The following is a 71,204-nucleotide window of genomic DNA, read 5'->3' on the forward strand; positions in this document are numbered from 1 at the left end:
TCTTGTATTCTACTGTTTGTGGTTGTGCATCTGTAATTCTCAATAAGTGGTATCAGAGTTAGTGGATTGTCGCTAGAGATGTGTGAAGACCTAAGGAGGAGAAGATAAGTGTTAGGAGAACATGAAAAGTTTCGATGTATTGAAGTTTTTGATTGGATTAGCGATAAATAAAAAAATCTAAGATAAGTGCCAGGAGAACATGAAAAGCTTCAAAGTATTGGAGTTTTCGACTGTATTAGCGAATAAAAAAAAAATATAATTTCCCTTCTAGCCTTGGATGGCGAGAACAAAGTTTTGTTAAGTTTTCTTTGAATTTTTTTTCTTGTTTCATGCAATGATTACATTATAGATTTAAAACAAAAAGAAATTGCAAAGTTCGAGGAATTTTGAGTGGGTAGAACGTGGGACGAAGAATTGTAAAGAAAGAAAGAAAAAATTCAGTGGAATAAAAGACGACGAAAAAAAGAAAGAAAGGAAGAGAGCCATTTTTTGTTGTTTATTATCGAATCAGTATCATACAAGTTGTTTCCACAGAATTTTGTGTGAGGGTGTTTTATATGATGTTATGTGTTCTTGAAGTTCTTAGGCATTCTAGACTTGGTGCAAGTGATGGATTGAGGAGATTTCACTCCGTTAGTATTGATTTTGTAGATTCATATAGAGATCAACGGACATATTTTTTAGGTTGATGACGGGTATAAAGGGCACAAATTAGATGGCGGTGAAGAGTTCTAATTTTTCCATAGAAAATTTTAATAGTCATAACGATTTCACTTTGTGGCAAAAATGGGTGAATAACATTCTTTTTCGGGAAATGACTATTAAGGCTTTCACGAAACAATCAGAAAAGTCAAAGGTGATGAAGGTAGATGAGTGACAATAGTTGTATCTAGCAAATAGTACTATCCAATTGTATCTTGAGGATAATGTTCTTCGTGAAGTCATCGGGTTGACAGATCCAAAGGAAGTTTAGGCAAAGCTGGAGAATAGGTACAAGTCCAAGTTGTTGACAAATCGGTTGTTTTTTAACGAAACAGTTATATGGGTTTTGGTTGTCAGATGGAGAAAATTTTGACAAGCACTTGGATGAGTTCAACAGGATTTTGACTGAGTTGTCGGCTCTTGATGAGGAGTTCAAAGAGGAAGATACGACGTTACTCTTGTTGGCATCATTGCCTCTGTTATTTGATCACATTGTAATCACATTACTTTTTTGTAAGAATATTTTGAAACTTGACGATACTATTACTGTGTTGCTATTGAAGTAAAACACGACAAATAATTAGCTGTGATAGGGAGTCATATGAAAGTAGTCCCTTGGTTGTAAGGGGTGGTCATAGTAGAGGAAGATCAAATGGGGAGAATGGAGAGGTCTAGCAAATCAAGGGGTCGTTAAAAGTCTGTTGGTTGCAATGTAGTTTGTTATTATGCAAAGAGGAAGGTCATATGAAGAAGAATTGTCCAAGGTGTCAGGAGGATAGGAAAAGGAAAGACAAGGAGAGTGATGAATCATCAAACATGGTAATTGGAATAGAAATCTAATTGGGTCATAAAATAGGGTTAAAACGAAATCGATCCGTGGATTTCATGGAGAGACTAGAATGAATGGGAATTCATTCTAGAGATAAGAAAATAGTAAATCATGCTTAGAAAACAACCTAAGAATATATCTAAAAGAGATTAAAAATCAAACAACTTAGATTAGAATAAGATCATGGTCATCATCTAGATTAAACACCGAAATCACACCATATTGTCTACGAAGAGAATAGAGAAAATGAAAATTCACCTAAGACTATGAGGATATGAGATTAGGTCATACAATAGCATAAGACCTTCCTCACAATCACGAAATTGGGTAGAAACATAAGAGAAAGAAAGATCTCGAGAGAAACATATCGATTACTAACCTTGTAGAAGAGGATTTGATGAAGAAACTTCGACGGATGTTTGGGGATCTTCCTTGGCTTCGAAGAGGAGGTTCTAAGGTTTTTCCCAAGTTCTTCAGAGGCTTTAGAACATTATGGGATGAATTAGAACAAAAAAACACTTAAATAGTGCTTCAAAAACCTAATTTTCAAGGAATTGACTAAACTGCCCTTGGCTTGGTTGCTTGGAGTGACCAAGCTTTTACACTCATCCCTAAGTGAAAGCAAAATACATAACTAGGCTTCAAATAAAATTGTCAGTTCAAAGAAAAAAAAGAACATGAAACCATACACAAATGAAATAGCATAGCCTCTAAGAATGTTATTTGGATTAAAAGAGTGATTTCTGTATTCTACCCAAAAAAAATTAATAGATTTTTATCGCAATTTAAATGTGCATTGAATTCTTTTTTTTTGGTAGGAATGTGTATTGAATTCTAAGAGAAGTATGTATTCGGAAAGACTCATTCTAGTACTTCCCCTCCCCCCACCCCCACTCTCCACATTATTCTAGTCTTTTTTTTTCTTATTCTAAAGAATGAAATCATCAGATGGTCAACTTTCACCAATACCTTGGGCATACCAGAAGCAAACCTTCCAATCAAATATTTGGGCATCCCTCTAGGCTCCAAATCTCTGTGAGCTACTGATTGTGATGTTCTACTCAACAAGATTGAAACCAGAATACATTCTTGGAGCTCAAGAGCTCTCTCTTATGCTGGACGATTGACATTGATAAAATCTGTCCTTATGGGCATCATTTCGTATTGGATAAATATCCTTGTTGTACTTGTTAGTGTCTTGGATAAGATTGAGATGCGAATGTCAAGATTTCTTTGGAATGGTAATGCACACACAAATAAATACAAGGTGGCTTGGGCTAATGTTTGCTTACCGTATGATGAGGGAGGGCTTGGCATAAGGCGTTTGAGGGAAATGAATGTTGTTGGTCTAATGAGACACCTATGGAAGCTTGCCTGTGGGGAACCTTCATGTTGGATGAATTTTATTCGAATTCGGTGGTTGGGAAATCACTCGGTTTGGTCTCTACCTAAACCTAACCGGTGTTCATTATCTCTTAGTCATATTCTAGACACCAAGAAATCAACAGCTAGTCTCATTCGATGCCTTATCAAGGATGGGAAGACCACAAACTTATGGGACGATCCCGGGTTAAAAGGAGGGGTTTTGCAAAAGGAGGGCATGATGATCGCTCAAGCACTTGGTAGTCATACATTTGACAAGGTGCACAAGCTTTTATTAAATTCAGCTTCATGGCAATTAACAACGTCTGACCCATATATCTTGGAGCGGTGGGATGAAATAAACGATACCCACATTTATTCTTGCCTTCCCTGTGATTCAGTAGTTTGGATGCCTAGCACAAATGGTATTTTTTCACTTCGCACTGCATGGGATAGCCTGCGTAAGAGGTTTGATAAAGTTGCTTGGTCGGCGGTGGCCTGGGCAAAACGAAATCACCCTCGTTTTGCATTTATCACTTGGTTGGCATGTCTAGAACGCCTCTCAACAAGAAGCCAGTTGCGTAATTGGGGCGTAGTGACAGAGACAACTTGTGTACTTTGTAATAGATGTGAAGAGAACTTAGATCATATCTTCTTCTATTGTACCTACTCTAGTGAAATATGGTGTCATATCTTAGAGCTAAATGGGTATACCAGGTTGCCATTGGCTTCTTGGAAGGATGAACTCATATGGATCACCACACATTTTGCAGGTCCGACAGCAAGAGCTGCAGTCCGTTGTTTCTCTATGACAACAACTATATATAGAATTTGGGAGGAAAGGAACAATCGAATATTCAGTGGTACTACTACAGAAGCTCAGGTGGTATTGGGAAAAATTAAGAAGGATACCCGCTTGTGATTCACACACCCTCCACTCAAACTTACTGAAACTCAAGAAGATAGGAATTTTTTTGCTCAATGGCACATTGGGGTGACTTTTCAACTTCCAAAGGCAGTTTGTCATAGATGGCCCAAGCCAGAAGGTAATTGGGTGGCTATAAATTGTGATGGTTCTAGTTGAGAAGACATTGGTGGGTACGGAGCTATTGCCCGAAATCGTCATGGTAAGGTTATTTTTGCTTTGGCAGGTGGTAGTAATGAGAAAAATATTACTTGATTGGAATTATATGCGATCAAGCGTGGCATAGAGACTGCTCGTGAAATGGGTTTGACGATGATAGAGATTCGATCTGATTCCATGGTGGCCATCCAATCTATTTAGAGACATTTTTCTACATCTTGGAGGGTTGTTGATTTGATCATGCAGATTAGGGAGCTAAGGGGTGGTTTTTTGATATGTAATTTTGATCATCATGTTCGGGAGATTAACGTTTGTGCGGACTTCCTGGTAGGTTTCCTTAATACCTCCCAAGAAATCCATCTAGCTGCAGATGCTCTTCCGTTAGCTCTTTTTGCTTTTGTTCGGGATGATGCTAATGATAAGAAATTATTCAGAATGTAATTTTCTTTCTTTTCTTTTCTCTTTATTTAATCAAAGCTCCCTTTCTCCAAAAAAATCATCAGATGGTCATCTTTTGTAGTTATCCGATGATGATGTTATCTTTGTAATTAGTTCAAAGTAAAATTCCATCCAGAACCAATTTGTAAGAACAAATTGTAATTACTTCAAAGTAGAATTCCATCCAAAATAAATTTGAACATGCTTATCAAACGCTCAAAATTGTTCAAAAAATATTTTTTAAGCATAGAAACACCAAAATATAGTTTTGCAGAAGACAATGCTTCAGGCATTGAAAAGTTGTCAAATGCATCCTAAGTAAATTGTATCAAAGAGTTAATAATACTTACAAATAAACGAGAAATTATACAAACAATGGTACGGCGAAGGCAAGCGATGATTAACATGTATGTAAGCAGCGGTGAGAGCTAGAGATTATTGATGCTCATAAATGGGGATTTTGCTTCAGTGTTGCGCAATTAATGTGCAGCATTGCAAATTGTGAGGATCAATTAAATCTCGACCATTCGTTTTGGTTTTTTTCACACTTTTTGAACTACACTGAAACCAAAAAAAAAAAAATAAATAAAAATAAAATAAAAGTGGTTGACATTCACCACTTTAGAAGCAAAATCCTCGCAAATGGTGGAATCAGTGTAGATTCCTTAAAAGGATGGACGGCTTAGATGATCAATCAACTCTCGGCATGCCAGTAGCTAAAACGATACCTTGGGAGCTCTTGCAATCTGGTTCCCCTAATCAAACTTTTGCTCTGTGTTTCTGTTTTGACTTGCTTTTTTTCCTCCAGATGCAGGGTAAGAACACTGCTAAACGAGGTCGATGCACCTGCTTTTGTATCGGCGGGTGCTCATAATTGCCAAGTGAACTAAAGCAAAGAAAACCAGTAAAACAACCATGTTAGCAATAATAGTTGTATTAAGAATGTATATAAATGAGGAGGCAATTGGAGCAGATTCTAGTCCTATACTTACCTTGCTCTCGGGGCTTCATGTGGCCTCAGATACCTAAGCAAGAAAAATCAATTAAGAGAATACAACATCAGTTACAGGATTTGGGAAGCAGAAAATGTAGAAAGAACTCTGTAGTCTGTAGTTAGTAGTTACCATGGGAGGTCTTCTTGTCTCCGATGAAGGACTCCTGTTGGGATCCTTTCTAACCTGGGCTCAGACTTGTTTATTGTTGTTATGATTGAGGGTATGTGTTTGATCTTATCCCAGTCCACCTTGTGTGGCTCAAGCCTGGAATTGAAGCTTGAAGGCATATTAATGTCAAGTACCTTGAGGGTGGTTACCCCCATCAATCCATCAGGGATCTTGTTCAACTTTGAGCATGAGTGGATGGTCAACCTTTCAAGTCTCTGCATCCCCCCTGTGATCTCCCACTCCAACATTTTACGCAGACCTACAAGTTCCAAGTCTTCAAGTCTTTGGAAACCCCCAGTGGAGCAAACCATTTTGTCACCCACATATGAATCATCTAATAATGTAAGACATCTCAAATGTGGTAGCCTCTCTAGCAACGGCATAGGATCTCGCAGCAATAGGGAATAAGCCAGAGTTAAGTTAGCCAAGTGTGGTGGGAACTCATGGATATCAGGCAATTTCTCTAACCTTCCCTTCAAAGACAACTTATGAAGATGCTGATAGCTTGACAGCACCAACCCTTGGAATGTTTGGCAACCCTTGTCCAAATACAGAGAATCCAGACACCCAGGCAATCCAATCAAATCCTCTTTGTTCATGTAATTACCATACAACTTCAGTTTCCTAAGACTCTTCAGGTTTTTCACGAGTTTCCACTCATCAAATTTCATATTGTATGTATTCAACTGAGAAAGGGTTTGGAGGGCACTTACAGAGATACCATCATCGGCAACATCATTTTCCTGCTCTGGAAATTCTTTAGTGAAATCATCGTCTTCTTGTTCTTGAATATCTGTCGTGACATCATCATTTTCCTGTTCTATAATTTCTGTAGAGACATTATCGGCTACATCATCATTTTCCTGTTGTACAGTCTTTGCAGAGACATCATTTGCCTTCTTTTCTTCCAGGTGAATTTCGGAATCAATTCCCACGTACAGATGTCTTAATCTTCTCAGCTTCCAGATAGTAGCTGGTACTTCAAGTATTGATCCGCGTCCATCCAAGGTCTGTAGATTGATGAGGTTGCATATACTGGATGGAAGACTTTGTTTGACAGCACCTCTTAAGCCTAGGAACTTCAATTTCACGAGTTCTCCAATTTCACGAGGAAGTTTTGATCCAAGTCCCGGGAGATCCAGAATTACCAAGAATTTAAAAGCTCTAGACAGATAACGCAAGTCCACCATATGTACACTTTGAAAGCTAATTAGAGTACGGATACGATTGTTGTTAGGATTGGGAGAGAATTTACAATGGAAGGCAAGTCTACGCGCTCTGGTTGGAATTTGAGCTGGGTTGGTTACCTTATCACAGACGTATAAGAAGTTACCTTCCTTAGCCTTTGAGATGCAGATATCTCGCAGAAGATCGTGAATGCGGCATGACTTGATCCTTCCATCAAACCTCCTAGTCACTGGTTGAATCAAGCTCCTTCCAGTTAGCTCATCCAAGCAATCTTCTGCAACATCTTCCAACGTTTCCTGACCACGAGGTTCAATGAATCCCTCTGCGACCCACAAATTGATCAATTTGTTTGTATGAATTTCATGGTCTTCTGGGAAGATACCGAAATAGAGGAAGCAAGACTTGAGATAGTCAGGTAGGTCATTGAAACTCAGGGCTAATATTTTCATACAACGATTGTCGTCTTGAGCAAGCTGCCAGTTCATGCTTTGCAGTATGGCCTTCCATGCCTGAACCCTTCTCTGTTTCCTTAACAAGAGACCTCCCATTACTACAAGCGCTAGAGGTAGCCCACCACATTTAGCTACTATATTTCTGCCCAGAGCTTCCAACTCCGGTGGATAATCAATTTCTTTACTGGGGAAGACCTTCCTTGAGAACAATTCCCAGCTCTCCTCTTCACTTAAGAAAGTTAGCTCATGAGCTGGTGTCCTCGGATCAGCATGGATGGCCACATCTCTGTTGCGAGTTGTGATGATTATTTTGCTCCCACTAACCCCATCTGGCAGAGCTCCCTGAAGCTCATCCCATGTTCTTGTTTTCCATATATCATCCAATACGATCAAGTACTTCTTCTTCATCAAGAACTTATGGAGTTCCTCTTCCAACTCTTCTCTATACATCTCCTTCAACTTCAGTTCTGGAAGCCCAGCTCCTTTGCCTATATGTTGTAGAAGGTCTTCCACTACATATTCTTGGGATATGCAGATCCAAGCAAGAAAGGTAAAATTATTTCTAACACGATTATAGAGCTTCTTAGCAAGAGTCGTTTTACCCATACCACCCATCCCAGTTATAGAAACCACGCACCTTCGTTCCTCCTGTCGCAACAGTCTTGCCTCCAATAGTTCCATGTCTTTCTTGAAACCTACAAAATCTGGTTCCTCAACTCGAGGAGAAGATCTCCTCCATTCATTCTGCCTTTGTTTCTCGTAATTGCTCCTTTCTCCTACCATGTCAATGTTGACAATGCCATAAGTTGACCTGCTCTGGGAGACCTCCTGGATTTTAAGCTTGATCTCTTGTATCTGTTTACCTACAGTATGGTAGGTTTTGGGCTTCTTGATTATGGAAACAAGATTCCTGCAGAGGTCACGCTTCCTGCTTGTGCCACCGCTGAGGTTGAAGGTGTCCACAACATCCTCAGCCATGCCAGCCAACTCTTGCACTTCTCTTATCCAATTCTTGATTCTTTCATCATCCTTTGCTTTGGCTTCTGCATCTTTTAAAAAGCATTGCATACGTTTAAGCTCTCTTTCAATCCATTCAACATCATCTTTAACTCCATACAGAAGAGATGCTTCATCCAAAAGCTGCTTACAGACAACACCATGAAGACTTTGAACCACTGCGCCTAGTGCAATTTCAGCCATAGCTAAAGCTGCAATTCAAGATCTCTGATAATAGGCCAGGGTTTAGTCGTGGATGTTCATATTTGGGAGATCAAAATGCTTGGTTCTTCGTGTGTTAGATCATAAATGGGTGCTTTAAATTATCAAAGCTGCAAATGTCAAGTAATGCTACTGTAAGAACTGCATGAAACTTGGGTTTCAACGTGTTCATGCTGCCCCAGCCATTGAAAGAAGGGTTATTATTCTAAGTGGGATGGAACGTTACTGTCTTTATTTATTTAATTTTTGTGTGTGGTATAATTGCTGTCTATTTTAATTGCTTGGTTATAAATAGATGCATTTATCTTACATAACTTCTTTAATGATTAAAAAAAAAAAAAAAATCAATATTCTAAAATTTGACCAGAATATCTTTGAATATTCTTAAACCATGTCGTTTTCCTTTTCAGATTGTAACCTTACTGCTCTTTTCTTATTTAATGTAGGTCTCTTTTTTCTCAAAAAACGAATATCTTAGGCACACACACCCCACACCCCCTTAAACCTATGCCAAATTGATAATAACTTCCCAAACGTTTCTTAAGTTTATTCACAGTTTAAATTCTGTCAAATCATGATTACATAATTTTATAATTCTTTAATTGCTAAGATGGGTGATTTCATTTATCAAAGCACAAATGTCAAGCAAATCAACTTAAAAAACTGCATGAAACTTGGCTGTCATCTGGGTTGCACTTGCATCCATGTTCATGCTGCTCCAGCCATTGTATTCTAAGTTGGATGCATGGGAAGTTGCTGTATCTATTTTAATTGCTTGGTTATAAACAGACGCATTTATCTTAAGTATCATTGAAAAAAAAAAAATCAATAAATGTAAGAATTCGATAGGAATATCTTATGAATTCCATTCGTAAATTGCTTGTCCATAAGTTGATGCATCCATTTGGAGTATCTAAATAAGAAATTAACAAACATGAAGTTTTAGGCATACCTTAAGATAACTGGTAAAAAGCACACCCACCCTTTAAAGTTATGTTAAATTGCTTATGATCATTTTTCTCAAAATGTCTCTTAAATTTGTATGTATTTTGTTAAGTCATGGATAAATAATTGTATAGTTAATTATTCTTAATCTATACTGATTATATACTGTTACCTTTAGTAAAATATAACCTCAGATTTCATCTTTTTTATTCTTCCATGAGTTCTCATTAAAATTTCACTTTTTTTCTTCCTGCATGAGTTCCCCTCTAAAGAATTAATGATTATAATGAAAAAAGAAGCAATTGCCCAATTTGCATAGTTATAGAGATGCTTGGTGTAGTTAAACAACTTAAGAAGATCTATTTACATTGTTAGCTCATGATAAGAATGATGGTTATGTAAACACGGTCAAGGGAGTTCATAGATGAAATTATTCGTATATAAAGAAGAGTGAATGTAGATATACAATAAAGTTAATGGTGAAAAGAGGGCTTTGGATGTAAGGGTTGTTCTTATTTTACTTGAGGGATTTCGAATCAGCTCCTCAGCTCCTCCCAATCGTCTCTGGAGATGAAAGAGAAAATAGGCAATCTCTCTTTTAGAGTTATCAACCTACGTAAAAAAATATTCTTATGATAAGTTCTATTCCTGGTCAGAAATATAGTGAATCATTTTACTAAAGTTTATGTGGATCCGTCACCTAAGCAGGTGTTTGGTTGCTGGATTCTATAGAATCTAGATTTGGTTTGCAATCTGGGTGCAACAAAATTTGGTTATCTAGAATCAGATTTGCAATAGAAGAACTGTTTGTCTAGTCTGAGCGTGACACTACCTAAAAAACTATTTGATTACACTGAATCCGAAACTTGAACCTATCTGAAAATTTGTTTGGTTAATGTAGATTGATTTGAGCTTCAAAAATCTAAAATAACTAAGATAACCCTGATTCTGGATTTAGCAGTATGATAGTGCAACTTTCACTAAATGCATAACTATGCATTAAAGTATAATTTTTTAATCCAGTACACTAAGTTATAAAATTTTATTTTATAAAATACATCAAAATATATTACTTCACAAAGAAAGTTTAAAAACACTACTCATGAACCGAACTGTGAGAAATTATGATTTGGAGAGGGTTGCAACCAAAGAAAAATATAAGGGGGGAAAATTAAACACTTAGAATCTTCTAATCCATAAAATTTAAAAGTGTGAAGCAATTTGGTGGTAAGTATGAGCTAGAACATTAGAAATACACCATCTAATTGGTTTAATAGGTGAAATAAGCATGTCCAATTGGAATATGGTGTGAAAAGGCTCACCGTGCCTTTTTATTTATTTAAGTTTCAAATAAATTCCTATAAATAATACATTTTTTTTTTCTTTGTGATAAAGCTCCATTCAAAAAGAAAATAAGAATAAAAAACAAACAAGAAAACCAAGAGAGTATGAATTTAAATCAAGTAGACAATTTAACCCATTATTTCCATCCACTCAAAATCATCTCACGATGTTTGAACAAAAAAAAAAAAAAAAAAAATCATCTCATGATGAGAAAAAGAGAGAAAACTTGTATTTCCATACTGACATCTCAAAATTTTATACTTAGAATGGAAGAATTTCTTGTTCCAACAGTAAGATGGTTCTACTAGCTGAATCCCAATATTACAGTACATGCTATAGTTTACATACAAAATTACATATAAACAATATAAACAGCATAAATCTAGCAAACCCAGCAATGTGATCTTGGCAAAGATCGAAAAACCATCATCTGCGGCCGCCCCTTAGCAGAAATATGAAACAAAGCTTAGTCATGCTGCATCTATATTTGAAATTATTGCTAACACAAGTTATTAGTTCTTCTAATACTCAATACTCGAGTTACGTGTGGATCAAATAGGAAATTCCATTGTTGATCTTACTGAGCTAGAGCCAATCAGCGTAACAATACAGTTCTCTGTTTTGCTTGTTAAGAGCATGGTGACGTTAGCAAGCAAAGCTTTGCAAGTCTACCTAATAAGCCTAAAATCCAAAACAGCCAGTATAAAGTGAGAACAAAAGAGAGAGAGATCTTTAACGAACAGATCACAGCTAAGGAAAACAGTTTCAAGTCGTAGACACACACAAACCTCTTGAAGACCAAACTCAACCAAGGCTTACCACAACTAAATGGCTCAGCTACAACATCACTCTTTTGCCATTCAATCAGTAGCAGTACTGGAATATGCAAATTACATCTTAACTCCTAACAGAAAATCAAATAATAAATGATGGAAGAAATTGACATCAGCAATAAATTTCAATCAATAGCAACTAGAAGCATACCATACTACAACAGGAATTTGATTAGGGAATTAACAACAACAGAAGCGACCGAGGCAAATCGATGGTCATTTAAGCAGTAGCAGTAGCGACTATAATTTTTATACAAATCAATCTTCTGTTGGACCTACAAATAAAGCAGAATTAGAAAACTTATCTTAATTCAAATGGCATGAACAAACTTTTTTCCTAAAAGTTTTGTTATGTACATCCATCTTGATAGATGAAAATTGATGGAGTTGAAACGTGCTGGTAATGACACTTTCTTTAAGGTATTTAAACGCCCCGAATAATGCACACGGATTTGAATGCGTTTTCACCCCAAGATCAGTCAACTTCTCCATCATAGACGGTGCACACCGTAATTGATGGACTAAGGGATCCGTAAAGCTGCATCTTCTGACGACCTATTTGCTCTCCTTAGCTTGAAAAAGAAATTCCCTTCCACTGTTACTAACAGACTTAAAGGAGATGAAGTTTATCACTTGTTGTATAGTATTGATTTAACCTGCTTAAGACAAATCTTTCTATTGATCAAACTGAGAGACAAATCATGTTGCTCCATTAGCAGCACTACAATGTTAGAACAAAACAGTCTTTCTTATCATTCTTTTTTAACGTTTTCATCCTTTCCAATTCCTAAAACAAAAGTTAAGGGATTTGAAAACAAGGTACCAAAGTATTTCATGGAGAAAAAAAAAAAATCTAAATGCATAGTTCTTGTAATAATCCAAAAACATCGTTCTTATTTTCAGAGGATTTAAAAAGATTGATTGGAAAATTCAGTTGCTGGAATCAAATTTGGTTAACATGGATTTGGGCTTCAAAGATCTAAAATAACTAGTTTTACTGGGTTACGAAATTTTGGTATGAATGCAAAAAAGAACCCTTGAATAAGGAGGAAATCAAGAAAGAAATGGAAGAAGGAATTTGCCAACAGGACCTCCTCTCTCCTGTCTTTTTCCTATAACCTCGAATTGTTTCACAAACTTAGCTGCATTAAACAACTAATTACCAAATAAAATGAAAGAAAATAGATAATAAACCATCAGTTATCATGCTTTAAAGTAAAAGTTGATTTAAGTGAATATTCTAAATCTGTACAATTATCATGCTGCATTCTTTCAAAGATCAAGATTGATAAATTATTAAAGCATCCCTCCTTAAATCCAATGCATTTTCTTCTTGCTTCAAATCTTGCCTAGTTTTCCAATATCTCAAATTGTTAATATAATTTGTCTTTTCGTATTGTGTTATAGGTTCTGCTCATGTTAGTATAAAATTCTACCAAAACTATGAAACTTAATAACCTATTCTACTTTCTATAATGTAAGTACACATTTTGCACAAATAAAAAAAAAAAATGAAACTAGAAATTATAGAGGTTTATAACAAGAAATCAAGTATGAAAACTCTTCACAGTGTTCACATTATAATAATATGAGCCACCCATGTGAAAAACATGAAAACTAGAATTTTCATTTTCATCTTCATCACATGCATGAGGCCAATACCCCCGATTTTAGAAAAATGAAGCATACAAAGCCACACTGTAATCATCACGTGATACAGAAGTTGTCCGGCAAGGAGTAATTACTAATGACTGGTTATTGCAATTATTCTTGTTTGAGAATAAAAAAGCATTATGTGGCTGGGCACATATTATCTACTAGCCCTATGTCCACCCACCAGAGCAAGTGGACTAGAGGTGCAAGTTTGGCCCTGACAGTCCTGATTTGTCTTAAGTTTGTCTTGAGCCCACATAGGACTTGAGCTCAAGTTTTTGGTCCTAAAGGCGGGTTAGGACCAAAATATTTTGTCCTGACTAAAGTCAAGGGCGGGCTTGGGATTACTCTTTGGTCCGTCGGGCCTGTCCCGACCTGTCCCTGATTTTTTCCCCTGATCCTAGCCCTGCTTTTGTCTATGATATTTGAACTCAATGAATTAAGAACAATGACAAAGATAGGATCAGTCAGGGCCAGGGCCAAATATAAGGTCATGACAAACAGGATCAAGTATTGGGCAAATTAAGGATACGACCAATCAGGCTAAGGCCAGTTAGGGCTAGGACTAGGGCCAATTAGGGCCAAAGATAGGACCAATCAGAGCCGGAATAGGGTTAGCTTGGCCCTATAGGGGTTAGGATCGGGGACATGGACTTAGATTAGAATATATAGGGTTGAGCTTGAAATATAAAAATCCGACCCAGCCTGGCCTTGTTGCTGCCTTAAATGGACTCACCATCATCGTACATATTTTTGGTCAGGAAGGATGAAAATTCTTGAGGTCATGACATCACTCGATATTCTAAAACCGGCTATCCTGTTGGTTCTAATCAATGGTGATGGGAGTAAGATTCGCATCAAATTCTTAAATTTTATTTTTTTTTTTTGAGTTGAATACTGAACCAATCTAGGTTGATTCGGTTCAAATTTGATAAAATACATTCAGTTCAAATGAAACCATAGCTTTGAACCCTGAGTTTAATTCTCACCTTAAGAATTAATTTAAACACAAATATAAACAATTAAATTAGTTAACACCTTAATGGGCATGAATAAAAAATAAAAATAAAAAACCAACATAAATATTTTTATAAAAAAAAAAAAAGATCAATAAAAATCAATATACTTTATGACCACTATAAATAGTTGAAGGGAATCCCCATTCCCCAGTTTCAAACCTGATCTTCCTTCCCTTTTTAAATTGACTAGAAATCGTGTCTTTTACGTAGTCTCCTTTGTCTGTGTCCTTCTCTTTGAGTCCCGCTTATTGTCTCCATCCCTACTCTATCCCAAATAATGCAAGTTCTGTAGTCACTCAAATTACGTCTATGCTCGAATGAAAAAGTGAGATTGATATTGTGGCATCCACCTCCTCTGGTAACCTAGATTCCTTAAAAACAGGGCTAATGTTTGTGCTAGTAGTTCTCAGGGCTCATACTTGCAAATGTGCAACTTGAAATTTCTAACATTGCTTAGCAGAGGACAAGGTCGCCACTATGGCATCCCCTCTTTGATTATCCAAAAAACAGAAATTCCTTTGTAAACATGGATGGTCATTCTTTTCAGGATAGCTCAAAATGGAAACCCACTAAAATGATCCAAGATTGAATCTTGCCTGAAACAATGCAAGACGCCCAACGTTTGCCCTAGAAGTCCCTAAACAGCCTCTACACGTGCATGTGCGCTCTTGGATGGTATACTATCTTTTACAAACACCATAACAGGTTTAGGATTACGTTTTAGTAAATTTCACCGTTAGACCATCTTGAAATCCAGTCTTTAAACTCATCACCTCTATTGATCAACACCACTAGTCTATAATAAATATTGCTTGAAGCATGCAATGCATCACTGTTGAATTGGATTTGAACGCCCTTAACCTAGCTAGTAAGCTCAACTCCCTGCTACTCAGTCTCTGAGATGGAAATATTGTAGTAGAGGTGGCGGACAAGGGTGGCGTGCGAGGTGAGAGGATTGAAAGAAGCCAAGTCATCCGCTGCCATGCTTCTCTCTTCTCTCGTACATTATTCCAGTCCACTAGCACCGGGAAGACATCAATCGGAATCTTGGGCCCAAGGCTAGCTGCATCTTCATCAACAATGCTCTGCCGTTGCTTAGGACTTTTTTATATTTTATTTTCAAGAGAGATATATCTACACCTCGAAAGAATTCTATGTAATTAATTTCTCCCTGCTTCCTCTCTTTCTCCCTCTTTATTGAATTATTGAAGCCTTTCTAGCATTTCCGTTTGCATTTGCTGCTCTGTTTTGATTATGGAAGTTCGCCAAGAATACCATTAGCGGCAATTATTTCAATGCCTTGCCGGCCACCCATATACCTAAAGACCTCTACACAAAGTTGGCCGGAAAATACTTGCCGCTCATCGGATGCAAACGCCGCAGTAGGCTTGTCCATTCCAGTTAGCTGTTTCTTGATTTCACGACTTCCCACATTTATTTGATTGTTTCTTTCCATTTTTCTAATCCTTTCTAAATTGTTATTCACAGCACTAGGAATTCATGCACGTTTTAAAATTGTTGTTCAGAATTGCCCTTCCATTTTCACACTGCTACTACCTCATTGATGGTTTTCTTCTTATTTGTAGGTAGAAATGATCGTGTTCAGCCAAACAGAATAGTTTGTGTTAGATAATTTTGTGTTTAATTAGCTAAAGCATAGTAATCAAATCCTTAGTTTGTGTCCATAGAACAACATCAAAACAATTAGCTAAAGCATAATAATCAAATCCTTAGTTTGTATCCATAGAACAATATCAAAACAAGTTGCCAACTATTATTTATATATGGAGTACTCAATACTGAAATATTCATTAGGGCCGACCAGGCTTTTGGCATCACAGGCCTCTATTACGACAGTGCCTCACATAAAAAATAAAGCTTCTACTAACCCCCAAACCAGGGTTGGTAGTACATTAAAGAATCAAGCTTCCAAGGATGCCCAAATCAGGAATAGAGTTACATTACCAAAGAAGACAAAATCCAAGGTACAAATTATGGGCTGGACGCAGAGTTGAATTTGCATTAAAAAATCCTGCAGACTTGCACCTAATTGCACTTTCAAATTTGCAAAAGGTGCTACTGCTACAGTATGAGATAAACCAACCACAACAGATCAGGTCACCAGTCCAAGCTGATATTCTTCGAAATGTAAAGCTTATCAATGTATTGTATCACTGGAAGGGAGGCATCAATATACCTTCTCATTTTCTTCTCTACTGAGTGGTCTGCAGCAACAGGGAAGATATCTAAGGTTATTGACAGGCACCCAAAGAGATATAAATGGTAAAAGGTTCAAAGAGAGATGAACACCATCCAAGCAAAATAACATAGTGAAGCATGAATTAATTATTTGGAAAACTAAAACTCCAAAACTGAAATCATCAAAGTACAGTGACCACGTATGAGCTGAAGTAAAACCAGATCTGATCAACACCGATTTGATCAATATTCAATCTTGACATTATGTGCATTAGGAACTTCAGTGTTGTTCTACTGGGTCTAACTCTAACCTGGGTTATTCCACTCAAGTGCTGGGGATGTTAGATCCAAACTTAGTTCATGGCAAAAAAGAATACACATGAAAGATATGATTACCCATAATTTTGCCTTTCTGATTACACAATTGAATCCATTTGGATCTCAAGTCCAAATTCCCCCCCCCCCCCACAAGGTCTATAAATGATATTGGAGAAAACTATGGATGCCTTGTGTAGAGAATATTAATGCAGTGGCAAAAAATGGCCTATGCCCTACAACGGGTATTTGATTCTGACTGACAGCATTTACAATATGATGAAGCCAAGATTCTTAATTTCACCCTATGGGGTACAGGCTTTAAATTGATTGGGTTTTAATTGTATTCGGATGAAGTATAAAAAGCTCAAAGGGTTTTTCTTTTTGGCGGTGGGGGTGGAGGTTTTGTTGAACTAGTATTTTAATAACTTGATAGTATTGGTACTTGGTAGTGGGCCATAATAATTTAGTAATGAGTTGTTTACTTTGAAGAGATATAAATGCATCTTATATTGGAATTTCCTTTTCTTTTTTTTTTTTTTTTTTTTTTTGGGGGGGGGGGGGGTGTTGAATAAATAATTCGTTACCAAAAGGAAAGAAGGGGAGGGGAGAGAACTGTAGGAAGCAAAAAGCAAAGCCTATAGAAGTCAACAAGGCCCTAAGAAAAAGCAACACACATGCTCACTGAAGGCTGAGAACAAAAGGTCAAGCCAAGCCTAAGACTCGAAACTATTTTTTCCTTTTTTTTCCCCCTCCCTCGAAGATGGGAGCTCAGCTAAGAAATTGTTGGCAAGGGAGTAGTGTCCTACGGTAGAGCGAATACTTCTCCTATGATCCCAAAGTGGCCGAGTAGGGGTCTCAGTGTTAGAAGAACACCTAGGCTCTCTCAACCATCGAAATGGAGTCGTAATTAGGCTCCAAAGGGGGGGGGGGAAGGGACAAGCCCAGATTAGAGGAGGGGGGGGGGGTGGAGGAACAAGGGCTGGGCCAAAATTGAGAGGGTTAAGAGGAAGAAAGGGTTAGGCTCAAGGTGGGCAAAGGAGAAGAGGTGATGCAAGCCAGGTCTGGGTTAGATCTTCCAGGACCCTCTTTAATAAGAACCAGCAAATAATAGGCCATCCAAGGATTAGGATATGGTCCTATGGGTTAACAAGGAGATGTTTTGAGATCCTAGGAGCCTATGGGTATCCTAGGGGAGGGTTTGGGTATGCTATCAGATAGTTAAAAATCACTAGTTAACTTATGGTGATATTTGATTAAACTAGGGTTTGTAGGAAAAGGGATGGGATACTCTAGGGTTGATGAAAAAAGGGAGAGAATATCCTAGAGTCCTATGGATGATCTTGGGTTAACAAATTATACCCAACAAGAGGGAGGAATTGAAGTAGGAGTTACCAAACTGCTAGTGGCAGGTTTAAGATGTTAAGAAAATCAAGGAAGAACTTGAGGATTTAATAGAGGATCCAAATTCAGATGGAATGGGGATGAGAAAAGGGTAAGGAAGGCCCATGGTTAGGTTGGAAAGGGGATTGGAAATCGAATTGGATCTTGAAGTTCTTCAAGATTCTTGATCCTTTCATCTTTCTTCACTTCTTCTTTTTCCTTTTGTTTCTTTCTTTTCTATTTTCTTTTCGGGAAAAGGGGGTGGGGTGGTATCACAAGAAAGAGGGGAAGGGGGGTTGGCAGGTTTAAGATGTTAAGAATATCAAGGAAGGAAGAACTTGAGGATTTAATAGAGGATCCAAATTCAGATGGAATGGGGATGGGAAAAAGGTCAGGAAGGCCCATGGTTAGGTTGGAAAGGGGATTGGAAATTGAATTGGATCTTGAAGTTCTTCAAGATCCTTGATCCTTTCTTCTTTTTCTTTCTTTCTTCTTTGTTCACTTCTTCTTTTTCCTTTCGTTTCTTTCTTTATTTTCTATTTTCTTTTCGGGAAAGGGGGGTGGAGTGGTATCACAAGAAAGAGGGGAAGGGGGGCTGGCTTCCGTCGAAAGAAAAAAGTGGGGGTCTTTTCTTGGAATTCTGATATTCTCCTTTCTTGAAAATTCTGCTCCCTCTTTCTTGAACTTTTAGTTCAAGATTCAAAAAGGAAGTGAATAGCAGAAATTATGCAATTGGTTCTTAGCTGCCGCAGGCTAAAGCGGCTAAAGGAAAGGAAAGAAGAGGGACAGATACGGGGGGAGGTCTTAGGTGTGTCGCAGCCTCGCAGGTTGGGGAGGGGTTCGGAATGCGTACTTACTTGATAGGAAAGAAGGTGGCTGCTGCTTTCGTTGAATGTCTTGATGATGATGAAGATGCTTGCTGAAGTTCTCTAAGAATTACTCTTCAGCCCAGGCCGCAAGGGTTCCCTCCCCCATGCTAAGCCTCTGATTTATTCAATAAATCCAACTTAACTTTATAGCGATATTACATGGACACTTGCACTCAGCTTGGACTCTAATTAATTAAGAAACCTGGACTCTTAACTAATTAATTAGACTTGAACTCTAGACTAGACTAGGACTCTTATCACAACTCACCAAATAACAATCCAAATAAAAAAAAATAAAAAATGAGGTAGATCCATGACCCTTGGATTGAGGGGATTCAAAATAATTATCCAGAAGTAATCTTTTTAAATCAGATTCCAACTTGAACTCTAGACTAGGCTAGGACTCTTATCACAACTCACCAAATAACAATCCAAATAAAAAAAATAGTGATTCCAAGCAAGACCTCTATGGAGCCCTAAAAGGGCTGAAAATGATCAAAATACCAGTGAGGTATTCAGCCAGCTTCAAAGTGGGCCTTTTGGGTTTGGTTTTCAGGCCAAACCCTGATTACATCAAGATGGGGAAGAAGGATAGGGGGCTAATAGAAGAGAAGAGGAGGGCAGCATGACCAGGCCCAGCAGAAGGCCTGGGGGAAGGGGGAGATGGGATTGGCCCAAAGGAAGTGGGTAAGGAGAGAGGGTTAGGCCCAGCCTAAGCATGGGCCAGGCCAAGCCAAGTAGCGGTGGAATTAGGAGTAAGGTTGGGATTAGAGGGATAAGGTAGACAGGGGGTGGGCCACCAAACTAAGAAAAAGAGGGATAAGCGAGGGTGTGGACCACGGTTTAACCACGTCTGAAGAAAAAGAGGGCATGGGCAAGGGAAATAAGGAAGAAATGGGGGGAAAGTCTTGGGTTGTAGAGGGCATTAACATAGGAGGGGGAGGGAAGGAGGTGGGGGGAAGGCAGGCTGGACATGACAAAGGAGAAGAGAGGCCCAAGGAGGTCAACAGGAAAGCCGGAATGAGGCCGTAAGAGGCTACCAGGGGAGTAGAGTTTGCAAAGGAAAGCGAAATAGGTAGGATAGAAGAACAGGTTGAAAGAGACCGCATGATCAGCCTACTCGCACAGATGGTAAGGCAGAACCAAAAATAGAGAGGGGGATATCCTGAAGCAATGGAATTGGTGGAAGGGGGAAAGTCAAAATCAAAGAAGACGGAGACAATCAATAGCAGGTGTTACCAAGGGTTCTCCAGGAGGGAGAAGGATTCCATCGGTCCAGGGGTTGGCGGAGAGAGTTCTCAACCTGATGATAGGTTAGGTTCACACTTCCAATAGGCGATGTCTCGTGGGGATCAAAGAGGCTTGGATCAGTATGTTTATCAGCACGAACAAGTTGCAAAGTTGGCAATGGGGAGGTCTTTAATTTATCATAGCAGACCCCCTGAGTAAATGCAAAGCCTCCTCCTCCCTTTTGAATAATTAGCTTCTAATTAAATATGCTATTTTCTACTCAATTATACATATTTTAGATCCATTAAGTTCTCCAAGTTTAGAATTACAGAAGGCAATCTGGGAATCAAAAGGCTTTAAACTAAATAGAATGAAGAAGGAATATCTAGTGTGTAACTTTGGTTGTGATCAGATGGATGTTGAGGTGGAAAAGCTTGATGATAGGAGATTCCACAAAGCAATTATTTGAGGTACCTTGGCTTAATAATAAATAAGGTGAAAAGATGATGTTTGCCAATAATTAAAATCAAGGCCTATTCCTTGGCTCAAGTATATTTTAGGTCCATTAAGTTGGCCATTTACATGGGAAACCCATCCAAAAAGCTATTGTAGGCCATTTTGTTCTCCAATTTGAACTATTTCCTGGTAATTTTTACTCAACTAATATTTCCTCAATCATTCTTCCCTACGATAGGAATGTAAGATAAATTCAGGAATTCGAGTTGCAGCTAGTGAGTGAGCCAAGAGATATTGTAAGTCATAATATCCAGATTGATGCTGGCCCAACATTATACAACATTCAATCTAAATACTCATGGAAATGGTTTGAAAGGTTGCCCTTCCAAAACTGAAATATATAAGCAAACCAAAATATTGGATCAGGGATCAAAAGATCACCTGTTTCGTTTAGCTGTTCTATAAGTCGTTGCCTTGTTGGAAGTGCATACATTCCAGCAAAAACTGCTGTCCTGACAGCCCATCTGTGGTATGGGGCACAGACTCGTGAATATGCTGTTGTAGCTGCTTCTCTCAAAGAATAATCACTGGAAGAGGTAAAGAAAGTTAGCATACGCACTACCAATTTCTAGATAAAATGAAATAATTAACTCTAGCAACAACCATGTGCAAGAACCCATGCTGACATTGCAATTAATAATTCAATTGATATCCGAACTAGGGGGGGGGGGGGGGGCAAGGAAAACAGAGTTGATAAATTCAATTACTGCTAATTTCCTTTGTCTGTATCCAACTTTGGACATGTTAACCTCTTTTTCATAGAAATGCAGATTACACCCCATGGGAAAAGAAAGAACACATACAATTTGTACAATACACTGCATTCTGAATTTCACTTGTGAAATGCAACAATTCAACTGAATCTGTAACTTATCTCAATTTTCATCACACAAGTGATCAACTACTCGTGAAGGTTGAACAATTAACATCAAAATACATGCATAATGAAGGAAGTTAATTCATGGAAAATAGATAAGACATACTCGGATGTAAGGAATTGTTGGAACAAAGCTCTGATGAGGTCAAGACCCTGTCTAACTCTACGCAGATTACGTGAACGGCTCCCCGGTGTTCTGACTGAGTTATTTTCTACATCATGATCAAGAATGCTTTTTAAAGTACCATATGACGCAGTTGCTTCTACTAGATCATGCACCTGAATGAATCAGAAACTGCATTAGATTCAGAGAAGAAATTTGGACTTAAACATACATTAGGAAGCTCAAATTTAAAATAAGGAGGAAGTTAAAAGATTATCAGCATTCTGTATAAATGTTGAAACATTGAAACACTGGAGATTTTTACTATACCTCAGCAATAAATTATATCAATCTTTTGATAAGCCAGGCATACTTGATTTCCATAATGAAAAGCATATCTCATTGCTCAAAATTTACTCCCCTAAATACTCTTAAACCTCAAACATGAAAAATACAAGATTCCTGAGAAAAATGTAGCAGTACTTAGGCATTAGAACACAAACTGGTGAGGGAGAGGTACATGACCTTCTCCAACTATAGGATTTCTCTAAAAACCAGGTTTGCTTTTGAAATTCAAGTACGGAATTACATACTCTCGCATCCTTATTGTTCAGGATGACGAGCCAATAGTGGATAACCTTTTCTCAGAGCAAGGGGTACCTTTGCCCATTGCTGAACTAACCAAAACTCACTACAGCAACAGCACAGAAAGACTGAATTCACCTTCACACACAATTCAAAAGTCAATTCTAGGGAAGATTCTTAACCCCCCCCCCCCCAAAAGAAAAGAAGAAAAAAAAGATCTAGGGAAGATGCCTCCTTTGACTGGACAGTTAAGCCCTTGGGTCTGAAAAAATGCAGGAAATGGTAGGTAGCCTAAGTTGAGCCCGTAGCTGTTTCTCCCTCCTTCAATCGAGATACTCTTTGGGAAGGAGCACCTTGACCCTTTGTTTATGAGATTCAGATAAACATCTTTTGAATAAATGCTTTCAGTTTCTGACTGATTGACTTGTTGAACTCTTAATTCTACCATAAAAAAGACAAAAACAAGAATTTGAATTTTTTTCTCCAGAATGTGGCGACTTCCCTTTACTCCTGCTGTAAATGCATAGCCAGCCTTGTGCTGGAAAAGGGACTAAAGTACCGCCAATGCTATGGTTCTGAATGAGTCAATATCACAAGGAGAATACTTCAAGTAGGAAGTGGAATTCAAAAAAAGGATTCAGAAGGTTGTTTTAGATGTAAACACCAATAGCTGATCCATGCTGTGCTCTCTGGAGCTGCTCTTTTTGCACTCAATCCTTTGATGATGGCAGATTGCCAGTTGGGATGACAGAAGCAGGTTGACAATCAGGCTTTGTTCAATATCAAAGATATGATTGCTTATTTTGTACTGCAGATTTAGCCTCAACCATTTTGCACTACACATGTGTAGAGGTACTGAATTCAAATGTTTGAACCTGAAACCCATACAAGAATAAGAATTCTAACTTCGTATTGCAATTACAGAGACTGCTTTGCTGGTATCTTTGGCTGGCAAGTAAATATTAGGACCTCCAAAACATACAGTTTGGAGCAGAAACATGTTGAAATATCTTAGCATTACAACTCACTCTGATTTTCTCGTGTCAAAAGACCATGATCATTCACACATAACTACCAATCCCAGATAGAGTTGTCAACTGCAATCCTCAGTTATGTACTTTCCTGCTTCCGAAAGTATTTTGTCCTGTAATCTCGTCTTTACTTAAACACCAGTATTTTACTGTACACAACCATACAATGCTTCGACAGGGACCCGGTTGCCTGTTCCATTTTACAAGTATTAGACATACTATAAAATCTGGATGCTATTTTTAATATTGGTTCAGCTATGAATGATGCAAGCCTGAAGACCTACATCTGCAAGAGGAAGCCCAAACAGGGCCCTATAGCTTGCCACCCAGCAGTGTAGTAGAATAGTAATGGTATGGCTCCCATACTTAGCATGTTCTCAGTTTTTTGCCTAGTTTGATTGGAGCTGCAGCTGGTCTAATGATTCACCTTGGTTCATTTTAATGTAATCGGTCCAATTAAAGTTATGAGGATGAGGAGTCTTTTCATCGTGTTTAGTTAGTTTCAAAGCCTATTTGGTGGCCTCCAAATCAACTATTTAGAGGTATATTTTGTGTAGCGCCCAAGCTCAAACTCAGGTGGAATCCCAATGTAAGGCTGTTTAGCCCTTTATATATATACACCCCCAAAGGTAATTAATAAAACAACAACAAAACGGGATGGATACACAACTAGAATTTTAAAAAGAAAAAAAATTATCAGCTTTTCTGTTCTCTTAGATTTCTGACCTACAGTTTTAAGACCAGATTTGTTGCTTGGTGGTCAAAGTCCAAGAGGCCTGGGAACCTTGGTGGTTAAAATTGAAGATAATTTTGTAGGTTCTTGGTGGCTCAAGTTCAAGATTCTCGCTGTGGCTGAGGATTCAGCCTAGATCTCTATTATTCCACCTCCTCCGCAGAAGAATAGGTCCTAGAGAAGGTTAGTTGAAGACCCAGCTTTTCCCACCCCCATCTTTCCCTCTTTCCTTTATCTTAATCCCTAAACCCCAACATCAAGCTCCCCAACTCCTAGACACCAAGAAACAATAAATCTCCCAACCAGCAATCAAAATTAGACCAAACTATTCACCCAAAAAAAAAAAAAAAATCAGACCACACTCCATATACACCATGCCCCAACACCTCGACCTCCAATCCAAATACCGAGCCAATTCCCCTCGTCCTAATCCTAGAACCAGCAGGTTCTAGAATTTTGAGGATTTTGAATTCCTAATTTCAAGAACCCTAACTAGTAACTGCTAATCTACCCATCCATATTCAAACTTACTTTAAGGACATATCCTATACCTAACTTGATCCAAATTACAGCCCCATTCAATCTCTAGAATCCTAATTATCCATCTTAAGGATTTCATCCCATATCACCCCATATCAACTTCTCAAGAAAACAAAGGCATTTGTCTCTTATTACTTGTTATCCCATGAGGATTCATTTTTGTCTATAAAACTTAATGCCATAATATCACTGTTTCAATGACTGGTGGAAAAGAGAGTAACACAAACAAAAGTACAGCCAAACCATGGGAAACTCTCCCTTTTCTTACTCATCATCACTCTCTCATTCTCTCACATACATAACTTTTCTAGTTCACTAGCTGTCATAACTCATAATTTCACTTCTTCTTTTGGTGTGAAGAATAATCATACTAACCAAGAAACAACAGCTTTGAGCTTCTATGACAGACAGCCAAAGCTTAAATAAGAAACTCATGAGCCCTCAAAGTTCATGCCTACAACACCTTTTTTTCCCACCTTTCCTTATGACACAAGTTTCTTGAATTAGGGAGGAATGTGCCCCCACTGAAATCCTAAGCAACCGCTAGTTTCAAAAGAAATAGAGTCTCAAATCTCCTTAAATGTTCTGGACTTTCCAACCCATTTTTGGAGGTTCCTCTTCCACAGATGTGATAAACAGTAGCTGCAAAAGGCACCTTTCCCACCTTGTCCTTAGAGGAATGTCCTGCAAAGTCCTGATCAATTCACTTCCATCTTCAGTGAAAGGTCTTAAAAGAAAACCCATCATCAAAACATCTCCACTGCACACCTTCGCAGATTCAGCCTGCTATTTGGCATTTAAAAATGAGATGATCTAGACCCTCAGCTCCATTCCATCAGAGAGTGTATCTAGGATTTACATGGAAACATCTTGTCTTGAACAGATCAGTAGCAGGGAGACCATTCCAAAACACTCTCCATAGCACAAATGAGTGTTCCAGAATGTGTCCTTTAAACCACACTACCTTCCACCCATTAATATTATTTGCACAAATTCCCAAGCTTTTCTGAAAGATCCTGGAACCCCCCCCCCCCCAAAAAAAAAAAAAACCTGTCATAATCCTCCCACACCGGGTCTGAACCAGGCCTGCCATATCTCCCCCCGTTCCTCAGAAATTGGTTCTCTTCTAACACATCCTCGTCTATCTAGGATATCTACCACTAGAGCCATTCTATACATTCCTGAGATGAATCCAAGTATCATCTCCATCCTCCCTTGGCAACACACCTGTTGAATGCCAACTATTCAGCCAAAATCTAGTGGAAACCCCATTGCCAATCTTCATTATCATTTCCTTTTCAACAATGGGTCTAAGTTTGAAATTTTATCCAGCCTCTTTCCTTGTCTAACATGGACTATTTCCTCATAGATGTATGACATGTGTCCCAACATCACATCAAATGGTTGGAATCTATTTATAAGTCACATCAAACAGTTGGTGATTAAATTTAAAACAAAAATTATGTGACTTTTAAATGGACCTCAACATTTTGATGTTATGTTGGGACACGTCACACATCTACAAGTAAATGGATGGTACATTTTCTTGTCAGAAATAAACAACATGATATTCGTCTAAGTTTTAACATTTTCTCCCAAGGCCAACAAGAATCAGCAGTGTACCCAACAGTCAAAACTATACTCTCAATAAATGCTGATCTGACAAACTGATCCATTTTCAACGTGTATCATTATAAACTATGTGAAAGTCTTTATAGATCAAGGCTTCTATATTTTCGGAAGGGAGAGGCTCGCGTATGATGCAGATCTGAGTAACTAGCAGCATACACGAATCACAGGGGTAGACACATGCCGGGAACCCTTGGTGGCGCGCTCAGCCTTTCCCTTGATTGGTCCAACTGAATATTAGAATAAACGCAACTGTTTACAAACAATGAAATGCTTTCGGAGGGTCGTCATCTGTAATCGATTCAATGCTAGTAGAAATTGGAATGCTCAAGTATATCAGCAACTGGGTTTTACTTTTCCTATCTAAACAACAACAAAGATGAAGAAAAAAGAGCAGAAGAACCAAACAAACAAGAACCCCGCAGATTCGTAACGGAGAAAGGAAAAAGAAGTGAACGAATTCAAAACTAAAGCGAAAACCTAACCTTGGCGACATACTCCAACTCGGCAAATTTGAAAGCGATGCCCAGACATCCAAAGAGAACAGAGACAAGGGAACACGCACTGCAGAAAGGAACTAAGCGAAGATCCTCGGAGCTTGTGGAGACCATCTCGGCGAGCTCCTCAAATGCATCTGCTATCTCCGATAAGGGCGTTCTAGCGTCACCGAAAGACTCCTCCTCAACCATGACTCTTCTGGGGATGTTCATGTCGGTCTCCTTCCTCCATCAATCAATCAGATAAACAGTCAATCTCGATTATTTAATGTACAGAATAATTGATCCAGCAAAGAGATTCTAGAAAGAATTCGAATAAAGATGGGAATCAAATTCGCTATCTATCTTTATTACTACTTCTCTTACTTTCTATCGATCTAGTTTTCTTCTATCTTCTCTTGGATTAGGGCTTGGAAGAGGCGGTGAGGAACGAAAGGCCATGGATCAACCGAGTCGCTATAGTTGCGCTCTGCCGGACCAGAGCAGCCTTCAATTTCGTGTTCCAAGTTCCAACACTGCTAATTCCCCGCCAAATACGGTTACTTGTTTTCCGCCGCCCGGGTTGGTGTGCACGTTTGTCTAATACGTGGTGCGACACGTAAAAGCCACGTCGTTTAGGATCTGGAGCGGGTATCAACCGTTACACATGATCCATCACGGCTCCGATTTAATCTTTTTTTTTTTGGTAACCAACTTTCATTAAGGCTGAGCAGAAGCTGAGGTTGAAGAATTCAACCAAGGAGTGGAAAGAGGCCATACTGTGGAGCCAGCAATCGATAGGGCCTTCCTTGCTAAGACATGAGCAATTACATTGCTATTCCTAGAGATTAGTTCAAAATTACATTCAAGAAAAGAAGACTGACATTTCTTAATATCCATAACAATCAATTGGAACAATTGACAAAGGAATTCTACCGGATGGATTGATTAGCGCTGCACAGGAGGTATTTTATGAATGGTTCATCAGAGGAGACGTGAAGGGAATGTGGAGAGAAATTCCAGGGAAATATCTACATTTCCAATTTCACCATATATATAGAAAAAGCACATTTGTATCAAAAAAAAATTGCAGGGAAATAATGAATGAAATCGAGGCCCAAACGGAATTCAAGTAAAGACCACAGTAGGCAACTAGCTTCTCAACAACCTGTCTTGCATGGTCTCCCAGATACAATGGAAAGAGCCAAAAAACGAAGATGAGAACTATAATCTTAATATCACAAAAACAACTGATCTCGTCGTGGGATTAGAGAGAGTCCCAGACCAAGAGCAACTCGGTATCATGCGAAATCAAGGCAAACCACTGGACCGAACCCAAACCGATCCGGAATATTTGGCTGACTCAACAATGGAGGTGGAGGAACAACATAACAAACCTTGGCAATGTTAACATGGTAAGTGACGATGCAGTCAATCTCTCTCAAAATATAGTTTCCTTATGAAAATACTATGCTGGAACTATAGAGGGGCTAGGACTAAAGCCTTTATTTCCACCCTTAAACGCTATCGAAGGGAATATAATCCTCACTGTATAATCATTCTGGAGCCTAAAATCAGCGGTTCAACTACTGAGACAGTGACAAACAAAATTAAAGGAGTTCGGCATTTCCGTAGTGATGCCATGGGAATGAAAGGGGGAATTTGGTGCTTACAGTTTGAATGATATGATTTTGTTCTTTCACTACTTCAGATACACTCGCAGTTTGTTTTGATGGAAGTCTTTTTCTGTTTTGGGTGAGAAATTAAGGATTTTATTGAAAGGAAAAACCTCTATTACAACCTAAACCTAGCAAATCAAACAGTAAAAGGGATGGAGGGGAGTTGATGGTTAAGAAAGCTTCTTGTGTGAGAGCACTATCCTTAGCGAAAGAGTCTTGCCACCATCTTAGCCTCACGTAGAACGTGTCTAAACGAGATAGACTCAAAGGATTCTTTGAGGTGCAATATGTCTACAACCATTGGGTATACCTTCCAAGGTGCATTCGAGAGGGGATTTTGTAGGATACAATTGATCGCTTGGTTATTAGATTCTACCTCAATGTTTGATAAGTTGAAGTCGACAGCCCAAATCAGTGCTTGATGAATGGCTAAGGCTTCCACCTTAAGGATATCATGAGCTTCCACTCCTCTTCCGAAACAAAAAAGCATGTTTCTCTGGTAATCTCTCGTTATACTTCCATAACCTACTACTCGTCGATTCTGGAAGAGGGACCCATCCACATTTAACTTGATTTGAGAATGTATAGGTGCCTCCCATTTAATGTTGTTATAGTATTTGTGAGTGAGAGATTCCTCTGCTTGCTGGCAATAAATTTGAGGACCTTTCCAGATTTGAAAGTGTGCCTAAGTAGGAGATGTAGTCTTAGTTGAGCCTATCAATCTGGTATAAGCTTTTCAAAATAACCATAGAGTTGTTAAGATCTTAATTGTGGGCTCTGAGGCTGTTTCTGTATGCCAATGAATGATCATTTGTGAGATTTTGTTCTCCAAGTTTCAATCTATGACCATATTGGATTGATTTATGGAAAATTCAGGTACCTAAGGCTCTTTTTGGTATTAATTTTCATTCTTTATTATGCCTATTTAAAATAAATGAGTACAAGAATCTATTCCTAGTCAAAAATGAAAAATGATTTGGTGACTTTTGTCAAGAATAGATTATAGAATAAAAAATAAGTTTGGTATGTCATAATGAATTTTTTTAGAAAATGATAATAAAAATAAATATTAAAAAAACCCTATTAATCAGATGTGCTTTGGCCGAAGAAATCAAGTAGGAGCCAGAGCAAAGATCAGCGTTATCGCAGTGCTTTCCAAAATGAGAGCATCAATCTATCAATCTTGCAGAGCACAACAATTCTTTTGATGCTTCTGCTTCTCAACAATCTAATCAATTTCAGAACAAGAAGATGAAGAAGGGCAAGTCATGTCATTCCTTTCCGGTCACCATCCCCTGCAGCGCGAACACAAGTACTTATAATAATAACAATTCGCTAGAGGATTGCTCGAATTCTAAAGAGATCAATGATATAATTGAAATTGCAGAGATGGTGCCACCTCATTTGTTGGTCGACGGCAGATTGACATGGCAGATAGCTTTCTCAGTTTGTTCAGGCAATGGGAGGACTCTTAAAGGTCGTGATTTGACTCGAGTCAGATACTCAATTCTCAGAATGATGGGTTTCATCGAGACGTAAGTCACGTAACTCAAGAATTTGTCAATGGAAAGTTTTTGTTAATGATTCACTTCAAACACCACGTTTTTGTGCATTGTCATCTCTGTTTTTCTTATTCTACCAGTTTCCCTAAAATCGCAGTTTTTTACCCCCACTTAGAATGTCATAACCCAGACAAATGATGGAACACATTGTCAACTCTTTCCTCGCACACCTTTCTCTCATTAACAAAAACTTTCCATTGACAAGAAGGAAGCATCGACGGGGAGCGCGTCAAAAGGAAAATTTGTGATACAGATCATCCAAAAAGAAATGAAATGAAATTAAAAATAAATCCTTTTAAAACTCTGAAACAAGAAATTAGAGAGAACCAAAAAAGAAATTCATCAATGCAGATCCACCTTCAGAGTTGAGAAGTTGAGAAATTTTTTTGCAGGAATTGAGAGTTTCCTTGAGACAGGGAAAGAAGGTTTGAGAAGCCGCCGTAGACTTGAGAAGAATTTTTCCAGGAAATGAGAGGTTGCGGTAGGAGGGTTTGAAGATGTTTTTATAAAATAATGTGTTTTTACTATTATACCCTTATCTTAAATTCAAAATTTCAAGTATACCCCCGCATAAATGAGGAGAATGACTTCTCACCCATAATAATTGATATTGCTTGTCAGGAGAATGTGATGAGTTATTGACTTTTGAGATCCTTTGATATTGCTTGTCAGGCTGGAAAATGCCAAACCTGAATTTGAACCTGGTTAGTTGTGCTGATGCCTAAAACCCCTGTAAAATAATTGATGCATTAATGCAACAATTCACAGCTTCGTGCTATCATTGGCTGATGTTGATGTAAGTCTTTTGATGGAAGATGAAAGTTTTGTTTTTTTCTTTACTATAAGTCCATATAAGTGCCCATGCACATTCTACATTAGTTTAAATCTAAATAGAGAAATGGTGACTACCAAACCAAAAAAACAAAGAATCTTTCAACAATAAGAAGAAAGAGAAGGGTTGTAGATAGATTAGAAAAACACAGTTGGCCAACAAGCCTATACACAACACGATGTAAGTAATTTGGTTAAAACAGGGAAGACAAAAACTGAACTTAATTGGGTTGATGTTGAATAATAAGGGTCAAAACAGGGGAGGGAAAGAATGTCTTTGACTAGCATTGCTGGGAAAAATGAATTTAAGAGAACTTCAAACCTGGAAAAATTGGTCAAGAGAAACAAAGAAGAAGAAGAACCCATTGCAAAAGCAGCCACATAGGGAAAAGACCCCCAAGCAGGATGATTTTCTATCGCATATATGGGAGAGGTTGGTAAATGGGAGGAGATGATAAGGACAATTTTGTGATCCTCTCATATTCTACACTAGTTTAAATCTAAACAGAGAAGTAGGGTCTGCCAAACCCAAAAAGACACAGAATCTTCCAACAATAAGAATAAATTTTAAAGTCATACCCTTAATTTGGTTCTAATGTTAAGAGAATGGGCTATCGTGTTAACAATAAAGGGAGATTTATTGTTGATGTCACAAGAGACGATGATGAGGTTGAAGCTTTTCATTACTTACTTCTCGAGAAGGTGGTTCCTTTGGGTCCTTTTGGTTTCTCAACAAACCCATACCAAAGAATCAACAAGAGACAATATTGCGAGCTGAACTGGCAAAGAAGAACAATGAACTGAACGACTAATGTCGAAGAATACGGTGAATCTAGAAGATGTCAAGTTTGATCCTCCTCGTGTCTTAGTATCTACAAACTCCAAGAAGAAGAAGAAGAAGAAGAAGAAGTCGAATCTGTGTTGAGAATTGAAGAAGCACAAACCCTAAAAACCGAAGTACACAGAGCTTGACAAAATAAGAAGAAGAAGAAGAAGAAGTCGAATCTGTCTTGAGAATGGAAGAAGCATGAACCCTAAAAACCGAAGTACCCACTTGAGAATATCGACTCAGTAGATAGAAGAATTCAGAAGAAATAGGAGAGAAGATGAACAAGAGTAGAAAAAACGGGAGTGGAGGAAGAAGAAGACTCACCCGTAGAACTCCCGCCAAGACTGAGAGCGCTGCAGTGCTCGTTCGTTCGTTCGTTTGTCAACTTTCCCACATTTCCCCCCTCAAAACCCCCATCAAAATCGTGGGATTTTGAGAGGGACTGGGGTGGGAAAAAGAAGGCCGACAAGAATTCCACAATGGCAAAGGGCTGTCTATTATTTTCCCACCCCATGTATCCAAACATGCCATGGTTTCAAATTTTGTGGGGGAAAAGGTACAACTTTCCCACCCCTTTTTGTCCACCCCACTTTAACCCTGCAAACAAACGCAACCTAATGGACTTTTAATCCATTGTATTGGAGGTTTTTCTATTATTTTAAATAAAAATAAAAATGATAATGGATGCCAAACAATTTAAAACAATGAAAAAAATCTCATAATAGACAATGAGAATTGATACCAAAAAGAGCCTAAGAATCAATAGATGTATGTGATTGGCTAGCAAAGAAAGAATGCTTACTAATGCTTGCTTGAGGAGGCTTCAATTGCTCAACCATGCAGTTTGTTATTTTTGTTCACATGCTTATGAAGATCAAATGCATATTTTGAAGGACTGCTCGTGTGTGAGAGGCTATTGGAGTAGACTGGTTCCACAGGCCTTTAAGAGAAGGGTTCTTTACTTTAGACCAAACTGAGTGGGTGTATGAGAACATATGTGGTTATATGGGAAAACGAATTCCAAATTGGTAGATAGTTTTTGCTGCTTTACTCTACATGCTTTGGGGATGGAGAAATAAAGAAGCACATGATTTGGAGTATACTCGACCTAGTCAAAATGTGGAATTGCTAAAGGGCTTTGTGAAAAAAATAAGCAAAGCATGGCGTACTTGTGTTGTCAAGACCTTCATCAACAATAGAGGGATAGTGAAATGGACAACTCCTCCTAGAGGGTGGCTCAAATTTAATACATATGGTGCATCATGCAAAAAAGGGGTTTTTGCCCAAGTTGGGTGCGTGTTACGTGACCCGATAGGAGGTTACATGGCTGGCGTTGTTCATCATTTACCTCATATGACTGCACTGGGCATTGAACTCAAAGCAACTTTGTTAGGAATACACCTGGCTTTAGAGTTGGATAAGAGCCTAGTGATAGTAGAGACTGATAGGAAAGCATTACAAATGATTCTTTCCGAGAAGAAACCGCAAGGAAAACATGCAAGTATCTTGGAGGAAATTAATTAAGATACTTGTACAAGATAATCATTGGTTACGTTTCATTGCTACTTTTAGAGAAGCAAATAAGGCTGCCAATTGGATGGCGAGAGTGCATGTGCATAATGGAACCACAGTGTCATCTATCTGGATCCCCCTTTCTGGTCTATAGAGGATCCTCCAGGAGGATATCATATAACTATCCTTTTTTGTGTGTTGGGTTATAGGCCCCTTTTCTTTTGGGTCTCTAACCCCATTTATGAACCGGGAAAAAAACCTTTTGCTCTTGCCGTGCCACAAATAGTGGTTGGTTTCATTAATCTTCAATCTCATTGTGGAATCGAGAGCTTATAAGTATGTGGTGGCAACATGAAGCAATTTTGGAACATCCCTCTTCCTTTTATCATAGGTAGAAGATAAAATCATTTAGAAATTACTGATTCCAGGTGTTTTTCAGTTAGTTTAGTATATAGACAAGTCACTTGTTCCTCTTCAGACAAGACAGAGCCTTCAAGCTCTTTTAAGTGGCTTAAATTGTGACATCTCCCTCTAGCTCCAAGAGTTCTTCATTTCTTATGGAAAGGGCTTCATCACAAACTTCCAACAGCAGATATACTGCTTCAAAGAGGGTGTCAAATTTATACTGAGTGCCTATTCTATAAGTCATCGTCTCTCTCACATGAGCATCTGTTCATCTCATGCGCTTTCTCTTAACAAATTTGGGATGCCCTTCAACTACAGCCTTTGTTGCCAAACATCTCATTACATTTCAATCTCATTCATGGAATTGAGAGTTAATAAGTATGTGGTGGCAATCGGAAGCAATTTTGGAATATCCCTCTTCCTTTATCATAGGTAGAAGATAAAATTAATCAATTGGAAATTTATTGGTTCTAGGTGTTTTTCAGTTACTTCAACATATAGACAAGAAAGCCATTTGTTCCATCAAACAGGATAGGGGCTTCAAGGTCTTTTAAGTGGCTTAAATTTTGGCATCTCTTGCTAGCTCCAAGAGTTCTTCATTTATTATGGAAATGGCTTTATCACAAATTTCCAATAGCAGATTTACAAGTTCAAAGAGGTGTCAAATTTCTACCGAGTGCCTCTTCTGTAAGTCAACCTCTCTCTCACCTAAGCATATGTTCATCTCAAGCTCTTTCTCTCAACAAATGTGGGATGCTTTCAACTACAGCCTTTGTTGCCAAACATCTCATTACATGAACAGGTTGGAAAATTGATTCATACTTTTGACTCAAAACAATACTCACAATGCATCTTACAAAATTGGTATTGTTGTGGTCGATCTAGACATATAACACATCTCTTATTGATGAGTCAAAAAGGCCATCTATGCATGAACTTTGGTGTCAAGCTAAGCATATTGCTATGGATGCTATACACCTTCACACTCCATCAACAAATCCAACAATCTCAGGTTCTTATAGGCTAGAAACCTTCACCAGAAAATTGGGTCAAACTAAATGTTGGTGGTTGTTGTTATAAAGAAACAAACCTTTCGGGATTTGGCGGCATAGCTCGTGATGACTTGGGCCAAATGCTATTTTGTTTTGGAGAAGGATGTGGATCACATGGATCTTTTGTTACTGAATCCCTTGCAGTTAGAAAACCACTCACATGGGCGAAGAACAGGCAGCTCACCAATGTTATCCTTGAAAGCAATAATCATGCCCTCCTCCAAGACTTCACATCTCAACGAAGCTGGAAAGTTGAAGTCATCTTACAAGAAATTGTTAAGCTCTCTATTAGTTCCGCTTCTATCTATCATAAGCATGCATTAAGGGAAACAAACATAGTGGTTGACACAATAGCCAACTCATCTGCTCACTCTCAATCTTACTTCTTAGTTGTTGATAATCCCCCATCCTTTTTGTCTTGGATCTTACTTTTAGATTGTCACATCCACCTAGCTGGTACCCCATCGGGTACACTCGAGTATATGATCCACAGCCCCAAGGATCAAGTATCGAACAACCATGCCTCCCATATACATGATAACACAATCGTGAACAATAATAATCAAGGTAAAATCATATAATAAAAGAATCATGGATAAGATAAAAAAGATAATCGAGTGCGGAATAAAATGATACCAAAGTATATATAATTCAAAAAGAGAGAGTGGGCGGAAAGTCACTCCCTCAATGGCAGCAGAAAGTAGATAATTCAAGGTTACAAGTCTAAAATTTAAAGGAGTATATCAAAGAAAGTTAAATTACAAATCCAAGTTCTAGAATAACAACATAAAACCTAGGCTAAGGTTTCCTCGGCTTATACAATACATCCTCATAAACATAAATGTAAGAAATCCAACACGGCCACTCCCACACTAGTACCGGACTAATCTTGGTACGAAGCATGATCCTCTTTGGTACCCTCACCGTGATCTTCATAGTAGCTACTACCTTGAGGGTAGTATGACTCATCATAGGGCACCTTGTCGGACGTGCCATCAGTCTCTTCAAAACTTGCAGAATAGTCTAACAAAACAATTGCACAAAAAGGAATGAGTTCAAAAGAACTCAGCAAGGTAGTTATTCCATAATACATAAACTATATGTTACAAGTCATAACATGATGCAAGATGATATGAAACACATGATGCAAATATGCTTCTAACTCTACATATGCTAGTCTCTATGGTAGACATGTTTTAAATCATAACACCATACTTCTTTGGGTAAGTCTCAATCACTCAAGCCGGGGAATTTGGTCATGCATCCCTCGGGACAAATCCATGGCTGGGGTTTAAGTCACCGCTCTCTCACATCACCATTTGGTCTAAATATTGGCGCATGTCACAGTAAAGCCTAGCCCGCAAGTCATCTACTTAGTCATATCATGTCAGATCCAAATACTTCCATTCCTCGTCCCCGACAATCCTTTCCGGTATCCTTCATACTAGAGTCAGCATAGTCCCAAACTATGGACTCATCAACCCTATTGGTCATCCACAAATAGTAAACGGAAAGCTCTCACATCCTCTTACGGGTTGGTTACCGGTCTCGAGCGCCCATGAGCCCAAGTCTAGCTATTTGCAACCCTACCAATAAATGGCCCCTTTCAGGTATCCGTAGTATGATTTATGTCCTCTCACGGGTTGGTTATCGATCTTGAGCACCCATCAAACCAAACTACTACCACGGGTCGTTCGGTCTCAATACCCTTCCAATTCGGGTCTGATACGACAAGGACATCCTAGCCATACATCTAGACAAGTCCTATGTATGTCATCTAATAATTCGGGAAAGTGTCGATAGGCACCTTCGGAGAACATCCCATACTATTCCCTCTGATGTCCAAAGACAGAAATGTCGGAAGGACATTCTCCAATCCCAAATCATACTTAAGCAATCACATGCTCAATTCCATCACATCATACATGATTGACATTTCGTCATATAAATAGAGATACAATGTAATACGATTGATCACATATGTCATTATCAAAGTAAGTAAGCATGGTAATTCAAAATAATATATAACATGGTACTACTGCGAGGAAATGTATATAGCAGTCATATGATGTCTAACATATTACTAGGAAAGTAAATCTACCACATTTCAAACATAACAGCGAGATTCACATAATTCATGTAATCATGATCATAACTGTCCTTACCTTAATCGAATCGGAAATAATACCAAGTGTCACTAGAATAGTCCCCTAACTCAGTGCTTGTACCCTAGACAACATATGTGCAACATTAGAGAATGAAGCAATCAAATCGGAGATCAAACGGAGCAATTCGAGCAAAGACAGAGTTGTTGTTCTCAGCTGGTCGACTGGCTGAGGCTGCCCCGACTCGGTCGACCAAGATGAACAGTAACGGACATCATAGTGATTTTGGTCCGAAACCGATCTTCCGGGGCTCGGATCGATCCGAAACTTGGAGGGAATGATTGTAACAGTATAAGGACATTATACAACAAGTATTAACATGATCTAATGGTCCAATTAGGAATACCCAATTGAAACCCTATGCTCTATATGTTAAACATCAAGAATTGAATTGGAAATTGGTGCAATGACAAGGAATGATGGGGAATTAGCTAAGGAAGTGATAAGAATTAGATTAGAATCATAAACCAATAACAAATCAGACCTAACATACATCTACACATAAGTTTAGATCAATAAGACAAGTTGGAATGAAAAGAATTATAGAAATGCAATGCTAATGATTGAAATGGAAGCATAGCAAAGCAAGAATGGAAAAAAAACTAATGGAGATGAAAAGGGAAACACATGACCAAGTGTTTGCAAGGTTGCAGCACTTTAATCATGGTCTCAATAGTAAGAAAGAGTAGAGGAATGAGTAGGATAGAGGATGAGAAAGAGAAATCATACCTTGAGGAAGCAATGGAGGTGAGATGCAATGATTAAGACCAAGAATCTTCACCAACTTCAAGAAATGGCTTTGGGAAGCTCACTCCTTGTATGACACTCAGCCCAAACCCAAACCCGATCCGCTTTTGGGGGGGGGGGTTATTTAATGTTGACTTTGAAGTTTGACCGTGATTTCAGTTTTTCTATCTTTGAAAATCTTAGGAAGATGTCTTTGTGGGCCATCTCAGTAGAAGATATGGTGTTTGACCCAAAACCCATGGATATTGATGATGGTGTTTCCTTATGGAAACCTTACTTGATTTGGTGTTGAACTATTTATTTGTGAAGAAGAACTTGGTTGATGGACCTAAAGCTTAGTTGGACCTGGTTTGAAGACTTCCCTCCATACTAGGTAAGTAGTACGATATATTGAAAGAAGCCCATCCAAAAATATTGAAGTTTGGCCCATTAAATCCTTTGTTTTGAATAAGCTGTCCAGGCAGTGGCATTTTGGTAAATATCTGTTTTGAAGGTTTTCAAAAGCTTTATTTCTTTTAATTTCGTGGTAAACTATTCCCACCATGTTTCTAAACCTCTAGATAGTGTGGGATCGACCTTTGAACTTCCTCTTTGGCAACCAATCAACCAACGGGCGTTTGGCGGTTTGGTGAAACCCTAGTAACTCTTGAACTCTTTGTGCTATTAAAAGGGGGAACTCCAAGTGTTTCACTCTCAATCTGTTTTTAAGCCTTGGGAGAACGTGGGAAGATCCCTAGAACCTCTCCTTCGAAGCCAAGAAAGATCCTCAAGTATCTGTTTAGGTTTCTTCAGGTTTCTTCATCGGTTTCTCTTCTAAAAGGTTGGTATTCAATTCGCTTCTTCTTTAATTCATTCTTTCTTCTCTACTTCTGATCTTCTGATCATGAGAAGGGTATTACACTACTGTAATGACCTCTTCTTTAATTCTTTTAACCCTAGAGTGAATCCCCAATTCACTCTATGATCTTGAAGCCATATGGCGATGATCCTTGATTTTGATTCCACCAAAGCTCTTAATGATACTTTCCCTAATTTCCTACCTATCTTTATTATTGTGGGGAAGGTCTCATATTATTACCATGACCTTCCCTTGTGTCCTCATGATTGAGGAGTTGATCCTTGTTTTTCTTTGGAACAATTGGCAACCCTTTTATTTTCTATTAATTCATTGGACCCTCCCCAAAACCTTTCTTGATTGTAAATTCCTTGCCCTAAGGGTGAATCTTTATTCTCCTTAGTCTTTTCGTGGGATACACGGATTCTTGTTAGTAAATCCCTAATTGTATGATTTGAATTTGTTTCCCTTCACTTTAATTGAAAACCTTATTTTCTCTCATTAGTAGACCCTTTCTAATTCCATTCTTTATTTTGAAATACTAATGAGATTTTCCTTTATCTATCTTGGGTTGTTTTTATGAGAATTAATTATGGGTAACTCTCATGGGAGGTAACCAACTCTCATGAGAGGTAACCATATATGAAACCCTATTGTTCTTTTATTTGTTGGAAACTTCCCAACACTTTTTCAGATTGTGCATTCTTTGTTTCTCTTTCCCTTGGGTGATATTTGTGTTAACCTAAACTTGATCACTATATTTTCTTCATGATCCATGTTTAACCTAATTAGGATTTCTAATTATTCTTTCTTCGTTCTTGTTCTTTTTGAGATCAGGAAGAAGATGATGCATTCTTGCAACCATCTATTCCATGATCTCATTCTATTCTTTGAGATCTATGATCATCATCATGATCTTAACCCTAGCTAATAGATTCTTGAAACCTTAACCCTAATCCTTGAATGATCTTTCCGAAACCTCTTGTAACCTTCCATGTGAGGGAAACCTCATGGGTAATGTTTCTGTTAACATAAACTAGATTTCCTATGGTTTCTTGTTATTTTCTTGATAACAATCATTCCCCTCTCCGTGATCATAACCTTTGATGAGCCATATGTTGTGGTGAAACCCTAACCTCTTTGTTACAAACCATTATGATTGATTGGACTATGATCTCCCCATGCTCATTTGGGTTAGGTTGTACTTGGTCTTCAACCCCATGAGCAAAGCACCCTTGTATAGCAATATACTTGGGGCGGTTACTAGTGGCGGTTGATTAAACCAAGCGAGCTTAAGCGACCGCGGCGCGGAAAATGCCCTAGCCCCGTGTTATAAATAGCATCCCGCCCTATTAACGATTATTATGTTCGGGATTGCTATTTTGGGCGATTAGGCGGTGGAATCGTGGATTCAGGTCGAAGGTTAATGATATGAAACCTTTTCTATCTTGGTGGTTCTTATTAAGGTAATGAATCTCCACTTCTATTCTCTTCTTTTAACCTCGATTGATATGAACCCATCCCCATTTTGTTGGTGGTTACCCATTTGATTTGTTGTACTCCTCCAATGTTCTTGATGAGATCCGTCGAAAGAATCCCGCATTTGTTTAATGGATGGATCCCATCAAGGGAATGATTTGGGTAATAAATCTTTGTTAATTTAGGGCTTTGTTACCCCTGTCTAGACCTTTAAGCTGAAATCGGACTAAGATCATCCCAAAACGGATTGAAACGGATGATAAAAAGGATTTGGAGTTGAAAGCGAAAAGGCTGGAGGTGAACAACAACCGCCACAAGCAACCGGGTCAAGAAGGTAGGTTTGATTTTGAATTGTTTGACTCTTGACTCTTATACATCTTGTAACCCTATGCCTAGGTGTTCTCGCTTCAAATAAAAGTCTTATAATAGTTTTGGATTGCAAGTTAGAGGACTTCTACTAAATACAGGTAAGGACATGCATCTTATTTATATGCAATTACATATACATGATGTCGTTGTTCTATTACTATTCTTTGATCATGTATCTTCTGTAATTGTATAAAGTATGTGAATCTTATTGTACACTTGCTGTTTGTGGTATTCCTTGATGTACTTCATCTTCATGATATTGCACAACTGTCATGGTATGATAAAGAGTGTTGTAGTGTGATTGTGATGGAAGGGGTATTCCATTGGGATATCTTGGCGGGATATCGAAGGTTGTGGAATGGGACACATGCCCCGATGTCTCCAAGACTATCATGATTACTTGATGACATACTAGGGAGTCTAGAAATGCATGGCTAGGTACCCCACATGCTATTACCCTTTCGGCAGGGAATTGAAGCCGGGTGACCCGTGACAATGGTGACGTGACTATGTTTCATCCAACAGCGGAACCAGCCGCGGAGACTCGGTGATCCACTGTTGGTCATGTAATGGTAGGGTTGCAATGTAGGGTTGGGCTCATGGACGCCAAGGAGCGGACCGGGTGCGCGAGGAGTCATGAGAGCATCCGCCCCAATAATATGTGGATGACCATAGGGTTAAGGAGTGGAGTCCAACAAAGGTATCCGATCGTGAGGATCTCTCCTAGGTTCGAAGGATCGAACCGAGTTGGTTGGTGCCATAGGGGAAGTATCGGACTTCATATAGTATGTTACCATTATGACCTTGCATTGGATTAGAAACCCCGACATGCCCACTATTGCAATGGTGTGGTGAGAGAGTGTTGACTAACCCCACCATGGTTTGAGAGCCAGTGTGGACTACCCCTGCCCGGGATCCACAGAGGTAACCACGCGGATCGAGTGATGAGACTTACCCAAAGGAGGGCTGGTGTATATCTTAAAGCATGTCAGCCATTAGAGACTTGCATAGTTAGATCTTAGTAGCATTCATATTCGCATATCATCCATATACATATGTGCATTCGTGGATTGTATTGACATATATATGAGAATTGCTTGTTCCTTACGAGTTCGTTGGAACTCATTCCTTCATTGTATGTATTATATAAACGACAGATGGTTGCACAACGTCGGAAGTTGGAGATGATTCGATGAAAGAGCCTCGTTTGAAGCGATGGGCACAGCATGATACATGAACTTGCGAGCATGAAGCCTCCGAAGATGAAGATTATTTAGTTACTTATTTTGCTTCCGTTGAACTCGATATGTAATTGATTCTTGATTCCCTTTGATTATTTCTTGGATATTTATTGGAGTATTTGGACTCCGAACCTTTTATTGATTATTGTACTATTTGTTGGTGCTAAAATTGGGAGGTTTTGAACCGTAATCCCACCAATCCATTCAGACGGATCGACGCGCTCAATCGCAATCAACCTCTTCTCTTGAAATATAGAACACCAAGAAAACGAAGCAACGCTGATCGCCGTCTCCACGATCTAGAGATGATCAAGTAGAGCTCGGAGAGCTTAATGGAAAATGAGCGAGAAGAGTGTGAATATTAGAATGAGCCTACCTCAGAAAATCTTGGCTCTATTATAGGCGAATACGTTGGCTTTGTACAATGACCGGGATGGAAAGTATAGAGGAGGTATGAAAGCCTTGTTTAACCTTTGGGTGGTCCCTAAATTATCGTCTCATCACGAACGGTTGAACGGACCGGTATAAACCAGAAGTGGATATTTTAGTCACAACACTATTCTTGCTCTTGATTCATATATTTGTATTTATTATTATTGATAGACTAAAACCATGGATCGGCGGATGCACCCACGGGTCGGGCTGGGAAGCCACGGGGGTTGCACCTTGTTCTATGGAGTCTCAATGATTAGAATAGGGTTCTATTCACGAGGTCCCAATAAGTAGGCTTAAAATAATCAAAAAATTTGTGATTTTCGTATTTAATAATCTGCTAGTCAACTGACTGGTCGACTAGCCGTCGACCAAGCTATGACAGCAACTTCAGATAAGTAAATGGAAGGCCAGACTGATCCAAATTGAGTTGGGTTTTCTCCTACAAATCAATCAACAAGTCTAGATTAGAGAAATACCTTCGAAACAAGATCGGAAGTGCATCAAGTACTTCAACTAAGCTTCCCCTCTTCTAGGTGCAATTTCTCACTGAACACTGACAGTGTTTCCAAGTAAGGGGCATCACTGTCAATATCCATAGGCTCTGAGTCATACACCAAATCTTCGACTACAAGGGCCCACAAGTCTCTTCTTCCACCACTCCGGGTCTTCAGACCAACAAACATCAAAGGATCCGAGTAGGGTCAAGGTTAGGATAGGGCTGAGTTTCACATAGATGCCTTAGGTTTTAAACTTCCTAGAGGGTGTCATTTTAATCAATAAATCTCTATTTCACCAAAATAAATAAATAAAATAAAATAAAAGGTGTAACAATGTGGGGGTTAGTAAAATTTCTCTCCCTGTAGGTGGAGGATCCAGATACTACTCCTTTTCGAGTTCGTCAATGAAGGCCAAAAGCTTCTGTAATATCTAGACCCTATACTAAGACGATTGATGTTGTAGAGAAAGCTTACGTGGAATTTATGAGATACATTTTTATTCAATTCTATGCAAGCTCAGAGTGGAGTTACTCCAACATGTGACTTACACCTTCGACAGGAGTCTTGATGGGCTTCCACTTTCTGGCAGGAATTGTGAAGTGCAATTGCGGATGTTTCTCTAGTCTTATAGATCGGAGGATCGGGCATTGATGTGGTTTGCAACGATGACTATGGTTGTTCTATGTTTTCTCTATCAGGTCATATCTCTTTCCATGACAATTTTAGAGGGTGAATGCATGACTGTTCAAAAGGCATTGCTAGAATTGCTTGCTTGAGGATATTATCAGATTATTGTGGACAGAGATAACCATAACCTATACTCTTCCATTAGTGGCTCGGCAATAAGCCTACTTGGGATTCAATGTCTTTTGGAAGATATAGATGTACTCGTTAGCAAATTTGAATATTGCGTATATACTTTTTTACCAAAAGCACTGAACTCTGTGACTAAGTGATGCGTTTATAGCAAATTTATCTTGTGTGTCTACTTTTGTACCAAAAGATTTGAACTTCATAGCTGATATTTTAGTGCTTTGATTATAGGATCTTTTTGACAATCCTGACATTGTGCCAAGTATTTCTTTTCTAATAAACTTTACAAGGAGCGTCAAATCCGTGACCTCTTCATTAAGAGGTGGCGGTAGCAATCATTACAGATGGCAGCCCTTCAATGGTAATTAATTAATTTTATTTGAAAAAAAAATAAACATTTGTGATCTAGCGGATGGAGATGATTGTACATGATAGCAACATTTGCTTAACTAACCCCTTTCACATTTGAAGTTTACCTTATGTAATCTGCATCTTTAGGCATCTTTGTGGTTGTCAAATTTTTAGACTCTCTTACAACGATGCTTACAAAGTTTGACATTCAAAATAAGACCTTGTTATCTGTTATACAGTTGCATGTAAAAGGTGTGAAAGTGCAAACTGATATGCTTTGCTTAGGATTATTATGCCTGGAGATGAAGACGATTCATGATCATCCAATCCAATTTGTACTTCTGCAACTAAACTCCATTGGGAAGTTCAATCTCAGCTTCGGAATTAATCCCTTTTTGGTGGTGCTGAATGGGCTTCCATCTATAGAACTTGGCACACAACATAAAGAACATCAGATTCAAAACCTGCAAAAGTGTGATCAACCAGTAGAAGTACTCTAACTTCCCCTTGTTTAGATTGTCCTGAAGCCAATGCCCCTTAGTAAAAACATGTACCAGTGACACAAGCATTGTACTAACATAATTTCCCATTGAAACTGCTGTCCAATGTAATGCTGCAGCTGTGCTCCTCATGGTCTCTGGTGCCTGATCATATAAGAACTCAAGGTGTCCAATGATCACAAATGCTTCAGCAATACCATGCAGAGCATATTGAGGTATGAGCCAACAAAAAGAAATTGGAACTGTTGCGTGTGGCTGTTCTGTGAGGCCATGAACAGAAGCTACATGTTTGCGTTTGACCTCAATGAAGCCAGCAACAAGAGTAACAAAGATGGAGATGGTGTAACCAATGCCCATGCGTTGGAGGGAGGAGATTCCTCTATCAAGACCAGTAAAACGTCTAGCTAAAGGAGAGATGATGCGGTCGTAAAGGGTTAGGGTTGTGAGCATGAAAATAATGGTGAAGACAGACATGGAACCTGGTGGGATTTGGAAGGAATGAGAGAGGTGACGATTCATGGTTCGAGCTTGTTGTAGGGAGAAGGTGTTCTGTTGTGCCATGGCTGTTGTGAGAATAACCCCAGCAGCCCATATTGGTCCCAAACGAATCATTGATTTGAGCTCTTCGACTCTGTGAACTGTACTTAGTCTCCATAAGTTAGGGTTCTTCGAATATCCAACTTTGTCCTCCTCTGTCAAGATTGCTGCTTTGTCCAAAATTCTGAATTGCAAAATGCAAAGTAATCAAGAAATTCATTGATGAAGATCAAAATTTTAATTAGAAAGAACAAAGGTACTGGCATGAATAATTAATAAGAGTAAATTGCACTGGCACTCTAAAATGGAGGCCTTAAAGCACTAATATCCCACTTTATGATTAAAAAGTACAAAGACTTCAAAATTGGATTTTCATTGGATATATTTGTACAATTTGCCACTGAAAACCTTTCAGATGTTTATTATAAGGATATTTTTTAAATAAATACTGATTCCAACTGTTTTTAGTAATAAATTTGACAAATGTATCCAATGAAAATCTAATTTTGGAGTCTTTGTGCTTATTAAACGTAAAGTGGCAAGTCAGTGCTTTAAGACCTCCATTTTGGGGTGTCTGTGTAATTTGCTCAATTAATTATTCATTTGATTTCTAAAAGTTGAATAATTGTCTCTTCGAGTGCTATATTGGAACGGCATACATGATGGACAACCCGGTTTTTCACGCCTATACTAAGCACATGGAGATCGATTTCCACTTCGTTTGGGAACTGGTCTTTTCTCAACAGCTTAGTGTTTGTTATGCATTTGTGTTAGACCAGCTGGCTAATTTACTAAGTAAGACTTTATCCAGTATTTGGCTCTTATTTCTTTGAGACAAGCTCCTGCAGGATTGTGCTTGGGAGCAGCGCCACTCCCTGCAGCGCACGGCAAGGTGTATTTTGGGGCTTAGATTTGCTCTAGACCTCAAAATGCATCTAGGCCTTTAATTGTTGGGAATAACGTTGCTCCCAAGCAAAATCTGCTCATACATGGTGCAAGAGCCCATTTTCTTGAGGGGATGTTGAGCATGTTAATACTTAATACACCACCAGCTGATGCTTGTACAGATGCTTCTAGATACAATACTATATTCTAGGTACTTCACCTATAAATATAGTGTAATCAATACTGTACTTTATTAAATAACACAATAAACTTTACGGGCAAACCAAGTAAAATAGAATAAATTCCAAACCTTGATGTGAAATAATTTGAGATCTATCTTTATCACATGAATAGAATTGATTTACCTCAAACAATTGGAGTGCCGTTTTCAGCATCGTTTTATAAAAGCTTTTAATTTCTTTCTACCCAACTAAACATATTTGTTCTAGAAAAGATACGTTTACCCTCACCAGAAAAAACAAATTAGTGCTGGTTCGATCACACCCATAAGGGACTATTATATAGAGTTGATCCCATAATGGAATCTGACATTGCCTAATTAATGCTCAGTTTTTAATTGCAACTTTGTGAACTAAACATGCTTATACTGTTCAGCTAGCTAAAAACATATTAAAAGATATCCCTATGTTTTTACCAAGCAAAACTCTTCTTAATAAAAATTATATCATTAATTTCGTAGAGAGAGAACAACACTAGTAGTAAAGATAAAGAGGAACCAAGATCTAACCTGAAAAGAATAAAACAAGCCAAGATATATTGTAAAGAGTCTAAAGACAACATTGATTAGCAGAGAGTAATTTTGAAGTGTGGTGCAAACAAAGTCAATTCCTGGTCTATTTATGCATGCACACACAGAGCCTCCTCAAAAGGCGTGCCAAAACAAGAGAAAAGCTTTGCAAAGTTAGCTGAAACAAATTATGACCTTGGGAACTGTGAGATTACACTAAAAATATTTGCAGGGGAGAATTTTTTTTTTTTTTTTGGTAAACGGGAGAATGGTTACCTTAATTGCTTAGAGTGAATAAGCTTCCCAGTAATGGATATGGAGGCATCGAGCTCATCATTCTCATAGAGCAATTCGGGATCTGAAACCATAGGAACTTTTCTCTTCCTGAAGGCAGCAACCATAACCTGTACCATGCGAGTGTAAGGACTTCCAGAGGGATCCAAATGCCTGTAGAACGGATAGGCAAAAATGAAGGTGATGATGGAAAGGAACATGGCAATGGATGGAACTCCAAGTCCCCAACCCCAACTGATGGTTTCTTGTATGTAAACAATCACAGTCACGGCCACAAGAGTAGAGAAGCCCATGCAGAAGTAATACCAGTTAAAGAACTTCGATGGACTACTCTTTTGTTTTGGATCAGTTTCATCGAATTGATCGGCACCAAATGCCACCACACAGGGCCGGATTCCGCCGGTCCCAATTGCAGTAAGTAGCAGAGACACATAGAGAATGGCTAACTGCCCTGAATTAGCCTCTTGGCATTTTTCATTTCCATGGCATGGTGGAGGCCTTAGCTGTGGTAGAATTGCAGATACCGTCAAGCATACCATTCCCTGGTCACAAATCATGCATAGTGAATCACCAGAGACCATAATTTTGGTTCAATTAAGAAGAAGAAGATATGATCAGATCTTAACTATTTGATATATGATGGAAGCGACTGTTATGGTCCAAAATCGGCCAGAGAAGGCATCGGCAATGAAGGCACCGACCAGAGGTGTCAAGCTTGAAGTCCCATTAAAGGTTGTGTGTGTGTTAGCTGCCTTGGTTAGTGGCATGTGAAGCTCTTGCGTCAAATAGCTAAGCATATTAGTGGAGAAACCAGACATGGCCAATCTCTCGCAAATCTCACTTGCTGCACCAGAAAAACAGAAAAATCATGGGCCTGGTAAAATTAAAGATGAAGCAGAAAGTGGTAGAAATTGATAATGGAGTTTGGTCAGATGCTCACAAAAGATGAAGGGCATTGTTCTAATCCCTCCCTTCCTGTGATTGCCATGGCTTTCATTCTTCTCCATGTTTTTCCCCTCTTTCTTCTCTGCCATCTGATGCTCAAGATTCCCTCCACTCTAACACAGTATTTAAAGGCTGAAGAACTTAAATCCAGAATTTAGTGTAGCAGTCAGGAGCATTGCCTGACATCTGTCTGGTGAGCATTTATTAGCATTTTACTTGGGAAAAAGAAAAAGGGCAGCACCCACTTCCATTTTTAGGTCCACCCCAAAAGATAATGTAAAGCAGTTTTGGCTTATTTGGGTTACCGTGTCCGTGTGCTCGTGGTGGTAACCCGCCCGGTCAAATCACTGAACCTTGAACGGAAATTATTTCAAAGAGTGGACATTGTTCAGTTTTGACAATTTAAAAGCCCACTTTTTTGAATACTGACATAGTAGTAATGTCATGCCCTAAACATTTTCCTTTGCCTCTCCAGTGAAATGCCGTGATTTACTCCGGTTGAATACCGTGTAATCCAATATGGGTTATCCCTTTCTTCAATTTAAATGAACATGGCAATTCCTCGCTGAGCCTATACTCTTCCGCTCCTTCGCCTTCCACCCTCAAACCCAAACCCAAGCCCTAACAACTCGGCTAATCCTAGTCCAACCTCTAAATCACCTACAACACAATTTTCCCTACTACGACGATATCTCCTACCCACAGAATGGAAGGAAGCTTGGAATTTGATGATGAAGTATATGTGGGAGAGGATTCAGAGATACCGGTGGAGAGTCAGAAATGGGAGACGACTCTAGTGGGTCTTATATTGGATGGAAGTAATTTTGGAAGCAGGTTGTCTTAGAGAGACTCAGGAAGGCTTGGAATACACGTTTTTCGGTGGATATTGTACCAATTCCAGCGCGTGATAGGCAATATATGTTTTAGTTTAGCCATCTAGGGAATATGTTCAATATTCTCCGAGAAAGTCCCTAGAATGTGGATGGAAATTTGCTAGTATTAGAACCCTGGAATGGTGCTTAACAATGGCTGTCCTCCCACTGTGATTTTTGGATTCAAGTTTCGCCGATGTCGCTAGAACTGAAGCGTCTGAACGTGGCCCTTTTTGTAGCAAAGAAGGTAGGAGAACCATCAGAGGTATGATTATCGAAGGCAACCAATTTAGCATGGTAGCGCATTATGCTAGGTTTCGTGTGCAAGTGGATATTTGGAAAGCATTGAGGTTTTCAGTCAAGCTAAGGAAGCAATTTGGAGAAGCGATGCATTTGAGCATCAAGTATGAGAGAATTCCTACATTTTTTTCTTCTGTGGACACATTGGCCATGATGATCGGAGGTGTTCAAGGGTTTTTGAATCCATTGCAGATCACTATCCTACCCATGGTTGCAATAGGGTGGAGATGTGTGCACAACCACCAAGGATGCAATGGGGACTTGAGCAGAGATTGGTGCCTCTAGATGAGAGATTAATTCATAAATCCACTGTTATTGAGTTTTCGGAGGAAGAAAGCGGATCGGATCCAAGGGTCCAGGCGATCGGCGATGAGTGGATAATGTCAATGATGCATGCCAAAGGTTTAGAAGATAACAGCTCAGACACAATGACTAGCATGGGGACAAAGACAACTACGCAGCGTCAACAATCGTATCATATCAACAAGTAATATGACTTTCCAATGGCCTACAAATTAGGATTATGGCGATTTGCATCGTCAGAATTTGCAGAAAACAACATCCCACCAACCCTCATTTACCATACTCCTTGACCTTCCCGCCCCTATCCAGACCTTTTTGCCAAAGCAACCTAAACATAGTGATGCAGTTTTGTCCCTATTGGAACACATGGAGACGTATCCTTCTCCAGTCCACCTACTAGTTCAAATGAAGTGCTTAATATACTTTCTAGCCCACCTAGGCCAACAACCTTTTTCTCTTCAAAACCCTTCCATGGACCCACAACATTTAATGCCCATGGCCCATTCACCATTGACAAATCATCCACCCCATACTTATTTGGACCATATTCCCTGAGCCCAAGCCCATTAACCCCTCTCAAATATTCCTATTCACCTCCAACTAAACAAGACCTCCATCCCAGTAATTGAAGCTTCTTCGTGTGACCAAAATGTATACTCGATTCCAACAAGTTTGAGAATGAGGGGCGGCAAAAGAATTGGATTTTGTGGTGGTCTTACGAAAGGAGCAACCAAGCAAAATGGTCTTACAATTGCTGGAAGCTCAAAACCAAAGAAAAGACGACGTAAGAGTAAAGGTGGCAATAAAGGAGAGTTTCATAACTGCTATGGAAGAACATGCAAAGGATGCTTCTCAGGTGGATTCTTTTTTTACAATCTAGACTAATTCTAGCATTGAGGAATGTGATAAATTCCAATTCCTCATAGGTGATTTTTCTAATGGAGACTAAATCTCAAAAGAAAACTATAGACAAAATTAAAAGAAGGTTGAATTTTGATAAAGCATACGCGAAAGCATCAAGAGGATTGGCTAGAGGTCTAGCCTTAATGTGGAAGAATTTTGTGGAGGTACAGGTACTTTTTGTAGATTAGAATATCCTAGATACAAATGTGACTTTGAGTGATGGGAGAAAGTTTTTTCTTACATGTGTATATGGTGCACCACAAAAGGACTCAAGGCAACAGGTTTGGGATGTTATGACTCGATTAGGAAGAAACATAAATGGGGAATGGTTGAGTCTTGGTGACTTTAGTTCTTCTCTAACTTGGTATGAAAAAGAAGGGGGGGGGGGGAATAGAGAAAGAAGAAGAGACTGTCAAGGTTTTAGGGATATGTTGAATGAATGTTATATGATGGATTTGGGCTCAAAGGGACCTACATTTACATGGAATAATCGTCGGACGGGATCAAGTCAGATTCAAATTTGGCTGGATAAGGCTTTTTCCAATTTAGCATGGTTATGACATGGACAATGTAAAGAGGTGGTGGAGATTGCTTGGGGAAGAGACCATTCAAGTAATCCTTTTAATCAGTTATGCAAGAGACTGAATAGGTGTCAAGAGGATTTACAGAGTTAGAATGTTAAGGTTTTTGGACATATTTAGACCAAGATAAAGGCTCTGAATGATCATTTAGGATGGATGCAAGAACAACCAGCTACATATGAATCTCAGGTGACCGAAAGAATGTTGCAAGCTCAATTAGAGGAAGAACTTAGTATAGAGGAGATCTTACGGTGCCAAAAATCGAGGGTGGAGTGGATCCAAGAAGGTGATCAAAATACTGCATTGTTCCATGCTTCAACAGTCTTAAGGCAACAACGAAATCATATATTAAAGCTGAAGCAAGAAGACGGTTAGTGGACCACTTGCATTGAAGAGGTGTACTCGGATCTTCTACATCATTTTAGATCATAGAATCAGATAGAGTGGATTTGGAGGCAACTAGGGAGGCTCTAGGGCATGTGAAACATCAAATTACAGTAGAACAAAATAGGTTTTGGAGGCTGTCCCAAGTGAAGATGAAATATATGATGCTCTTAATGCTATGGGCCCTTTGAAAGGCCCTGGGCCATATGGTTTTCTCCCTTATTTTTTATTAAAAATTTTGGCAAATCACAAAGGCCCAAGTAGTGAAGTTAGCTATGAAGTTCTTTCAACTTGGTGAGATGGACCCAGAAATGAATAAAACCTTTGTATGTCTGATCCTTAAAAGCCCAGCATCGAAAATAGCGGGGCAATTCAGGTTCAGCTGAATTGGAGGGGTGGTGACGAAGCTAATCTCAAAGATGTTGGCATCTGACTAAAGGAATTACTTCCAAGTATCATTGATCCCATCCAGTCAACTCTCATTCCCACTCACTTAATTTAGGATAATGTTTTCCTTGCACATGAACTATATCATTATATTAAAAAGAGAAAGAAAGGGAAAAGAAAATTTCTAGCACTTAAACTATATATGAAGAAAGATTATGATAGGGTGGAGTGGGCTTTTCTGGAGGGTGCTCTTTTGAAGATGAGCTTCTCTTGTAGGTGGGTTTTGGTTGGTTATGAAATTAGTTTCATCGGTTTCATATACCTTGCTTGTTAATGGTGGGCTTCACGGGTCATTTACTCCAACTAGGGGTATTCGTACTTACCCCCTGTGCCCATTTCTTTTATTATTTGTTCACAAGTGTTAAGCTCCATCATTATGAAGGAAGAGGAACTTGGAACACTTAAAGGCATTCGAGTAATTAATAAGGCTCCACTAATTACTCACTTGCTCTTCGCAAATGATTGTGTATTATTCTCCCATGTCAAACTAGACCAAATATGCAAGGTGCAAGATTGCCTAGACAGATATTGCAAGGCAAGTGGACAAGCAATCAATTTGAAGAAATTCGAGTAATTAATAAGGCTCCACTAATTACTCACTTGCTCTTCGCAGATGATTGTGTATTATTCTCCCATGTCAAACTAGACCAAATATGCAAGGTGCAAGATTGCCTAGACAGATATTGCAAGGCAAGTGGACAAGCAATCAATTTGAAGAAATCTCTCCTTAGCGTTAGTCCAAATACACCTCGAAGGTTCAAAGCATACTTCTCACAAATTTTAAAGGTATCCTATAGGTTGGGGCCATCTAAATATTTGGACCTTTCATAAAAAATTGGAGTGACAAAGAAAGACATTTTTAAAGAAGTGGCTAGTAAGACTCGGACCGGAATAGAAGGATGGAAGAAAAAGTTACTTTTGACTAAGGGGGCAAGACACCTTGGTTAAATCGGTTGTGAGCTCTATGGTTACTTATTCGGCATCTCTTTCTTATTGCCAGCTTCCCATCATAATGACTTAAGAAAAGCAATATGTAGTTTTCTTTGGGGACAAAAGGAAAATGAAAGAGATACATTATGTATCTTGGTCGAGGATTGTAAATCAAAGGAGCAAGGAGGAATTGGGTAAAGGGATCCCATTTTACACAATAGAGCCTTGTTGTGTAAGATAGTCTAGCGGTTGTGGGCTAAACCTGACACTTGGGCCAATTCTATAAGGCAGTCTATTTCCTAAATCAACCTTTCTTGAGGCTTTTTAGGCCTGGAAATAGCCCTTCATGGGCTTGGAAAAGTATCTTAATAGGACGAGATGTATTAAAAGATGGGCTGTTGTGGATGGTTGGTAATGGGGAGTCCATTAATATTTGGGTGTGACAATTGGATTGCATCAAAGACTAACTTTATAAGGTGGATGGTGAAAAGCTTGTGGATGCCCATTGGTTAAGGTAGTGGATTTAATTCATCTAGATAGAAGAATGTGGAATAGGGCAGTCATGGAGAGGTGGCTTTCTTCAAATGATGTGGAAGAGGTGTTGAAGATTCGGTTGGCCCAGTTCCCTTCTATTGATAAACAAGTATGAGGTGTAGCAAAAAATGGTATGTTTACCACAAAATTAGCTTAGCATATGTTGATTAATAATAGAGAGGCAGCAACTTAGTCTCATCCGTCCACTTCTAGGGGTCATCGTTGGGAGTCCATTCAAAAACAAGTTTGGAAGAGAATTTGGAATTATATTACCTTCCCCAAGATAAGAAAATTTCTCTAGAGAGTGTGTGTTGAAGCAATGGTGAGTGGTGAATTGAAGGACTAAAGAAGCGAGGAGTTCAGGTAGAAGGGAGTTGTATAAGGCGTGGGGAGATGGAGACCGCTGATCATATTCTATTTCACTGCCCATATGTCAGGGCCGTATGGTTTGGATGCAATATGAATTTTATTCTACCAGGACAAGGGAGTTATTCTTTGGCAAACACAATATAGAACTGGGAGGTTTCAACTTTGGAAAAGGGAGGGATAGAGAGGTGTTATGTAAGATCTCCTTTATATGATGGTTGCTTTGGGTAGCAAGGAATGAGTTGGTTTTCAAACAGTGTAATGAGGCTCCAATGCAAGTTGTGCAATGTGTGGATAGAAAGGTGGATGAATATCTCTCTATTATGAGAAGAAGGGATAGGCACAATGAATTGCAAAAGAGAGTTCCTTCGTTTTTTCCATTGGATATTGGGGGAGACGCTATTATCGTTAACTGCGATGCTATGCTTCTCTTTCACTAGAAGAATCTCAAGGTGATATTAGCTTTGTGGGAAGAAGATTTTTGGTGAAGTGGAATTGTCCGGTATGGACAATAGGGATGACCCACTGTCTTAGGGGGAGAGGGCTTAGGACTTTTCAAAGCCTTAAAATGGGCCAAGGATTATGGTGTGGACAATGTTGTAGCCCAATCGGATTGTTTAATTGATATTCTTTTGTTTTTGTTACTAGGGATGAGAATTTAATTGCTCACTCTCTGCCCGGAAAGTGCTCTCCCTTGAAGGTAGGATAGTATGGTCCGTTTCCATTCCTTGGGTGACGGATTTGTGTAATCGGTTTTCCTTGGTTTTTGCCTTCGTTGAGTGAAATTATCTTACTTCCCTACAAAAACATAAAAAGAAGACATGGTAGATTCCCTTGAATGTAGGATAGAACAAAACCAAGATAGTGTCATTCGAACTATAGTTATTTAATTCGGCAAATATGAGCTTTGTGAGTAATTCTTTTGAATCTACATTTTTCCAATTGATTCTGAAAAAGTCATGCTTTTAACCCATATAGATAAATATTGCAAATAATTCAGGCCTAATCGAATTTTATGTGAATTATTTGGTTATGTTAATAAACAATGGAAAAATGGTAAAAATTGACAATGGAGTTTGGTCAGATGCTCATAGAAGATGAATGGCATTGTTCTAATCCCCTCCCTTCTCGTGATCGGCCATGGCTTTCGTTCTTCTCCATGTTTTTCTCTTCTTTTTTCTTTGCCATCTATTGCTCAAGATTCCCTCCACTCTAACACAGTATTTTAAAGCCTGAAGAATTTAAATCCAGAACTTAGTGTAGTAGTCAGGAGCATTGCTTGACGTCTGTCTGGTGAGCATTTATTACCATTTTATTTGGGGAAAAAAAAGGAGAAGCGCATCCGCTTTCATTTTTTATACTGCAGTGGATGCGGAATAATTATTTAATATCTGTATTATTGATCTGAAAATTGATAATTTTATGCCCACCCGACACATTCAGATTCTTGTTGATCATATATTTGTATATAATACTTACCAACATTTAAACTACAAAAGGCCTCATTACATATACTAGCAAAGGGTGTGCAAGTGCAAAATGCTACTGAACACGATTTCCAAGTTCTACTCCAGTTTCAGAGTCAATCTCTTTCTGATGGAGCTGAATGGGCTTCCATGTATAGAACTTGGCACACAAAAGGTAGTAAAAGAGATTCAAAACCTGCAACAATGTGATCAACCAGTAGAAATACTCTAATTTCCCCTTGTTTAGATTGTCCTGAAGCCAATTTCCCTTGGTGAACACGTGTACCAGCGTCACAAGCACTGTGCTTAAATAGTTTCCTATAGAAATTGCTGTCCAAAACAGTGCAGCAGCCGTGCTTCTCATGCTCTCTGGTGCTTGATCATATAAGAATTCAAGGTGTCCAATGGACATAAAGGCTTCAGCTATACCATGAAGAGCATATTGAGGGATGAGCCAACAAACAGAAATTGGAATGGTTGCGTGTGGTTCTCCTGTGAGGCCATGAATGGAAGCTACATGTTTGCGTTTGATCTCAATAAAACCTGCAACAAGAGTAGCAAAGACAGAGATGACAAACCCAATTCCCATGCGATGAAGGAAAGATATGCCTCTGTCAAGGCCAGTGAAGCGCCTACTGATTGGGACGATGACACGGTCGTAAAAGCTTAGGGTTATGAGCATGGAAATCATGGTGAAGACAGACATGGAACCTGGTGGGATTTGGAAGGAATGAGAAATGTGACGATCCATGGTTCGAGCTTGTTGTAGGGAGAAGGTGTTTTGTTGTGCATAGGCTGTTATGAGAATGATCCCAGAAGCCCATATTGGACCCATTCGAATTATTGATTTCAGCTCTTCAACTCTCTGTACTGTACATAACCTCCATAAGTTTGGGTTCTTTAAAGATCTAACTCTGTCCTCCTCTGTCAAGATTGCTGCCTTGTCCAAAAATCTGAATTTCAACATGGAAAACCAAGATTTTAAGTATAAAATCATAACTTTTATTTCATAAATAAAAATTAGCCTGGTTGATGCATGTCATGTTATTCATAGAAATAATAGAATCATGGGTTATCATTTTTATATGATATGATAGTTGTAGCTTCAGGTCACGGCCTCTCTGTGAGAATTATTAAAAAAAAAAAAAAAATTTACTTCCTCGACTCTGCTTGTACAAAACCATTCGACACCGAATTCAAATTGTCTTACCATATTTTTCTATTCAAAGATCAATGATTGGCTTTGTCTCTTACTATTTTTAATAGTTTAATCTAAATTTGTAATCTCAAGTCTTAGTGCTAAGTGGGTCCAGATTAGGAACCCGTGACAACTTTTTCTTGACCTAATCTGGGCTTAATTCAAACGGAGTAGATATATGAAAATAGGGAAAAGAGAACAACATCATAAACTGGAATTCAAACGAGAAGGCCAGTAGAATCTATGATATGCCAACCAAGCAAAACCCAAATTCCAAGAATATTGACCTCAAGCTTTTGTTGTTTGGGATGGTGACAATAAAGCTAAAGGTGTGCCTGCCTGATAATACACATGGCAATCACTATAATTTGTAATGTACTACCTACATATTTGACAGGCCATGGGGCCACCATGTCTCATTACCAAAAACCATATATATCATCTTTGATATATTTCTTTTTTCCCAGTTATGTGTATATATCTCTTAACGAAAATATTTTGATTATGTTGGCATCCTCAACCCGACTTTTAGAAAATTTTTTTTTAATGTCGCACGAATATGGGTATACGAATGTAATATAAAATGTAAGTGGGCAGGTTGGCCTAAACCCCCAAATAAAAAAAAAGACAATATTGAAAACATAGACTGAATACAAAAAGGAACCTGATCTGAACCGAAATATCGATAAAGTATAACCATAGACTAATTATTTGAAGTATGGTAAAGTATAACCAAAAAAATATCTTTATCCTACCATAATAATGGTGTAATCAATGAAAAAGTGAGTTTAAAGTAAAGAAAAGTGAATGGAAGGATGAAGACCTTAATTGCTTAGAGTGAAGAAGCTTTCCAGTAATGGAGATGGAGGCATCAAGCTCATCATTCTCATAGAGCAACTTGGGATCTGAAACCATGGGAACCTTTCTTTTCCTAAAGGCAACAACCATGACCTGCACCAACCGAGTGAAGGGACTCCCTGAGGGATCTAAGTGCCTATACAGTGGATAGGCTGCAACAAAGGTGATGATGGAAAGAAACATAGCAATGGATGGGATTCCAAGTCCCCAACCCCAACCAATAGTTTCTTGAATGTAAACAATCACAGTCACAGCCACAAGCATCGACAAGCCCATGCAGAAATAATACCAATTGAAGAATCCCCATGTTGTAGTTTTCTGTTTTGGATCGGTTTCGTCGAATTGATCTGCTCCGAAGGCCACCACACAGGGCCGGATTCCGCCGGACCCAATTGCTGTTAGTAGAAGAGACACATAGAGGATGGCTAACTGCCCAGAATTAGCCTCTTGGCACACTTCATTTCCATGGCATGGTGGTGGCCTTAGCTTTGGTAGGATTGCTGATATGGTCAAGCTTGTCATTCCCTGACCAACAAATCATCCATAGTAATGAAACCACTAATAACTAAGAAGAAAAAGAAGAAGATCGAAGAAACATTATATGATAAGGTCTTAACTATTTGATATATAATTGAAGCTATTGTTATAGTCCAAAACCGGCCAGCAAATGCATCAGCAACAAAGGCACCAAGCAAAGGTGTCAACCCAGCAGTGCCACCAAAGTTTGTCAGAGTGTTAGCTGCCTTGGTCAGTGGCAGGTGCAGCTGCTGTGTCAAATAGCTAAGCATGTTAGTGCCAAAACCAACCACTGCCAACTTCTCACAAACTTCATTTGCTGCACCAAGTAAACAAACCAACCACGTTAAATGAGTCAACAATGGAACAACAACAACAACAAAAAAGAAGAAGAAGAAGAAGTTGATAATGAAGTTTGGAAGCTCACCAAAGATGAAGGGCATTGTTCTCATCCCTCCCTTCCGGTAACCACCATGGCCTGATTCTTTCATCTCCATTTTTTTCTCTTCTTTCTTCTCTACCATTTGATGCTTAGGATGTAATCCAAACTTTCCTTCTCCACACCAGTATTTAAAGGTGAGTATTGAAGGATTTGGGCCGTGGGTAACACCAGAATTGGGTTCAGTGTCCACACAATGAGTTTGCCTTCCTTCTGTCAAATGCAGGCAAAGGTTCTAAGACCATACGTAAGCTCTTCTCTCGGCTGATTTGGATTATTGTGAATCTTTTGTGATGCCGATGGCTGATCATTGCCGGTCCAACCATTCAACCTTAGCGGCAAAAATAGGTTTGATTTTCCTTCATAAATGGTTCGATTTTGATATCATAATGTGTGTACGTACATGTGGGTGTGGCCCACTTAGCTCTCCTTCCAAGGTGATATCTCTACTCTATCGAGTCTAGATGGACCATCTCGTTGGACACCTGTCAATTCTCAGAGTCCATGTCAGCTTAACTAAATAAGAACCCAGAAGAAGTGAAAATTTAGTAACACACCGAGATAGAATTTATGGAATGTTAAAGAGATCATATATGGTCAATTCCATGGAATATGAATGTATAGATAGACAGTAAGAAGGTGCAGACAGGCATTTGAGAGGGACATACATACATGTGTAGTTATCACCACTTGGGTTGTTGTCATACATTCATGGGTGGTCACAATCAATATTTGGAATGGTCCGGCCGACAGAGCTAGCCGTGCTTTGCTTCAATTGAAATATTTGGTCCATTACCAAACTTGGGCTACACCCTTTTGGCCCTAAACTTTAAGAGCCCTTCTCATTAAGGGTTGGAAAATCACATCTTAACCCTCAAATTTGACTTTAGGGTTGATATGATTTATCTCACAACATGCTAATAAAATTATTGTTGGGTGTTTGAGTTATATCTAACATTTGTTCTAGTATATATTCGAACTAGTGACAATCTAATAGTGAGCTTTACTAGGAACCTAGTACTATCTATAGTCTTGTTCTTAAATCCTAATTCTAACAATTATAAGGTCAGAAATATTGGATTAGTTGATAGATTTAATTCATGGGAGTATTGCCTCTAAATTTAATTCACTTGGTCGGTTAATAGAATCGGTTCAAAATCCTAGTGTATGTGATTTGGGTTTTACTTGAATGCCTCATTAACTTTTAAACTGAAATAAACAGATTATATATAGAACAAGATTTCGGTATTTAAACCTTGTGGATGCAAAAAATTTCCACTGAAAGACTCACCTACCATAGCCAGGTGTACGACCCGGGTCGAACACCAGATTAGTCAAGGCAAAGCCTTGAAAACCAGGATTCGCAACCAAATATATATATATATATATATATAGCTTTCCATTTCGGGTTAACAAAGCTTTTACCCTTAAAACCCATGTGTTTGAAGAGCTTAAGTTGATTGGGTGTTACAGTAAACATAATATTCCATAAAGATTTGTTTATAATTTCTTAGTTAAATCAATTATATTAAAAGTTATCACTTAGTCTTAATGAGAAGAGAATAAATTCTACCAAAAGATTCCAATGTGATTAGACTGATCACTTATATTTTGATTTACTGTTATTATTACTATTGTTGCTATTGTTATCATTTTGTTGGGGATAGAAAGTCTCAATCACATGATTTATTTAATCTAAAAGGACAAATCTCCTGCTATTGAGGATTTTATGAATCTTCTTAAAGAAAATTTGTAACCTTGACTGTTCTACAAGACTATCAGCAATTATTTTATTTTTTTAAAATTATATTCTCACATTTATAGTATTGTATTTGAACATAAATCGCTATCAAATTATTTTGCAAAAATATTTTGTTTAATCTGTTAAACAATCAAAATGAAACGCGTATGTTGAACAAAACACCAAGTTGTCATTTAGAGAATCTGCACTTAGGTATTAGTCTATCCTTGTTAATTAATTAATTTTCTATGTTGAATTCATAGTGATAAGCTTGTGGGTACCAACCAAGATGAGAGAGGACATAGGTCAGATGATGATGTTCTATAGGATCTGGATATGATGATCGATGGAGAATGCATGGTTAGGAGAATTGAGAAATAATGGAAGCAAAAGCTGCTGGATGGGTTCCAAAGCAAACAAACAAAAGCTATAAGAGCTCTCTAAGAACGTGAAACTCTGAAAAGCCGTTTTAGGTGGTGATGACGCCAGAGCTCACGCAAGAGCAGGAAAAACAATCTAAAGCACATATACGCGCACCCACTGGTTACAGTGCTTCTGGGCCAGCCAATCCTCTCTGTTTCTTTGTTTCAGTTTCTGTGATATCCCACTCAAGTGTTTAGAGATCATTTTGGTTTTTGACTTCAAGTCAAGTACTTTATGACCCAGAAGTGCCAAACCATCATTTCTTCATTCTTTGACACTTGGAGAGGCCTGCATGGACCATTGCAACCAAACTTTGCTTTCTTCTCACATGGGTATGTCTTCTGTGTGTGTGCGCGCGCGCGCCATATGAGAGAGAGACAGAGAGAGAGAAGGAGCAATCCATGGACGGTGATGTTACAGTGCCAGACAAAAGATTTAATAATTGCTGTGTTGAAACTTGAAAGCATGCATGGATGGGTGAAATACTTCCGTGGCCTGAGAATGTTTGTTGATGCAGATTCTTGTCACCTTGTAGGATCGTACCATTGAATTTGATAAGATCACGCGGTACTCTAACATCATTGGATTGAGATCAGATGGGTGTGGAGGTCTACAACACAGCACATGAAAGCTAACCGACCTTGTAGCTTTTCTGAAGAGGGAGAGGTTGGTTTGAGAATGTTGTGGTCATTGTGATGAAAAATAGAAAAGACAGCAAAAAATTCTGAAACACCCACTTGTAGACATGCCCACCATATGAATATGGAAAGAAAGATATTAAAGGAGGAGGAAAAGGAGATTTGATGAGGTAGATTGAATGTTAATTTGATTTCTGTACGAAAATCCAGTTGAGTGGGTTTGTAGGGATAGTGCATTAGTGCGTGATGGTCCAAGTAAAAGAGAAGGAATTCAAAGCTAGCCTACCAAACAAAGCTATATAATAATGTGTGGTGACTTACGCATTACTATGTTGAACAGGTGCCAAACTCAACGCAATATTTACATAATTCCTCTGTCATAAACCTTACCATATCAATAAAATAAAAAATTTATTTTCAGTTATGGTCTAGTTCAGGATATCAACGTGTACAAATTACAAAATGAGACCGAATGAATTTTGTGGAAAAAAAATAACCAAAATTGTGGTTCAATTTGATTCAGCTGTAAGGAAGGGAGTGAAGAATTGGAAATTAGATGTTTAGGTGAATTTGCACTCTACTGGTAGAGGTTTTGTTTTTTTCCAGTTTGGTTCTGAAAATGACATATTAGAAGTATGGAGATACGACCCCTGTTGGATTGCTTAGCAAGTAGTCTGATTTCAATGTTGGAGGCCAATTTTTAACGTAAATTCAACCACGCCATGACTTAATTAGTTTGGATTCGTTTTTCAAATCTTCTTTTGGAGTAAACTCAATATGTTGTTTATGAAGATGGAGAAAATATATCTTATGATTTAAGGGTTGATCCAAGGTCTGGTGTTACGGCAAGGCTAAGACATTCTGGTACGAATTATGGAACTAACTAATGAGAGAAAAAACAATACAACTTGGTGGGTAGGGAGAAAAAAAGTGCCTGCGAGTCTAGATGTAGAAACGAAATCTCAAAAAGTAAGGAAAGGGATATGGTTTTTTGAAGAAATTGTAAAAATTGATCGATTCTTGGTAGAGAGAGAAAACAGTAAAATGAATAATCAAACTTAGATTATAGACTTGATAGGGAAGGGAAGGGAGTTTTCCATTTTTAAACTTTTTATGATTATATTCTTCAGAAATATCAGGGGTGTGAGGAAGGAGATATCAATGCTCTACAAATGTAACTTCTTCTTTTTTTTTCTCTTTTTTAATACAAATGTCCGTTTAGCTAAAAAAAATTATGTACTTCTCAAGATTTGGCTTAATTTGGTTTTTGAAGAGTTTTAACATTTTGGTTCAACTTTACGCTTCCTCTACAATTTTTCTTATTGGATTCAGTTAATTTGCTGTGGTTTTTTATGATCCATATATTTCTTTACTTCACAATTGAACATAAAATCTAACAGCAAATTTGAATTTGAATTTTCAAAATATACAATATTCAAATTTTCATTTGATCGATTCCATTTTAAATGACCCTTAAAGCTTTGCTCTCCTCTTTATTTTGAGGATTTGATATTGATATTAGATAAGCCAATCTGTATTATAGTATTGACCATGACTCGGACCATAAATACCATCAGTATTTGGCAAAAAGCTGATTTTTCAAATTCACAAGTGATTGATTTGAATTGAGATAATCCCATCTATATCACTATGAACAATCACCTTCACGCATTTTACCAAACATTTTTTTGTTGGTTGGGTAAGAAAGATTTCGTTCAAAGGTGTAGGAATGGGACCTAGAGTCAAAATCACAAGCTATATAACACCCAAGAATTAACGGGGCTTGCCAACCAATCCTTCCTGCAGATTTTAGGGCTTTCCCAGCCAGAGTGTGCAACAAACAAAGTTGCAGAAAACTGCAAGATTCAAAAGAGATGGAGAGGTAGTATGTCAATCAAGGCTTGAAAATTGCTGTCAACCTCACATTTTATCAAGCATTAAGTCATGAATTTAGCACAAGATCGTTGATTAAATCTTCGCACAAGAGATAGATTTGTTTTCTTATGGTGATGGTAGTAAAAGAAAGAGGAAATATGGAAGATGCATGGCAAAGATGTAGTTCTTCACATTAGCATTCATGTGGTGGTTGTCGTGTCACAGATGAATACGTTAGTATTAATCATGGATTATTTTTTATTAATATAAGTTTAAAAATTAAATAATATAAAGAAATCGAATTGTATATAATTGACAGTTTGGTCATATTCCATTCCATGATTTTTTTTATTTATTTTATATTCAAACCACTATGGTTACTTATTATCTCAATGAATTATATTCATCACTAGACGTTATTGTTCTGGCTTCAACTCTATATTAACTCTAAAATATAGAGTTAAACATAATCAAAATATGAAATTATAAAAAATAATAAACAAATTTAACCATAAACCGGATTTAGGTTGAATGACCATTATCATCAAACCAATGGATCGACACTTCTATGAAAGCCAGATTTATTTTACAGACTGGTTTCGCAGGAAATAATAATAATAAGTGAACGAAAAAGGAGCCACTTTACATTTCCAAATCAGGGTCCTTGCGCCTGATTTTTCTAAATCAGTTCTTCCACCACACATTTATAAAATACCGTAAATCACATTTTAAACTTATTTAACTGGTTTTTAAATTCATGCCCAATAATGCTCCAGCATTACTCTTAGTAACTGGGAGGGTTGCAACGACAAAATCTTCACGATTTCCAAAAACTCCACTCTTCAAGGGATGAGTTTTAATTGCCAAACATACTCTGAACCCAGCTACGCAAGATTGCCCCAGAATAAGATAAGATCACAACGTATCTTACTCACAATGAACAAGAAATCTATTTTCTTTTAGGGGTAAAAAACGAGGGTTCTCTTTAATCAACAGGCTAATAACATTAGTAGTATGGAACTGCATAGAGACGTGGAGTAATCCAAGTAATTCTGGAATTACAGAAGAGTTAACCAGCAGCATTGAGAAGTAAAAAGACAATGGAACTCAAAGAAAAAGAAAAGAAATAAGAGACGATAAGACAAGGGGATCCAAAATTTGGAAAAAGGTGACCTGAAAGACATATTCACAATTACTGAACACAATAATATAATGGTAATAATCTTCACATAAGACACCAGGAGAAGATGAGTGAAGAAATGTTCATGGACTCCTTGTCCACTACACAAGTATAGACTACTCAAACCAATAGAAAAAGCTAGGAAACAACGAAAAAAGAAAAGCACGTAACTTAAAGACAATTCAACCACTGATTATTCTTCAAATTCATGGATGTGATCTAGAAGGTAGTTGGCAGCCAGCTCCTCGTTCTTGTTGCAGGCAAAGAATACCTCCAGTACAATGTTTCGATCAAAGCCCATTGCCTCAAGCTGATAAAAAGGAAAATGTCAGCACCAATAAAATAAAATACCAGAAAACAATTAACTTCGAAGGAACTCAGTCATTTAATTAGACGGAGGACAACCAAATAAATCCTCAGAACAGGAGCGAGTAACAAAATTCCACAGCCTTTAAGTGGGTCCAAATTAAGGACAACTCATCAATTTGGATCCGAAGTGAAAAACATCAACACCAAACATCAGAGTAACCATTGATTTGGAGGTTCAGCATTAAGTACGGTATTTAAACCAACCCCCCTCCTCTCTCCCCACCTCACCGATTTGGAGGTTCAGCACTAAGTACAGTATTTAAACCAACCCCCCTCCTCTCTCTGCCCACCTCACCACCACAATGAGTTGCACAACACCATGTGCACCAATTATCAGGTCCCCCCCCCCCCCCCCCCCCCGAGTTTACAGGCAGGTGGGGGAGCAACTAATCACACTCAGGGTATCTAACATCCAAAAGAGAAAATCATGCTACAAGGAAAAAGGAAAAAAAAGGGGGCAAACTAGGAGCTGAAGGCTTCCACACAAGCAGAGTCCCAGGAGCAATTTTCCTAGAGCCTTACACCCCAGCAATTTTTGCTCAAATGCTGCTTCGGTGCCCTGACCTTAGGCTACAACTGTGGTCCACCCACCATTGCATAAGTAAGCTATCAATCTTAAGCTAAAGCATAAACCTGGCAGCAGTGAATTTATTCCTACTCCCCGTTAGGAATCTCATGGTGTATACTGAATATCGTATTAGAAAGAGGCAAAGGAAACATTACCCGTTCAATGGCTTCACGCTCCTCAGGTGTGACTGTCACTGACTGTGGCATAGCTGCTGCTAGTTGTCCCAATAGATTCCTAAAACCAAACATTGAAAAGCAAATTGGAGCTTTACATAAATCCATATTATTATTCAGAACTATCCAATAAAATCTCACCCTTCTGCTCCTTCAACAGGTTCATTGATCAAGCGAAGGAAGTCAGCCTGATGCTCTTGAATAAGCCTCATTAAGTGTGGATTTTGCTTCCCCAGTTCTTGAAGCATGGGCTGTAGAAATCATAAAAAACCATGAGACTCAAAAAGCAATCAGGAAGGAAAACCAATATATACTTATACAGTGCAAAAATAAAGGAGAACCTGCAAAATTTGAGGGTTCGCCTGCACCATAGCCCGCAATGCTTGAAACTGCAAAATATACAAAACACTTTCCATCTCAGATAAATTTGATAATGGAAGAATAAATTAATTCTGCAAGAAATATTGCAAGGATCACTCAGTCCTAGACACACGTATTCAACCCTACAAGTCACAGTATTTAGCCAAAACATTAAAATACTCATTGTCTCATATTCTCCAAAATATTCCCGATTGACTAGAATGAACCATTACCCAACAAAGCATTTATATACTCAGGATGCTCTCAAGTGAAATAGAATACAGACACCTGTTGACTGTTGCGCAGAAAGTCCAACGAACCTGCAGCAGCATTAGAACCCACATTTGGTAGACCCTGTAGGAGATCAAGATACATCACCACCCAAATATTCCTCATGAATTGAAATCCAACGAAACTGCAGTCCTACCTGTGGGAATAGATCTAGGGGATTCGCATTTGGTCCGCTGGAAGGAGGAGCTGGCTGTGCAGGTTGTGGAGCCTGGGCATGAGGGTTGGTTGCTTGACCACTTGCAGGAGCCCGTGGAACAACAGGAACTTCTGCTTGCTCTGGTATACCCTAATACATTTTAAAATAAATGAATGATTGAAGTTCCAATGTGTAATTTCACTAGAACAGGTATGGCTGTAAAAGGGAGCACTCAAGCATACACATAAATTCTAATAACCAATCACCAAGCAGTAGAGGAACAAACAAGAAAGAAAAAATCATCTATGAGTTAACTGAGAAATTTCTTCACTTCCAAAAACAAGATCAGAAACCTTGGGTATTGTTTACCAAACATCAAGAAATTTAAATACTCCATAATATGGTAAAGCCATTTCCTGGCATACACCCTAGGTAAGTATCAAGTAGAATCAACACTAGCACAACTAACATGCTATCTTGATAAATCAAAATTGATTTCTAACAAATGAATCCAAACTATCAATTCATTAAGTTTTAAAGAATCACAGATGTTAAATATTAAGCAGGCAATTTTTAGTTTTTGTAATAGCCCTTAGTAGTTTTTTATTCTTACTACTGCCACTCATGAACCCAGCTCCTACATCTACGGAAGAAATCCAAAGCAATTACTTGTTTAGTTTTCACAGCAATTGCTAATTCCTAATGAAATGTTTACGAAAATAAAAACGAAAACATGGCCAGATCAGATTATACAAAACATGTGACATATCCTATGCAATTCCCATTAAAATTTATATGCACATAAAAATGAATATATGGCAAGATCAAATTGATCACAATAATGATTTTCATTGACAGAAAGTAGGCAAAATCCAGTCTTCAAACACACCAAAATTTAACAAACCAACCCATATGACTAGCCAAAAAGAAAAAGATACCCAACTGGATTAATCCAATTCAGACTAACATCTGCCATTCTTAATGTGATCCAGAAATTTTGATTTGAATCCCAGATGCAAGCAGACCCAGACATCTCAATGATCAAATCTATGGTCAAATCTGACAAAAAAGGAAGCAACTAAAATGCTAAGGGAAGAAATTAGAACAATAAAAGGAGGTTGAGAGTGAAGAGAACAATCTTATTGGGAGCAAAAACAACAGAGAAGATAACAAATCACTCTGTTTATGAGCTTAACAGCATCCAAACTCTCCACCCAAAAGGGGGAAAACCCCCCTCATATCCTTTACCCAAAGCATCAGAGGTATCTATTATAATATGAGGAGACCACCAAAATTTCTAGTTGTACTGATAAAAGGGATCCAAACAACTCTATCAAGTAAATAAACTCAACTCACACTATTATGTACCAAATCTAACTGAAACACTCAACAACTAGTTCCCGTGTACTAACTTTACACCCACTTTATAGGTTTAGAGATGAGCATCAATGAAGTACCCATTTGAGCTGGCTCATCTAAAGATCGTGGTCAATTGTCCCTAGTTCAATTGAAGCTACAACATAGTATTACATCAATAGAAGTAAAGACAAGGAACCTAAAGCCCACAGATTTAAACCATGGGCTAAAATAAGGTCTTCTCAGGCCCTATTGATCAAATTTGACAATCCTAACTGCATTAACGCAAGTCATTGACAACTTGCCACATAGTATACCAACACATCCAACAGCCCGAGCCATAGGGAGGTGTCATCTATCCCCCAGAAGCAATCACCGGATGACTACAGCACCCCTCTCTCAGATTACTGCATTTTATACTGTATGGCTACCTGAACCCTATAACTCAATACATGATGGACTTCTTTAATCTACTTTTAAATGCCAAATATGCATGTGGCCTTCATGCACTTCTATGGTGTTTGCGAGCAGTTGATTTGAAAAAGGAACAAGTGGGTGAGTCATTTCTCTAGTATAGAAGTCAAAACTACATGAACCACCATATTATTAAATTTCTTGAGCCAACAACTCTTAACCAAGAGTTCCGATTGATTTTCCATCTTTTGAAATACTTTGGGCTAAAATTTACCACATATATCAAAATGATATAAAAAACTTGGCCACAAAAATCAGCATCCAACAAGCTGCCATGCAGAAGATATCAAGATAGCTTATCAAAGTGAACATAACGACCCTCACCTCCTTTCTTGCTTTTTTCCTTTTTTTCCCTCCCTTTTTCCTCACCCTCCAAAACCCCCCCAAATTGAAAAGCAAACGAATCCAGCATAGGAAACAGACTTACAGAATATAAATATTCAACAGCTCTCTCTGGATTGTTGAAAGCAGCACGCAAAGCACGGACAACAGTATCTCTATCCCAACTCCCTCCACCCATATCAAGAATTTGTTGAATGGTTTCCTCAAAACTGCCGCCTGCAACAAGATTTGATGCTGCTTGACCATACACATCTGCTTCTGCACTGCTTCAACAATATGCCATAAAAAAAAATTTAAAAAGAATAAGAACAAAACCTATATCTTAAGCGGAATATTTCTTAAAATCAGATAAAGATGGCTTAACTAAAAGCAAAAAGGGGACACAGACCAGTAAGATCATACAAGATGATAAGCATGGAGGGGATTTATCACATCAGATTACAAAAGGTCAACAACAATTAGACAGAATTCTAAGAAATACAACCCCCCCCCCCAAGAGGATCTTAAGAAAAGTAAAAACTAACACAGCTGGTTTCCACCACATGAATCAGGCCCTAATATTGCTGGTTTTGATGTGAACACAGGGACCCCCCTATCCGAGACCCGAAGTGGGGCCCAAGGATGGATCCAAGAAGCCTCCAAAGGCTGGCTGAACCCTCTATGAGGGATACTTTGGGCATTTTGGCCTTCATTTTCTATTATTTTATTTCTGAATTTATTATTAGAATATATATATTCCAAAATCTTATTTGAGTCCAGCTTGTTAAATTGAGTTAGGTTTGGTTTACCTAAGAGTCCCAGCTTGATTTACAATAGGTTGCTTTAGTCTTAAATTATCTATTAGCATATGCTTAAACAGATAATTTAAAGTGTGTTAGCAAGATTACAATATAAGGGTTGTAATTCCGTAGTATGTGATTCCTTTTCATAAGTGTTGATATGAGTAATGAATCCACTTTGAGTTGTAATTGGATTTCATCAGTTAAGGAGATCTCAGTCTGAATCTGAATCTTTAATTTTAGGTTATAAATAGTCTCTTACTGCATTGTAATCTTCAGTATTGGATAAATTAATGAATTGAGTGTTTGAGGTTCAGGGTCTCCTATGTCGGGTAGGCTTTGACGGGTAAAAAACTTTCATGTTCTTCTCGTTCTCACGCAGCACGGGCGGCGCGCCGGCGTCTGGCTTTTCTTCAATTCAGCAGCACTTTAATCCGAGAAAGATGCCTAATCGAAGGCAAATGAAACCTATTGCTCCGTGGAAGCTATTGTTTGAACCTGAGTTTCCATATGTATAATGACGCTACATTTGATAAAATGTTAAAATAAAAAAAAAGCAAACAAGTGGTTCTTGCTCGACCCCCCACCCAAGTTACAGCCCCTTCCCCCAACAATTCCACCCTCCCCCCTTTATCCGCAGCCTCCTTTACCCCTTTCCTTGTCCACGCAACCCTAGGAAGGCCTCCCCTCACTACCACAGCACTTGCCACCCCCCCCCCCCCCAAAAAATAATTCCCTCTTTTACAGCTTCAAACCCCCCTCTACCCCCTTGTATAAATAAACCCCTGCCCCCTTCCCTCTGTTTCCTTTCAAGCCCTAGCCTCTATCTTAGCACCCAGAAGGTTCCCTGAGACCCCCCCCCCTTCCCTTCCCACAGCAGCAGATCCTAACCCAACCAGGAAATCCCCATTCCCCACCCATAAATCACCCCTCTTCCTCCTTTAAAGTCGCAATTCCTCTAGGACTAAACCCCTCTGCTAATCCCCCTATTACAGCCCTCTTTCTCTGAGTTTCAAAATCCTACCCTTCATCTTCTTCCTTGAGAAGAGTTGATTTAATTTTAAATTCCAGAAAACCCGAAACACTTGCAACCTCAATCCCCCTTCCTCAGAGACAGTTACTGACTTGCAGAATAGCAACATCATTACTTCTAAACTGCAGGACAGCAGCCCATTCCCCAAACCCTAACCCCAGCTGAAACCCCTCTAATCCCTAAATCTGAGTTTGAATTCAAAATTCAAACCTGAACTTCAATTTTCAAAGAATTCAGATCTGAGCTTCATATTCAGCCAGCTTGGATTATTGAAAACCCCTGGAAAACCCCTCTACCTATTGCTGGAAATTACTGGGCAACCACATTCTAGGAAAATTACAGCTTTACCCCTAACCGTAGATCCATGGTTTCAAGGAAGGGATTATAGGTTTCTAACCAACACATATTTCTAATCATTCTATTGGATATTCTCATAGACCTCCATTTTTACCTGGCTAATGTCTCTTTTAATGACTTTAAAGCCAGATATTTTTTCTATCAAAGCAAGATGGTTTCCATGTAACCTGATCATCCTGACTACTAGATAGGTAGAGAAGTTCCAAACATAGGATGTATCAAATTAGAGCCCTATCTTTACCACAAAAATGGACCTTCTCAACTCATTTTCAAAGGCTCCTTTCTTCAGACACCAACAGTTGAATACATACTCACAAGTTAGCAATTTCAGTATGCAGAAAATCAACTAAAAACGTGGGTGCCATGGACAACATATTCATAGAATTCAGATCCGACCAGCGAAAAACGGACTGAGTTACCGCCACTACCATTCAGATGTGTCCAAATACAACATTATCAAGTGAGTCAACCAACATGTATGGCATACGAACAAAAAGAAACACCTTGGGCTAGCCTACACAAGGGTTTATCTGTGTCCAAAGAGGTTAGCACCTGAAGAAACTATTGTGTAATAGGGAAAGGGGCCCAAAAGATTATTTATACCTTACAGTTTAGCAGGCTACATGAACGCTGCCTGAGTTGGGCACAGCTATTCCTACAGCCATACCTATTGCAAGGGCACTAGTTTGCAGCCTACCAGATTAGGTTGAATTGACCTCACCTACATGAACCCCGCCTATTATAAATAAGGCGGGGACAACTATTCCTACAGCCATACCTATTGCAAGGGCATTAGTCTGCAGCCTACCAATTTAGGCTGAATTGACCTCCACCTAATTAGTATCATAACAAAGACTACTTTTTTTATCTTGATGAGCACCTGACATCAATAAGCAGTCAAACTCAATAACCACAAATTTAATTTCTCACAAGCAATATCATCATATCCATTGCAGAGATTCTGGAACAAACACTCACGAAGCAGTAACAGTAGTTGCAGGATTTGGCACAGGGGCAGCTGCAGGATTTGGCACAGCAGCAGATGGACTGCACAATACCAACAAACACAAGTGACACAAGATGTAAATACCCAGACCAAGCATAACTAAAAAAGAAAAAAAAAAAAAAAAATATATATATATACATATGACTCACGGAGCCAAGGTTGGAGGAGGTGCTTGAGGTGTTGACACCGTAGCTGAAGTAGGAGGGGTGGATCCAACCAGAGGGGCCTACAATGAAAGCAAGCTGTTAGGAAAGGTCCAAAAACAATCTAGATATGAAACATTATAGTGTAAGCATGGTAAGAATTCAACCAATTGGATGCCAATGCATATGAACTCCCCCAACCTTCCATCCCCAACTCCCCCAAGCAAAGGAATTAAAAGATTAGAAAGGCAACACAACCAAGTTAAACAAGACTGGACTACGCAGCTATTCATAAGTGCTGCCAAATGTCAGCAGAAATGGCATGGACACGGGATATGATACAGAAAAGTCAAGTCCCTTCATCCTCAGAAAGTTTAGGATGTGGGTAATTGGATTTAGAAAACACACAAAAAAGGGGGGATCCAAGAACTCTAGT

General features: G+C 38.6%; 5 protein-coding genes and 1 long non-coding RNA gene across 8 annotated transcripts in view; all 6 read right to left on the reverse strand.

Moving 5' to 3' along the window:
• Positions 1–4,733: 4,733 nt before the first annotated feature.
• Positions 4,734–5,638, reverse strand: LOC149012526 (uncharacterized). Its single transcript, XR_016174022.1, has 3 exons — positions 5,540–5,638; positions 5,408–5,440; positions 4,734–5,301 (listed from the first exon to the last, which is right to left on the reverse strand). It is a non-coding gene; the product is annotated as an uncharacterized LOC149012526 (long non-coding RNA).
• A 30-nt stretch (positions 5,639–5,668) lies between these two features.
• LOC149012527 (toMV resistance protein Tm-2(2)-like) lies at positions 5,669–8,418 on the reverse strand. The gene is made up of 2 exons (XM_089157625.1): positions 5,728–8,418; positions 5,669–5,674 (listed from the first exon to the last, which is right to left on the reverse strand). The coding sequence occupies exons 1-2, from the start codon at positions 8,416–8,418 to the stop codon at positions 5,669–5,671; spliced, it is 2,697 nt and encodes an 898-aa protein (XP_089013751.1).
• Positions 8,419–15,464: 7,046 nt separating this feature from the next.
• Positions 15,465–27,262, reverse strand: LOC149012528 (Glycolipid transfer protein (GLTP) family protein). 2 transcript variants are annotated; one of them, XM_089159732.1, is made up of 5 exons: positions 27,104–27,262; positions 26,726–26,963; positions 21,726–21,898; positions 21,124–21,269; positions 15,465–16,455 (listed from the first exon to the last, which is right to left on the reverse strand). In XM_089159732.1, exons 2-5 carry the CDS (start codon positions 26,948–26,950, stop codon positions 16,349–16,351), a joined length of 651 nt encoding a protein of 216 aa, XP_089015858.1. In that variant the 5' UTR covers positions 26,951–26,963; positions 27,104–27,262; the 3' UTR covers positions 15,465–16,348. The 2 variants fall into 2 exon arrangements, with proteins under 2 accessions (XP_089015858.1, XP_089015856.1); XM_089159730.1 differs by having other exon boundaries at positions 15,466–16,455; positions 26,726–26,959; positions 27,104–27,261.
• Positions 27,263–43,659: 16,397 nt separating this feature from the next.
• LOC149012529 (protein NRT1/ PTR FAMILY 3.1-like) lies at positions 43,660–47,527 on the reverse strand. The gene is made up of 4 exons (XM_089159190.1): positions 47,423–47,527; positions 47,109–47,326; positions 46,465–47,024; positions 43,660–44,739 (listed from the first exon to the last, which is right to left on the reverse strand). Exons 1-4 carry the CDS (start codon positions 47,514–47,516, stop codon positions 43,866–43,868), a joined length of 1,746 nt encoding a protein of 581 aa, XP_089015316.1. The 5' UTR covers positions 47,517–47,527; the 3' UTR covers positions 43,660–43,865.
• Positions 47,528–54,424: 6,897 nt separating this feature from the next.
• LOC149012530 (protein NRT1/ PTR FAMILY 3.1-like) lies at positions 54,425–57,799 on the reverse strand. Its single transcript, XM_089160024.1, has 4 exons — positions 57,513–57,799; positions 57,187–57,404; positions 56,535–57,094; positions 54,425–55,466 (listed from the first exon to the last, which is right to left on the reverse strand). The coding sequence occupies exons 1-4, from the start codon at positions 57,607–57,609 to the stop codon at positions 54,590–54,592; spliced, it is 1,752 nt and encodes a 583-aa protein (XP_089016150.1). The 5' UTR covers positions 57,610–57,799; the 3' UTR covers positions 54,425–54,589.
• A 5,559-nt stretch (positions 57,800–63,358) lies between these two features.
• The window catches only part of LOC149012531 (ubiquitin receptor RAD23c-like), a 12,447-nt gene continuing 4,601 nt past the window's right edge, over positions 63,359–71,204 (reverse strand). The window contains exons 4-12 of one of the 2 annotated variants that reach the window (XM_089158142.1): positions 70,775–70,851; positions 70,598–70,666; positions 67,536–67,713; positions 65,279–65,428; positions 65,140–65,205; positions 64,833–64,880; positions 64,633–64,742; positions 64,474–64,552; positions 63,359–63,691 (exon numbers count right to left, since the gene is read on the reverse strand). In XM_089158142.1, coding sequence (XP_089014268.1) covers positions 63,575–63,691; positions 64,474–64,552; positions 64,633–64,742; positions 64,833–64,880; positions 65,140–65,205; positions 65,279–65,428; positions 67,536–67,713; positions 70,598–70,666; positions 70,775–70,851 — 894 coding nt within the window. In that variant the 3' untranslated portion in view covers positions 63,359–63,574. Of the gene's footprint in view, positions 63,692–64,473; positions 64,553–64,632; positions 64,743–64,832; positions 64,881–65,139; positions 65,206–65,278; positions 65,429–67,535; positions 67,717–70,597; positions 70,667–70,774; positions 70,852–71,204 lie in introns of both variants that reach the window. The other variant, XM_089158141.1, reaches the window with a different exon arrangement.

The sequence above is a fragment of the Hakea prostrata genome, chromosome 6 (genome assembly GCF_041222555.1).
Source record: "Hakea prostrata isolate BN-2017 chromosome 6, UWA_Hpros_2, whole genome shotgun sequence".
NCBI classification, from domain to species: Eukaryota; Viridiplantae; Streptophyta; class Magnoliopsida; order Proteales; family Proteaceae; genus Hakea; species Hakea prostrata.

Excerpts from the sequence above, each read along its gene's own strand:
- LOC149012527 (XM_089157625.1), bottom strand. The coding sequence starts at position 8,418 with ATGGCTGAAATTGCACTAGGCGCAGTGGTTCAAAGTCTTCATGGTGTT.
- LOC149012528 (XM_089159732.1), bottom strand. The coding sequence starts at position 26,950 with ATGAACATCCCCAGAAGAGTCATGGTTGAGGAGGAGTCTTTCGGTGAC. Across the intron at positions 21,899-26,725 it reads AGTTGGAGTATGTCGCCAAG|GTGCATGATCTAGTAGAAGC; the intron begins GTTAGGTTTTCG and ends TGATTCATTCAG. Across the intron at positions 21,270-21,725 it reads CAACAATTCCTTACATCCGA|TGATTATTCTTTGAGAGAAG; the intron begins GTATGTCTTATC and ends TACCTCTTCCAG.
- LOC149012529 (XM_089159190.1), bottom strand. The coding sequence starts at position 47,516 with ATGGCAGAGAAGAAAGAGGGGAAAAACATGGAGAAGAATGAAAGCCAT. Across the intron at positions 47,025-47,108 it reads CTTCCATCATATATCAAATA|GGAATGGTATGCTTGACGGT; the intron begins GTTAAGATCTGA and ends ATTTGTGACCAG. Across the intron at positions 44,740-46,464 it reads ATTCACTCTAAGCAATTAAG|AATTTTGGACAAAGCAGCAA; the intron begins GTAACCATTCTC and ends TTTGCAATTCAG.
- LOC149012530 (XM_089160024.1), bottom strand. The coding sequence starts at position 57,609 with ATGGTAGAGAAGAAAGAAGAGAAAAAAATGGAGATGAAAGAATCAGGC. Across the intron at positions 57,405-57,512 it reads AACAATGCCCTTCATCTTTG|CAAATGAAGTTTGTGAGAAG; the intron begins GTGAGCTTCCAA and ends TACTTGGTGCAG. Across the intron at positions 55,467-56,534 it reads CTTCACTCTAAGCAATTAAG|ATTTTTGGACAAGGCAGCAA; the intron begins GTCTTCATCCTT and ends GTTGAAATTCAG.